General features: G+C 48.4%; 1 protein-coding gene across 2 annotated transcripts; it reads left to right on the top strand.

The window, feature by feature from the left end:
• The first annotated feature begins 15,056 nt into the window (after positions 1-15,056).
• On the top strand, positions 15,057-55,412 carry LOC139240196 (E3 ubiquitin-protein ligase DTX3L). 2 transcript variants are annotated; one of them, XM_070868647.1, is made up of 5 exons: positions 15,057-15,125; positions 23,901-25,013; positions 39,583-39,800; positions 53,833-53,922; positions 54,226-55,412. In XM_070868647.1, the coding sequence occupies exons 1-4, from the start codon at positions 15,105-15,107 to the stop codon at positions 53,900-53,902; spliced, it is 1,422 nt and encodes a 473-aa protein (XP_070724748.1). In that variant the 5' UTR covers positions 15,057-15,104; the 3' UTR covers positions 53,903-53,922; positions 54,226-55,412. The 2 variants fall into 2 exon arrangements, with proteins under 2 accessions (XP_070724748.1, XP_070724738.1); XM_070868637.1 differs by having other exon boundaries at positions 53,833-55,412.
• The last annotated feature ends 16,415 nt before the right edge of the window (positions 55,413-71,827 follow it).

The raw sequence follows: 71,827 nt of genomic DNA, 5'->3' as shown, positions 1-71,827 counted from the left end.
AATGGGGGCTCAGGGAGTGAGAGACTGGCGAATGGGGGCTCAGGGAGTGAGAGACTGGGGAATGGGGCCTCGGGGAGTGAGCGACTGGGGAAAGGGGCTGGGGGAGTGAGAGACTGGGGAATGGGGGCTCGGGGAGTGAGAGACTGGAGAATGGGGGCTGGGGGAGTGAGAGACTGGGGAATGGGGGCTCAGGGAGAGAGGGAGACTGGGGAATGGGGGCTCTGGGAGAGAGAGACTGGGGAATGAGGGCTCGGAGAGTGAGAGGCTGGGGAATGGGGACTTGGGAAGTGAGAGACTGGGGAATGGGGACTCGGGGAGTGAGAGACTGGGGAATGGGGGCTCAGGGAGAGAGGGAGACTGGGGAATGGGGGCTCTGGGAGAGAGAGAGACTGGGGAATGGGGGCTCGGAGAGTGAGAGACTGGGGAATGGGGGCTCGGGGAGTGAGAGACTGGAGAATGGGGGCTGGGGGAGTGAGAGACTGGGGAATGGGGGCTCAGGGAGAGAGGGAGACTCGGGAATGGGGCCTCGGGGAGTGATCGACTGGGGAAAGGGGGCTGGGGGAGTGAGAGACTCGGGAATGGGGCTCGTAGAGTGAGAGACTGGGGAATGGGGGCTCGGAGAGTGAGAGACTGGGGAATGGGGGCTCGGGGAGTGATCGACTGGAGAAAGGGGGCTGGGGGAGTGAGAGACTCGGGAATGGGGCTCGTAGAGTGAGAGACTGGGGAATGGGGGCTCGGAGAGTGAGAGACTGGGGAATGGGAGCTCGGGGAGTGAGCGACTGGGGAATGGGTGTTTGGGGAGTGAGAGACTGGGGAATGGGGGCTCGGGGAGTGAGAGACTGTGGAATGGGGGTTTGGGGAGTGAGCGACTGGGGAATGGGGGCTCGGGGAGAGAGGGAGACTGGGGAATGGGGGCTCTGGGAGAGAGAGACTGGGGAATGTGGCCTCGGGGAGTGAGCGACTGGGGAAAGGGGGCTGGGCGAGTGAGAGACTGGGGAATGGGGGCTCGGGGAGTGAGAGGCTGGGGAATGGGGGCTCTGGGAGAGAGAGAGACTAGGGAATGGGGGCTCGGGGAGTGAGAGACTGGGGAATGGGGGATCAGGGAGTGAGAGACTGGGGAATGGGGCCTCGGGGAGTGAGCGACTGGGGAAAGGGGGCTGGGGGAGCGAGAGACTGGGGAATGGGGGCTCGGGGAGTGAGAGTCTGGGGAATGGGGACTTGGGGAGTGAGAAACTGGGGAATGTGGACTCGGGGCGTGAGAGACTGGGGAATGGGGGCTCAGGGAGAGAGGGAGACTGGGGAATGGGGGCTCAGGGAGTGAGAGACTGGGGAATGGGGGCTCAGGGAGTGAGAGACTGGGGAATGGGGCCTCGGGGAGTGAGCGACTGGGGAAAGGGGCTGGGGGAGTGAGAGACTGGGGAATGGGGGCTCGGAGAGTGAGAGACTGGAGAAAGGGGGCTGGGGGAGTGAGAGACTGTGGAATGGGGGCTCGGGGAGTGAGAGGCTGGGGAATGGGGACTTGGGGAGTGAGAGACTGGGGAATGGGGACTCGGGGAGTGAGAGACTGGGGAATGGGGGCTCAGGGAGAGAGGGAGACTGGGGAATGGGGGCTCTGGGAGAGAGAGAGACTGGGGAATGGGGGCTCTGGGAGTGAGAGACTGGGGAATGGGGGCTCGGGGAGAGACGGAGACTGGGGAATGGGGGCTCGGAGAGTGAGAGACTGGGGAATGGGGGCTCGGGGAGTGAGCGACTGGGGAATGGGTACTGGGGAAGTGAGAAACTGGGGATGGGGGCTTGGGGACTGAGCGACTGGGGAATGGGGGCTGGGGAAGTGAGAGACTGGGGAATGGGCGTTTGGGGAGTGAGAGACTGGGGAATGGGGGCTGGGGAAGTGAGAGACTGGGGAATGGGGGCTGGGGAAGTGAGAGACTAGGGAATGGGGGCTCGGGGAGTGAGAGACTGGGGAATGGGGGCTCGGGGAGTGAGAGACTTGTAAATGGGGGCTTGGGGAGTGAGAGACTGGGGAATGGGGGCTCGGGGAGTGAGAGACTGGGGAATGGGGGCTCGGGGAGGGAGGGAGACTGGGGAATGGGGGCTCTGGGAGAGAGAGAGAGACTAGGGAATGGGGGTTCTGGTAGAGAGAGAGACTGGGGAATTGGGGCTTGGGGCCTGAGTGACTGGGGAATGGGGACTCGGGGAGTGAGAGACTGGGGAATGGGGGCTCAGGGAGAGAGGGAGACTGGGGAATGGGGGCTCTGGGAGAGAGAGAGACTGGGGAATGGCGGCTAGGGGAGTGAGAGACTGGGGAATGGGGGCTCAGGGAGTGAGAGACTGGGGAATGGGGGATCGGGAAGTGAGAGACTGGGGAATGGGGGCTGGGGGAGTGTGAGACTGGGGAATGGGGGCTCGGGGAGTGAGCGACTGGGGAATGGGGGCTGGGGGAGTGAGAGATTGGGGAATGGGGACTCGGGGAGTGAGAGACTGGGGAATGGGGGCTCAGGGAGAGAGGGAGACTGGGGAATGGGGGCTCTGGGAGAGAGAGAGACTGGGGAATGGGGGCTCGGAGAGTGAGAGACTGGGGAATGGGGACTTGGGGAGTGAGTGACTGGGGAATGGGGGCTCTGGGAGAGAGGGAGACTGGGGAATGGGGGCTCTGGGAGAGAGAGAGACTGGGGAATGGGTGCTCGGAGAGTGAGAGGCTGGAGAATGGGGACTTGGGGAGTGAGAGACTGGGGAATGGGGACTCGGGGAGTGAGAGACTGGGGAATGGGGGCTCAGGGAGAGAGGGAGACTGGGGAATGGGGGCTCTGGGAGAGAGAGAGTCTGGGGAATGGGGGCTCGGAGAGTGAGAGACTGGGGAATGGGGACTTGGGGAGTGAGTGACTGGGGAATGGGGGCTCTGGGAGTGAGAGACTGGGGAATGGGGGCTCGGGGAGAGACGGAGACTGGGGAATGGGGGCTCGGAGAGTGAGAGACTGGGGAATGGGGGCTCGGGGAGTGAGCGACTGGGGAATGAGGGCTCTGCGAGAGAGAGAACTGGGAATGTGGGCTCGGGGAGTGAGCGACTGGGGAATGGGGGCTGGGGGAGTGAGAGACTGGGGAATGGGGGCTCGGGAAGTGTGCAACTGGGGAATGGGGGCTGGGGGAGTGAGAGACTGGAGAATGTGGGCTCGGGGAGTGAGAGACTGGGGAATGGGGGCTCGGGGAGTGAGAGACTGGGGAATGGGGGCTCGGGGAGTGAGAGACTGGGGAATGGGGGCTCGGGGAGTGAGAGACTGGGGAATGGGGGATCGGGGAGAGAGGGAGACTGGGGAATGGGGGATCTGGGAGAGAGAGAGACTCGGGAATGGGGCCTCGGGGAGTGATCGACTGGGGAAAGGGGGCTGGGGGAGTGAGAGACTCGGGAATGGGGCTCGTAGAGTGAGAGACTGGGGAATGGGGGCTCGGAGAGTGAGAGACTGGGGAATGGGGGCTCGGGGAGTGATCGACTGGAGAAAGGGGGCTGGGGGAGTGAGAGACTCGGGAATGGGGCTCGTAGAGTGAGAGACTGGGGAATGGGGGCTCGGAGAGTGAGAGACTGGGGAATGGGGGCTCGGGGAGTGAGAGACTGTGGAATGGGGGTTTGGGGAGTGAGCGACTGGGGAATGGGGGCTCGGGGAGAGAGGGAGACTGGGGAATGGGGGCTCTGGGAGAGAGAGACTGGGGAATGGGGCCTCGGGGAGTGAGCGACTGGGGAAAGGGGGATGGGCGAGTGAGAGACTGGGGAATGGGGGCTCGGGGAGTGAGAGGCTGGGGAATGGGGGCTCTGGGAGAGAGAGAGACTAGGGAATGGGGGCTCGGGGAGTGAGAGACTGGGGAATGGGGGATCAGGGAGTGAGAGACTGGGGAATGGGGCCTCGGGGAGTGAGCGACTGGGGAAAGGGGGCTGGGGGAGCGAGAGACTGGGGAATGGGGGCTCGGGGAGTGAGAGGCTGGGGAATGGGGACTTGGGGAGTGAGAAACTGGGGAATGTGGACTCGGGGCGTGAGAGACTGGGGAATGGGGGCTCAGGGAGAGAGGGAGACTGGGGAATGGGGGCTCAGGGAGTGAGAGACTGGGGAATGGGGGCTCAGGGAGTGAGAGACTGGGGAATGGGGCCTCGGGGAGTGAGCGACTGGGGAAAGGGGCTGGGGGAGTGAGAGACTGGGGAATGGGGGCTCGGAGAGTGAGAGACTGGAGAATGGGGGCTCAGGGAGAGAGGGAGACTGGGGAATGGGGGCTCTGGGAGAGAGAGAGACTGGGGAATGGGGGCTCGGAGAGTGAGAGACTGGGGAATGGGGGCTCTGGGAGAGAGGGAGACTAGTGAATGGGGGCTCTGGGAGAGAGAGAGACTGGGGAATGGGGGCTCGGAGAGTGAGAGGCTGGGGAATGGGGACTTGGGGAGTGAGAGACTGGGGAATGGGGACTCGGGGAGTGAGAGACTGGGGAATAGGGGCTCAGGGAGAGAGGGAGACTGGGGAATGGGGGCTCTGGGAGAGAGAGGGACTGGGGAATGGGGGCTCGGAGAGTGAGAGACTGGGGAATGGGGACTTGGGGAGTGAGTGACTGGGGAATGGGGGCTCTGGGAGTGAGAGACTGGTGAATGGGGGCTCGGGGAGAGACGGAGACTGGGGAATGGGGGCTCGGTGAGTGAGAGACTGGGGAATGGGGGCTCGGGGAGTGAGAGACTGGGGAATGGGGGCTCGGAGAGTGAGAGACTGGGGAATGGGGGCTCGGGAAGTGTGCAACTGGGGAATGGGGGCTGGGGGAGTGAGAGACTGGAGAATGTGGGCTCGGGGAGTGAGAGACTGGGGAATGGGGGCTCGGGGAGTGAGAGACTGGGGAATGGGGGCTCGGAGAGAGAGAGACTCGGGAATGGGGCCTCGGGGAGTGATCGACTGGGGAAAGGGGGCTGGGGGAGTGAGAGACTCGGGAATGGGGCTCGTAGAGTGAGAGACTGGGGAATGGGGGCTCGGAGAGTGAGAGACTGGGGAATGGGAGCTCGGGGAGTGAGCGACTGGGGAATGGGGGTTTGTGGAGTGAGAGACTGGGGAATGGGGGCTCGGGGAGTGAGAGACTGTGGAATGGGGGTTTGGGGAGTGATTGACTGGGGAATGGGGGCTCGGGGAGAGAGGGAGGCTGGGGAATGGGGGCTCTGGGAGAGAGAGACTGGGGAATGGGGCCTCGGGGAGTGAGCGACTGGGGAAAGGGGGCTGGGCGAGTGAGAGACTGGGGAATGGGGGCTCGGGGAGTGAGAGGCTGGGGAATGGGGGCTCTGGGAGAGAGAGTGACTAGGGAATGGGGGCTCGGGGAGTGAGAGACTGGGGAATGGGGGATCAGGGAGTGAGAGACTGGGGAATGGGGGCTGGGGGAGTGAGAGACTGGAGAATGTGGGCTCGGGGAGTGAGAGACTGGGGAATGTGGGGCTCGGGGAGTGAGAGACTGGAGAAAGGGGGCTGGGGGAGTGAGAGACTGGGGAATGGGGGCTCGGGAAGTGTGCGACTGGGGAATGGGGGCTGGGGGAGTGAGAGACTGGAGAATGTGGGCTCGGGGAGTGAGAGACTGGGGAATGGGGGCTCGGGGAGTGAGAGACTGGGGAATGGTGGCTCGGGGAGTGAGAGACTGGGGAATGGGGGCTCGGGGAGTGAGAGACTGGGGAATGGGGGATCGGGGAGAGAGGGAGACTGGGGAATGGGGTCTCTTGGAGAGAGAGAGACTCGGGAATGAGGGCTCGGGGAGTGAGAGACTGGGGAATGGGGGATCAGGGAGTGAGAGACTGGGGAATGGGGCCTCGGGGAGTGATCGACTGGGGAAAGGGGGCTGGGGGAGTGAGAGACTCGGGAATGGGGCTCGTAGAGTGAGAGACTGGGGAATGGTGGCTCGGAGAGTGAGAGACTGAGGAATGGGGGCTCGGGGAGTGAGCGACTGGGGAATGGGGGTTTGGGGAGTGAGAGACTGGGGAATGGGGGCTCGGGGAGTGAGAGACTGTGGAATGGGGGTTTGGGGAGTGAGCGACTGGGGAATGGGGGCTCGGGGAGAGAGGGAGACTGGGGAATGGGGGCTCTGGGAGAGAGAGAGACTAGGGAATGGGGGCTCAGGGAGTGAGAGACTGGGGAATGGGGGCTCAGGGAGTGAGAGACTGGGGAATGGGGCCTCGGGGAGTGAGCGACTGGGGAAAGGGGGCTGGGGGAGTGAGAGACTGGGGAATGGGGGCTCGGGGAGTGAGAGGCTGGGGAATGGGGGCTCTGGGAGAGAGAGAGACTAGGGAATGGGGGCTCGGGGAGTGAGAGACTGGGGAATGGGGGCTTGGGGAGTGAGAGACTGGGGAATGGGGCCTCGGGGAGAGAGGGAGACTGGGGAATGGGGGCTCTGGGAGAGAGAGAGACTAGGGAATGGGGGTTCTGGTAGAGAGAGAGACTGGGGAATGGGGGCTTGGGGACTGAGCGACTGGGGAATGGGGGCTGGGGGAGTGAGAGACTGGCGAATGGGGGCTGGGGAAGTGAGAGACTGGAGAATGGGGGCTCGGGGAGTGAGAGACTTGGGAATGGTTGCTCGGGGAGTGAGAGACTGGGGAATGGGGGCTGGGGGTGTGAGAGACTGGGGAATGGGGACTCGGGGAGTGAGAGACTGGGGAATGGGGGCTCAGGGAGAGAGGGCGACTGGGGAATGGGGGCTCTGGGAGAGAGAGAGACTGGGGAATGGCGGCTAGGGGAGTGAGAGACTGGGGAATGGGGCCTCGGGGAGTGAGCGACTGGGGAAAGGGGGCTGGAGGAGTGAGAGACTGGGGTATGGGGGCTCGGGGAATGAGAGACTGGGGAATGGGGGCTCGGGGAGTGAGAGACTGGGGAATGGGGGCTCGGGGAGTGAGAGGCTGGGGAATGGGGACTTGGGGAGTGAGAGACTGGGGAATGGGGACTCGGGGAGTGAGAGACTGGGGTATGGGGGCTCAGGGAGAGAGGGAGACTGGGGAATGGTGGCTGGGAGAGAGAGAGACTGGGGAATGGCGGCTTGGGGAGTGAGAAACTGGGGAATGGGGGCTCAGGGAGTGAGAGACTGGGGAATGAGGGCTCGGGGAGTGAGTGACTGGGGAATGGGGGCTCGGGGAGTGAGAGACTGGGGAATGGGGGCTCGGTGAGAGAGGGAGACTGGGGAATAGGGGCTCTGGGAGAGAGAGAGACTGGGGAATGGGGGCTCGGGGAGTGAGAGACTGGGGAATGGGGGCTCGGGGAGTGAGAGACTGGGGAATGGGGGCTCGGGGAGTGAGAGACTGGGGAATGGGGACTCGGGGAGTGAGAGACTGGGGAATGGGGGATCGGGGAGAGAGAGAGACTAGGGAATGGGGGCTCAGGGAGTGAGAGACTGGCGAATGGGGGCTCAGGGAGTGAGAGACTGGGGAATGGGGCCTCGGGGAGTGAGCGACTGGGGAAAGGGGCTGGGGGAGTGAGAGACTGGGGAATGGGGGCTCGGGGAGTGAGAGACTGGAGAATGGGGGCTGGGGGAGTGAGAGACTGGGGAATGAGGGCTCGGAGAGTGAGAGGCTGGGGAATGGGGACTTGGGAAGTGAGAGACTGGGGAATGGGGACTCGGGGAGTGAGAGACTGGGGAATGGGGGCTCAGAGAGTGAGAGACTGGGGAATGGGGATTCGGGGAGGGAGTGACTGGGGAATGGGGGCTCGGGGAGAGCGGGAGACTGGGGAATGGGGGCTCTGGTAGAGAGAGAGACTGGGGAATGGGGGCTTGGAGACTGAGCGACTGGGGAATGGGGGCTGGGGGAGTGAGAGACTGGGGAATGGGGGCTCGGGGAGAGAGGGAGACTGGGGAATGGGGGCTCTGGGAGAGAGAGAGACTAGGGAATGGGGGCTCAGGGAGTGAGAGACTGGCGAATGGGGGCTCAGGGAGTGAGAGACTGGGGAATGGGGCCTCGGGGAGTGAGCGACTGGGGAAAGGGGCTGGGGGAGTGAGAGACTGGGGAATGGGGGCTCGGGGAGTGAGAGACTGGAGAATGGGGGCTGGGGGAGTGAGAGACTGGGGAATGGGGGCTCAGGGAGAGAGGGAGACTGGGGAATGGGGGCTCTGGGAGAGAGAGACTGGGGAATGAGGGCTCGGAGAGTGAGAGGCTGGGGAATGGGGACTTGGGAAGTGAGAGACTGGGGAATGGGGACTCGGGGAGTGAGAGACTGGGGAATGGGGGCTCAGGGAGAGAGGGAGACTGGGGAATGGGGGCTCTGGGAGAGAGAGAGACTGGGGAATGGGGGCTCGGAGAGTGAGAGACTGGGGAATGGGGGCTCGGGGAGTGAGAGACTGGAGAATGGGGGCTGGGGGAGTGAGAGACTGGGGAATGGGGGCTCAGGGAGAGAGGGAGACTCGGGAATGGGGCCTCGGGGAGTGATCGACTGGGGAAAGGGGGCTGGGGGAGTGAGAGACTCGGGAATGGGGCTCGTAGAGTGAGAGACTGGGGAATGGGGGCTCGGAGAGTGAGAGACTGGGGAATGGGGGCTCGGGGAGTGATCGACTGGAGAAAGGGGGCTGGGGGAGTGAGAGACTCGGGAATGGGGCTCGTAGAGTGAGAGACTGGGGAATGGGGGCTCGGAGAGTGAGAGACTGGGGAATGGGAGCTCGGGGAGTGAGCGACTGGGGAATGGGTGTTTGGGGAGTGAGAGACTGGGGAATGGGGGCTCGGGGAGTGAGAGACTGTGGAATGGGGGTTTGGGGAGTGAGCGACTGGGGAATGGGGGCTCGGGGAGAGAGGGAGACTGGGGAATGGGGGCTCTGGGAGAGAGAGACTGGGGAATGTGGCCTCGGGGAGTGAGCGACTGGGGAAAGGGGGCTGGGCGAGTGAGAGACTGGGGAATGGGGGCTCGGGGAGTGAGAGGCTGGGGAATGGGGGCTCTGGGAGAGAGAGAGACTAGGGAATGGGGGCTCGGGGAGTGAGAGACTGGGGAATGGGGGATCAGGGAGTGAGAGACTGGGGAATGGGGCCTCGGGGAGTGAGCGACTGGGGAAAGGGGGCTGGGGGAGCGAGAGACTGGGGAATGGGGGCTCGGGGAGTGAGAGTCTGGGGAATGGGGACTTGGGGAGTGAGAAACTGGGGAATGTGGACTCGGGGCGTGAGAGACTGGGGAATGGGGGCTCAGGGAGAGAGGGAGACTGGGGAATGGGGGCTCAGGGAGTGAGAGACTGGGGAATGGGGGCTCAGGGAGTGAGAGACTGGGGAATGGGGCCTCGGGGAGTGAGCGACTGGGGAAAGGGGCTGGGGGAGTGAGAGACTGGGGAATGGGGGCTCGGAGAGTGAGAGACTGGAGAAAGGGGGCTGGGGGAGTGAGAGACTGTGGAATGGGGGCTCGGGGAGTGAGAGGCTGGGGAATGGGGACTTGGGGAGTGAGAGACTGGGGAATGGGGACTCGGGGAGTGAGAGACTGGGGAATGGGGGCTCAGGGAGAGAGGGAGACTGGGGAATGGGGGCTCTGGGAGAGAGAGAGACTGGGGAATGGGGGCTCTGGGAGTGAGAGACTGGGGAATGGGGGCTCGGGGAGAGACGGAGACTGGGGAATGGGGGCTCGGAGAGTGAGAGACTGGGGAATGGGGGCTCGGGGAGTGAGCGACTGGGGAATGGGTACTGGGGAAGTGAGAAACTGGGGATGGGGGCTTGGGGACTGAGCGACTGGGGAATGGGGGCTGGGGAAGTGAGAGACTGGGGAATGGGGGCTCGGGGAGTGAGAGACTGGGGAATGGGCGTTTGGGGAGTGAGAGACTGGGGAATGGGGGCTGGGGAAGTGAGAGACTGGGGAATGGGGGCTGGGGAAGTGAGAGACTAGGGAATGGGGGCTCGGGGAGTGAGAGACTGGGGAATGGGGGCTCGGGGAGTGAGAGACTTGTAAATGGGGGCTTGGGGAGTGAGAGACTGGGGAATGGGGGCTCGGGGAGTGAGAGACTGGGGAATGGGGGCTCGGGGAGGGAGGGAGACTGGGGAATGGGGGCTCTGGGAGAGAGAGAGAGACTAGGGAATGGGGGTTCTGGTAGAGAGAGAGACTGGGGAATTGGGGCTTGGGGCCTGAGTGACTGGGGAATGGGGACTCGGGGAGTGAGAGACTGGGGAATGGGGGCTCAGGGAGAGAGGGAGACTGGGGAATGGGGGCTCTGGGAGAGAGAGAGACTGGGGAATGGCGGCTAGGGGAGTGAGAGACTGGGGAATGGGGGCTCAGGGAGTGAGAGACTGGGGAATGGGGGATCGGGAAGTGAGAGACTGGGGAATGGGGGCTGGGGGAGTGTGAGACTGGGGAATGGGGGCTCGGGGAGTGAGCGACTGGGGAATGGGGGCTGGGGGAGTGAGAGATTGGGGAATGGGGACTCGGGGAGTGAGAGACTGGGGAATGGGGGCTCAGGGAGAGAGGGAGACTGGGGAATGGGGGCTCTGGGAGAGAGAGAGACTGGGGAATGGGGGCTCGGAGAGTGAGAGACTGGGGAATGGGGACTTGGGGAGTGAGTGACTGGGGAATGGGGGCTCTGGGAGAGAGGGAGACTGGGGAATGGGGGCTCTGGGAGAGAGAGAGACTGGGGAATGGGTGCTCGGAGAGTGAGAGGCTGGAGAATGGGGACTTGGGGAGTGAGAGACTGGGGAATGGGGACTCGGGGAGTGAGAGACTGGGGAATGGGGGCTCAGGGAGAGAGGGAGACTGGGGAATGGGGGCTCTGGGAGAGAGAGAGACTGGGGAATGGGGGCTCAGAGAGTGAGAGACTGGGGAATGGGGACTTGGGGAGTGAGTGACTGGGGAATGGGGGCTCTGGGAGTGAGAGACTGGGGAATGGGGGCTCGGGGAGAGACGGAGACTGGGGAATGGGGGCTCGGAGAGTGAGAGACTGGGGAATGGGGGCTCGGGGAGTGAGCGACTGGGGAATGAGGGCTCTGCGAGAGAGAGAACTGGGAATGTGGGCTCGGGGAGTGAGCGACTGGGGAATGGGGGCTGGGGGAGTGAGAGACTGGGGAATGGGGGCTCGGGAAGTGTGCAACTGGGGAATGGGGGCTGGGGGAGTGAGAGACTGGAGAATGTGGGCTCGGGGAGTGAGAGACTGGGGAATGGGGGCTCGGGGAGTGAGAGACTGGGGAATGGGGGCTCGGGGAGTGAGAGACTGGGGAATGGGGGCTCGGGGAGTGAGAGACTGGGGAATGGGGGATCGGGGAGAGAGGGAGACTGGGGAATGGGGGATCTGGGAGAGAGAGAGACTCGGGAATGGGGCCTCGGGGAGTGATCGACTGGGGAAAGGGGGCTGGGGGAGTGAGAGACTCGGGAATGGGGCTCGTAGAGTGAGAGACTGGGGAATGGGGGCTCGGAGAGTGAGAGACTGGGGAATGGGGGCTCGGGGAGTGATCGACTGGAGAAAGGGGGCTGGGGGAGTGAGAGACTCGGGAATGGGGCTCGTAGAGTGAGAGACTGGGGAATGGGGGCTCGGAGAGTGAGAGACTGGGGAATGGGGGCTCGGGGAGTGAGAGACTGTGGAATGGGGGTTTGGGGAGTGAGCGACTGGGGAATGGGGGCTCGGGGAGAGAGGGAGACTGGGGAATGGGGGCTCTGGGAGAGAGAGACTGGGGAATGGGGCCTCGGGGAGTGAGCGACTGGGGAAAGGGGGATGGGCGAGTGAGAGACTGGGGAATGGGGGCTCGGGGAGTGAGAGGCTGGGGAATGGGGGCTCTGGGAGAGAGAGAGACTAGGGAATGGGGGCTCGGGGAGTGAGAGACTGGGGAATGGGGGATCAGGGAGTGAGAGACTGGGGAATGGGGCCTCGGGGAGTGAGCGACTGGGGAAAGGGGGCTGGGGGAGCGAGAGACTGGGGAATGGGGGCTCGGGGAGTGAGAGGCTGGGGAATGGGGACTTGGGGAGTGAGAAACTGGGGAATGTGGACTCGGGGCGTGAGAGACTGGGGAATGGGGGCTCAGGGAGAGAGGGAGACTGGGGAATGGGGGCTCAGGGAGTGAGAGACTGGGGAATGGGGGCTCAGGGAGTGAGAGACTGGGGAATGGGGCCTCGGGGAGTGAGCGACTGGGGAAAGGGGCTGGGGGAGTGAGAGACTGGGGAATGGGGGCTCGGAGAGTGAGAGACTGGAGAATGGGGGCTGGGGGAGTGAGAGACTGTGGAATGCGGGCTCGGGGAGTGAGAGGCTGGGGAATGGGGACTTGGGGAGTGAGAGACTGGGGAATGGGGACTCGGGGAGTGAGAGACTGGGGAATGGGGGCTCAGGGAGAGAGGGAGACTGGGGAATGGGGGCTGTGGGAGAGAGAGAGACTGGGGAATGGGGGCTCTGGGAGTGAGAGACTGGGGAATGGGGGCTCGGGGAGAGACGGAGACTGGGGAATGGTGGCTCGGAGAGTGAGAGACTGGGGAATGGGGGCTCGGGGAGTGAGCGACTGGGGAATGGGTACTGGGGAAGTGAGAAACTGGGGATGGGGGCTTGGGGACTGAGCGACTGGGGAATGGGAGCTGGGGAAGTGAAAGACTGGGGAATGGGGGCTCGGGGAGTGAGAGACTGGGGAATGGGCGTTTGGGGAGTGAGAGACTGGGGAATGGGGGCTGGGGAAGTGAGAGACTGGGGAATGGGGGCTGGGGAAGTGAGAGACTAGGGAATGGGGGCTCGGGGAGTGAGAGACTGGGGAATGGGGGCTCGGGGAGTGAGAGACTTGGGAATGGGGGCTTGGGGAGTGAGAGACTGGGGAATGGGGGCTCGGGGAGTGAGAGACTGGGGAATGGGGGCTCGGGGAGGGAGGGAGACTGGGGAATGGGGGCTCTGGGAGAGAGAGAGACTAGGGAATGGGGGTTCTGGTAGAGAGGGAGACTGGGGAATTGGGGCTTGGGGCCTGAGTGACTGGGGAATGGGGACTCGGGGAGTGAGAGACTGGGGAATGGGGGCTCAGGGAGAGAGGGAGACTGGGGAATGGGGGCTCTGGGAGAGAGAGAGACTGGGGAATGGGGGCTGGGGGAGTGTGAGACTGGGGAATGGGGGCTCGGGGAGTGAGCGACTGGGGAATGGGGGCTGGGGGAGTGAGAGACTGGGGAATGAGGGCTCAGGGTTACTGGGATACGTGATTTTTCACAAACAACAGTAGCATAAGAACATGTCATAAGAAATAGGAGCAGGAGTAGGCCACCTGTCCCCTCGAGCCTGCTCCACCATTTAATAAGATCTTGGCTGACTGATCATGGACTCAGCGGCACTTTGCTGCCTGCTCCCCATCACCCTTTACTCCCTTATTGTTCCAAAATCTGTCTATCTCTACCTTAAATATATTCAATGACCCAGCCTCCACAGCTCTCTGGGGCAGAGAATTCCATTGATTTGCAACCCTCTGAGAGAAAAAATTCCTCCTCATCTCAGTTTTAAATGGGCGGCCCCTTATTCTAAGATTATGCTCCCTAGTTTTAGTTTCCCCTATGAGAGGAAATATCCTCTCTGTATCCACCTTGTCGAGCCCCCTCATTATCTTATATGTTTCGATAAGATCACCACTCATTCTTCTGAACTGCAATGAGTATAGGCCCAACCTACATAACCTATCTTCATAAGTCAACACACTCATCTCCAGAATCAACCCAGTGAACCTTCTCTGAACAGCCTCCAATACAAGTATATCCTTTCTTAAATACGGAGACCAAAACTGTGCACAGTACTCCAAGTATGATCTCACCAATACCCTGTACAGTTGTAGCAGGACTTCTTTGCTTTTATACTCTATCCCCCTTGCAATAAAGATGAACATTCCATTTGCCTTCCTGATTACTTGCTGTACCTGCATACTAACTTTTCGTGTTGCATGCACAAGGACCCCCAGGTCCCTCTGAACTGCAGCACTTTGCAATTTTTCTCCATTTAAATTATGACTCGCTTTTCTCGCTTTTCTGCCAAAATGCTCACATTTTCCCACATTATACTCCATCTGCCAAATGTTTGCTCACTGTCTATATCCCTTTGCAGATTTTTTGTGTCCTCCTCACAATTTGCTTTCTCACCTATCTTTGTATCAGAAAACTTGGTTACATTACACTTGGTCCCTTCATCCAAGTCATTAATATAGATTGTAAATAGTTCAGGACCCAGCACTGATCCCTGCAGCACCCCACTAGTTACTGTTTGCCAACCGGAAAATGACCCATTTATCCCTTCTCTCCGTTTTCTGTTCGTTAGCCAATCCTCTATCCATGCTAATATATTACCCCCAACCCTGTGAACTTTTATCTTGTGCAGTAACATTTTATGTGGCAGTTTATCGAATGCCTTCAAGCTGGTGAGTGCGAGCGGCACTGAGGGGCGGCCAATAAAGGGCTAAGTGAAACCTGGGGACTTCTCTATAATAGTGAAAGACTGATTCCATTGATAGACAAATGAACCAAAAATTCTCACTGAAGAAAACAATAGGGAAAATAAGGAGGATGTTTCTTGAACTGAGGGCTATTAGGTCGTGGGATGCTTTACCAAGTGTGGCTATTGAGGTGGAGACTAAAACTTAATTTTAAAGGAAATGAGGTAAACGTTTTACTATGCAATCAGATGTCACGTGATCCAGCATTGCAGAGCCAGATGTCACGTGATCAGTGGCAACACTAAACGAGGAACTTCACCACCATTGCCTGTAATCAAGTTGTATCACGATTTTTCAGCCCCTTCCCATCACTTTTCAAAGGCCGAGCTCACAAACACTTTATACACAGAAAGGAGACATCCCAATATTTATTTGGGGTTACTGACATGAAAAATCTGCCTGAAGCACTGAACTTCCCCTTGGGCCTTGTTTTTCTCTTAAAGGACTGAATAAAGTAACGTAAAGAAGCCATTTTTCAAATAGCAGAGGAGGATAGTTTCACTTTTATGCTTGAACTCCGATAAACGAAAGCGAAACTCTGCGCTTTTTCGCGATACCTCAGGTTTCTTCCAGCCCGGAACCTAACCTGAGTGATTGACGGGCAGCTGCACCAATCAGGAGCCGAGGAGAGGGCAGGCTGGCGAGCAGCGCTCCAATCAGGGCCGAGCCAGCAGCGCGTGCGCGCCGCTTCTGCTGCTGCTGAACTGAAAGTAGTGGGTTCGCGAGTGAGATCCAGATCATGTCGGGGCTTCAAATGGAGGTGCGTTGTATTTTGTCACCATTTTTATTAATACGAGCAGTTTAAGATCTTTCAACTGGTTTGCAACGTTTGTTACAATGCCGTAACAATACAGCAACTCTTTGCATATGTAGGAAGTGCGATTGTATTCACCTGTGGCCAAACCATTCTTGTCAAAGAAGCACCTTTTTGATTTGAGCTCCTGTGACTCACTTAATGCTGATCTGCTCCATTGATTTTGCAGTTCCTTCATTCCCAGCGTCTGAGTGATCTCTTCCAGTAATGTCCCTGTGTGCTTTACCACGTAAGATAGTAGACGGAAGGAAGACCCTTCGGACATCTAGATTCTAATACCTACCCATTGTTGCAGCCAATTATTTCTTAAAGGGTTGCAGGATTTTGGCCTACACTACTCTTGTCTGCCCATTGAACCTTCTCTGGAGATAATTTTGAATATATATCACTTGCTATCGCCCGTTTTACATCTCTACCGATTTTAATTTCCTTGAAATTAATGCAGAAAGAGCCTTGGGAGAAAAGCATGTCATTTTCAATGTCCAGACAATATAGCAAAGCAGTTGTAAAGCCTAATGGAATGCTATGCTTTTTAAGGGTTCTATGCTTCCTGTGGAAGCTGTGCTTGCAGGGAGCATGGATTGAAGAATTGGGCAACAGTGATGAGAACACGTGGAATGCAGAATTACCTTTATAGATGGAACAGTAGATAAAGTTTTGGTAGCGGAGTCTCCCCTCAGCGTGCTAATTGCCAGGATCATAGATAATAAAATCGTATGCAGAAGTCAGCACACCCAATTTATAGTGCTAATGATTTTCTGAACACTTAATAAATGTCAGGATAAATGGGTCATTTTCCGGCTGGCAAACAGCGACTAGTGGGTGCCGCAGGGATCAGTGCTGGGTCCTTAACTATTTACAATCAATATTAATGATTTGGATGAAGGGACCGAGTGTAATTTAGACAAGTTTGCTGATGCAAATTGTGAGGAGGACACAAAAAATCTGCAAAGGGATATAGACAGGCTAAGTGAGTGGGCAAAAATTGGCAGGTGGAGTATAATGTGGGAAAATGTGAGGTTATCTATTTTGGCAGAAATAATAGAAAAGCAAATTATAATTTAAATGGAGAAAAATGCAAAGTGCTGCAGTACCGAGAGACCTGGGGGTCCTTGAGCATGGAACACAAAACGTTCGTATGCAGGTACAGGAAGTAAGCAGGAAGGCAAATGCAATGTTGGCCTTTATTGCAAGGGGGAGTTGTGTACAGACCACCAAACAGTAGTAGTGAGGTTGGAGATGGCATCAAGCAGCAAATTAGGGATGCAATAAGGGTACAGTAGTTATCATGGATGACTTTAATCTACATATAGATTGGGCTAACCAAACTGGTAGCAATACGGCGGAGGAAGATTTCCTGGAGTGTCTAAGGGATGGTTTTCTAGACCAATATGTCGAGGAACCAACGAGAGAGCTGGCCATCCTAGACTGGGTCTTGTGTAATGAGAGAGGATTAATTAGCAATCTTGTGCGATGAGTGACCATAATATGGTAGAATTTTTCATTAAGATGGAGAGTGGCACAGTTAATTCAGAGACTAGGGTTCTGAATTTAAAGAAAGGTAACTTCAATGGTATGAGATGTGAATTGGCTAGGATAGGCTGGTGAATTATACTTAAAGGGTTGACGGTGGAGAGACAATGGCAAACATTTAAACTTCAACAATTATAGATCCCTGTCTGGCGTAAAAATAAAATGGGGAAGGTGGCTCAACCGTGGCTAACAAGGGAAATTAGGGATAGTGTTAAATCCAAGGAAGAGGCATATAAATTGTCCAGAAAAAGCAGCATACCTGAGGACTGGGACAAATTTAAAATTCAGCAGAGGAAGACGAAGGGTTTAATTAGGAGGGGGAAAATAGAGTATAAGAGTAAGCTTGCAGGGAACATAAAAACTGACTGCAAAAGCTTCTATTGATAGGCGAAGAGAAAAAGATTTGTGAAGACAAATGTAGGTCCGTTGCAGTCAGAATCAGGTGAATTTATAATGGGGAACAAAGAAATGGCAGATCAATTGAACAAATACTTTGGTTCTGTCTTCACTAAGGAAGACACAAATAACCTTTTTGAGGGTCTAGCGAGGAGGAGGAACTGAAGGAAATCCTTATTAGTCATGAAATTGTTTTAGGGAAATTGATGGGATTGAAAGCCGATAAATCCCCAGGGCCTGATAGTCTGCATCCCAGAGTACTTAAGAAAGTGGTCCTAGAAATAGTGGATGCATTGGTAGTCATTTTCCAACATTCTATCGACTCTGGATCAGTTCCTATGGATTGGAGAGTAGCTAATGTAACGCCACTCTTGGAAAAAAAAGGAGGGAGAGAGAAAACGGAATTATAGACCGGTTAGCCTGACATCGGTAGTGGGGAAAATGTTGGAATCAATTATTAAAAGATGTAATAGCAGCGCATTTGGAAAGCAGTGACAGGATCGGTCCAAGTCAGCATGGATTTATGAAAGGGAAATCATGCTTGACAAATTTGCTAGAATTTTTTGAGGATGTAACTAGTAGAGTGGACAAGGGAGAACCAGTGGCTGTGGTGTATTTAGACTTTCAAAAGTCTTTTGACAAGGTCCCACACAAGAGATTAGTGTGTTAAATTAAAGCATGTGGTATTGGGGGTAATGTATTGATGTGGATAGAGAACTGGTTGGCAGACAGGAAGCAAAGATTAGGAATAAACGGGTCCTTTTCAAAATGGCAGGCAGTGACGAGTGGGTTACCGCAAGGTTCAGTGCTGGGACTCCAGCTATTTACAATATACATTAATGATTTCGATGAAAGAATTGAATGTAAAATCTCCAAGTTTGCAGATGACATTAAGCTGGATGGCAGTGTGAGCTGTGAGGGGATGTTATGAGACTGCAGGGTGACTTGGACAGGTTAGGTGAGTGGGCAAATGCATGGCAGATTCAGTATAATGTAGATAAATGTGAGGTTATCCACTTTGGTGGCAAAAACAGGAAGGCTGAATATTATCTGAATGGTTACAAATTAGGAAAAGGGGAGATGCAATGAGACCTGGGTGTCATAGTACATCAGTCATTGAAAGTTGGCATGCAGGTACAGCAGGCGGTGAAGAAGGCAAATGGCATGTTGGCCTTCATAGCTAGAGGAGAAGAGTATATGAGCAGAGAGGTCTTACTGCAGTTGTACAGGGCCTTGTTGAGGCCACATGAATATTGTATACAATATTTTGGTCTCCTAATCTGAGGAAGGACATTCTTGCTATTGAGGGAGTGCAGCGAAGGTTCACCAGACTGATTTCCGGGATGGCAGGACTGACGTATGAAGAAAGACTGGATCGATTAGGCTTATATTCACTGGAATTTAGAAGAATGAGGGGATCTCATAGAAACATATAAAATTCTGATGGGATTGGACAGTTTACATGCAGGAAGAATGTTCCCGATGTTGGGGAAGTCCAGAACTAGGGGACATAGTCTAAGGATAAGGGGTAAGCCATTTAGGACCAAGATGAGGAGAAACATCTTCACTCAGAGAATTGTGAACCTGTGGAATTCTCCACCACAAAGTTGTTGAGGCCAGTTCGTTGGATATAGTCAAAAGGGAGTTAGATGTGGCCGTTACGGTTAAAGGGATCAAGGGGTATGAAGAGAAAGCAGGAATTGGGGTACTGAAGTTGCATGATCATATTGAATGGTGGTGCAGGCTCGGGGCCAAATGGCCTACTCCTGCACCTATTTTCTATGTTTCTATGATAGTGCAAAAGCAGAGAAGTCCTGCTACAACTGTACAGGGTATTGGTGAGGTCACACCTGGAGTACCTCATACAGTTTTGGTCTCCTTATTTAAGGAAGGATATTCTTACATTGGAGGTAGTTCAGAGAAGGTTCACGAGGTTGATTCTGAAGATGAGGGGATTGACTTATGAGGATAGGTTGAGTAGGTTGGGCCTATACACATTGGAGTTCAGAAGAATGAGAGGTGATCTTATTGAAACTTATAAGATAATGAGGGGGCTCGACAAGGTAGCTCCAGAGAGGATATTTCCATTATAGGGGAAACTAAAATTAGGGGACATAGTCTTAGATTAAGGGGCCGCCCATTTAAAACTGAGATAAGGAAGAATTTCTTCACTCAGAGGGTTGTAAATCGATAGAATTCTCTGCCCCAGAGAGCTGTGGAGGCTGGATCATTGAATATATTTAAGGCGGAGATTTTTGAATGATAAGGGAGTAAAGGGTTATGGGGAGCAGGCAGGGAAGTGGAGCTGAGTCCATGATCAGATCAGCCATGATGTTATTGAATGGCGGAGCAGGCTCGAGGGGCCAAATGACCTATTGCTGCTCCTATTTATTATGTTTCTTATGCTGTGTCCGAACATAAGAACTCGGAGCAGGAGTAGGCCATACGGCCCTTTGAGCCTGCTCCAGCATTCAATAAGATCATGGCTGACCCCCGACCTCAACTCTACTTTCCCGCCAATCCCCATATCCCATGATTCCCCTAGAGACCAAAAATCTATCCCATCAGCCTTGAATATACTCAATGATTCAGTATCCACAGCCCATTGGGGTAGCGAATTCCAAAGATTCACAAACCTCTGAGTGAAGAAATTCTTCCTCCTGTCTTAAAAGGCCAACCCCTTATCCTGAGACTATGGGCCCAAATTTGTCCAGGAGTTGCCCCGTTTTTTTTGGAGCAAATTGATTTTTCTGGAGTATCTTAAAAATCCCTATTTTTCACATTCAATTTGTGCCAGTGTAAGTGAGTTCGTTAGGATTTTTTTAGTTTAATTTAGTTTTGTTCAAAAGGGGGCGTTACCAGCCACCTGTGGCCGCACAGAAAACCCTTGTGGAGAAATCAGCACAGATAGGTACTTAATGACTTGACTACAGAATGTGAATAGGATCAAACAGCGAGACAGGACATATGACAACTTTGCAAAGTTCATTTATTATACAACATAAGCTTAAACTACAAAAATAAAAGAAGTAAAGAGACAAAACATACTTACATAATTAAAAAAAAATACAAATAAAAAATAGACGTACCTCCTGTTCGTAGTTCTTATGTAGGAAAGTATTTTCATCAACAGGGTTAAGGAAAGTCTTGAGTAAGCTCATTAAAATTACTGGCTACACAGTTATCACCGTCCCACCCCACCCCACAATCAAAACTCCCCAACCCTCATCAAAACTCTTTCTCCCCCCGCCCTTCAAAACTCCCTCCCCCCCCCATCACAAAACTCCCCCGCCAATCAACCCCCCCCCCAATCAACCTCCCCCATCGAAACTCTCCCCACCCCCCACCCCATTGAAACTCCCGCCTCCCCTCAACAAAACTCCCCCTACTCCCCCCCCCGTCAAAACTCCCCCCCCCCGTCAAAACTCCCCCCCCCCCCGTCAAAACTCCCCCCCCCCCGTCAAAACTCCCCCCCCCCCGTCAAAACTCCCCCCCCCAATCAAAACTCCCCCCCCCCCCAATCAAAACTCCCCCCCCCCCATCAAAACTCCCCCCCCCCCATCAAAACTCCCCCCCCCATCAAAACTCCCCCCCCCATCAAAACTCCCCCCCCCCATCAAAACTCCCCCCCCATCAAAACTCCCCCCCCCATCAAAACTCCCCCCCCCCCCATCAAAACCCCCCCCCCATCAAAACTCCCCCCCCCCATCAAAACTCCCCCCCCCCCCATCAAAACTCCCCTCCCCCCCCATCAAAACTCCCCCCCCCATCAAAACTCCCCCCCCCCTCACCATCAAAACTTCCTCCCCCCCTCACCATCAAAACTTCCTCCCCCCCCCTCACCACCATCAAATCTTCCTTCCCCCACCCCCCCATCAAAACTTCCTCCCCCCCCCCCCCCCCATCAAAACTCCTCACTAAACAAAGCACAACCATCAATCATAAATTAAAAAAAATAAAACTGAAGTCCTACCTTCCTAACTTGGCCCGGGAAGTCAGCGGGGAGGGGCCGACCAGTGCGGCATGCCACTCAGTCGGGGATAGGTGCGGGACTCTCTCTATGACGTGCAGCAGCCCGGCGTGCATCGTGAGGTCACACAGCCTGGGATAGGGGTGGGACATTAGGTCCCACGCTGCAGAGGAGCTACTGCGCATGCACAAAATCTCCAGTGCGCATGCGTGAGCTGCCGGCACTCTTTTAAGCGCAGGGACCTAGCTCCGCCCCCAATTGAATTACCACGCCGCGTCAAGCCATGGGAGAGACCACAGAGCGGCCAGAATCCGGGGACAACTTTTTGGCGCTTTTTTTATCCTAGGAAGTCGGCACATCTCTCGAAGAAAAAATGGGTGGGCCAAATTTGGGCCCTATGCCCCTAGTTCTCGACTCTCCAGCCAGGGGAAACAACCTCTCAGCCTCTACCCTGTCAGTCCCCCTCAGAATCTTATATGTTTCAATGAGATCACCTCTCATTCTTCTAAACCCGAGAGAGTATAGACGCAACCTAATCAATACTGATGCCAGTTTCTTTTTTTGTCTCTTCTGCTTGCCTTAGAGAGGAAGAATCACTTAGAGTTTCAAGAAATAGTTCTATTTTACTGATATTTTGTTAATAAACTCTGTTTAATAAACTCACATTCTGAGCAAGATACATCTTTGTCTATCATCAGCAATGCCTGATTGTTGTCCGTTTAAATAGCTGGAAAAAATATTTCTCCATTTGGCAGAATTTTCTTCATAGTAACTCACTATGGTTTATGGTAGTCAGTTCTTGTAATATTTTTGTAAAGTGTAAATGTTTTTTGTTTTCTGCCTTCAATTTTCTTATAAAGATGGTGACTGGGTTTGCTTCCATTGGAAACTGGCAGTTACCCAGTAATTCAAATAATCATTCCTCTTGTGTGACCCCGCACAATAAAAGTCTGTTCGCGGTTTGATTGTAGAAGTTGTAACAATGGGGCCCAATCATTCCCTTAACTGATATCCACTGTCCACTTCCAGCAGGGTTTGCTGTAGCGTGATTCGAAGTGTAAACCTTTAATTTATTTCTTCCTCTTCCAGTCTTTCACTTCCCTCCTTGTTGCATCACCTCCGCAGCCTATGTCACTGAAGCCACTATCGCCATGCTGAGCAATTCATGGCAGACCAAAGATAGGAACTTCTTAATCTGTATGGCTTCGCATCTTACAAGTCAGGGGCATTTACCAACTGAGCAACAAACACATTGGCCCATAATTTGTGGACAGCGGTGAAGCAAAGGTGCTCGCAATCTCTGTGGCGAGAAGTTCGCCTTTCTCGACGTGCAATTGATTGTAGCGCTCTGTAATGGGAATTCCCAGCGAAGAGCTGCAGTGATGTCAACAAGTTGTCTAAGCAGCCAGTCATCTTGAAGCCTTCTCATAGACAGCAAATCAGGAAATGAGAATCAGCTTTTATCCGGACTTTTAAAACATGTTATGGAAAGCAAAATAAAAATTGGGACTTTCACAAGACGATAAGTTGGAAGCTGAAATAACATGAACAAACTTAATATTAAAAAAAAAATGTAAGTTTAAAAAAAATTAATGAAGAAATTTGACACTCCAATATATAAATTAGTTTTCCAGGGCTAGAACGGTTGTTTAGCAGTCAATACACTGTTAAAACCTCAGTTACACATATTCCAACAAGGTTTAACATTTAATTGGGTATTGTCGAAATCTCGACCTCCGAAAAGAATGACTCCGACACTTACAGCTCCGGTAGAAGATTCTTTAATTTACTTGCTCGCAAGGGGTAGGTCACACTCCGTCAAGGGCTAAGTGAACACCTCCGAAATGGTTCAGTTTAACAAGATATTTATACAGTAAAACCAAAGTTCTGGCCTCTCCCTGTGTATTGCTCTGTCTCACAGTCAGTGAATACAGATAAAGAGTTAATTACTATATCCTGGTCCTGACATGGTATCCAGATATTTCCTTTTTGTCAGGGTAATCAGGAAGCCAAACGGCCATTACTCCATGAGTCATAGGTAATGGGCTATCACCTGTCTTGTATTGTGTCAGGATTGTTTCAATTTCCTGGTCAGTTTATCTGTTTGCATCAAATGGATGAGGTCTCGGAAAGAGATAATGGCTAGAAGATAAGGGTGGGGTGACATGGAACTCCTGTAGTGTAGACAATAGGAGAGCACCATGGGGGGGTTACTTGTCTCAGCATGACTTGTCTCCTAGCTGTCTGATGGCCATCAGCCATCTCACAGCAGGTTTAGCTGTTTATGCAAGCTGACTGCTAAAACGCAGAAAGTTCTGGAAGGGCCAGGACTCCATTTTAATCAAAAGGCACACAAATACCATATGGTATCAGCTTAGATAAAAATACTTTCCACAGTATTGACCAGCGATATTAGTGTGGAAAAAGCGCAAATTTTCGTCAGTTCCACTGATTACATTGATTGCCGCCTGTTGCAGGGGGAGGGGGTGTCAACAGCTCAGCCTGTGGTGGGGCAGTGAATGACTGGCCACAACTTCAGGATTTCCACATTTAGATGCGCATATGGTAAATCCTGAAGTTGCGGTCAGTTTCGGAGGCGTAGTGACAGCAAACGGTGACCGTTTACCATCATTATCCACTGCAAGATCCAGGCCATGTTCATTGGATGATGCAGAATCAATCCGTCACCACATTCTGGAAGCGGAGAGATGGGAGAAAACTTATTGCTAATTTTTTATTTCACACTCCTTAAGATAACTGTCAAATAGAACTGGTATAATAGTAGGAATTGTATATTTATCATTGCATTTTACTTCTTTCAGGTATTTCCTGAAGTCAGAGCAATCATTGATTTAGACAACTTCAAGGACAAGAAAAATGAAGCATTAAACATCATTAGATTGGGCAAAGCATTAAGCAAGTGCCAGAATGGTGTAAATAGTTATGAAGTTACTGATTCATTTGAAAAGATTGATGAGATTCACGCAAAATTATTGAAACTTAAAAATAGGGCCTCTGGAGCAGAAGCTACCAGGTCCTCTGGAGCAGAGTCTGCAAGGTCTTCTGACGCACGGTCCTCTGGAACAATAACTTGTGCATCTCTGAGCTCTCCTAAATGTGATTCAAGCTTATCAGTAAATGAAAAAATTCTGAATTACGTTGAAGTGATTTATGGGAGTGATCTACAAAGGATAGAGAAAGATTATAATGTTCAAAGATTGAAGTGTCCAGCTGGAAAAGATACAATTTCAGTCATGTTTATACAAAAGAAGACTAAATTACCGTGCCCTGATGCAAAAGAGAAATTTATCAGTCTGTATCAACCAATTGCTACAAATTTAATGTTCATAAGTGTACCGTTTACTAATATAGGCAGAGGAACAACAAAGAAAGACATTGAAACATTTGTCCAAAATAAATTGCCAAAAGTCTTGGTTACTTTTAACGATACAGAGCTTGCTTTAATGGGAAATCCCATTGATGTCAAGGAAGTAGAGACTGCCCTGTATTTTAATACATGCCTCGATTATAATTTCAAATCCAACCAACTTGATACCTGTGCAGTGTCTGATAGTACAGATTCAAACAGGACGCCACCTTTATCACCAGATTACAAACCTAATTCAAATTCAGCTGCTGCAAGTAGTAAACTGGAGTCAAAAGATGAGGACACAACCTGTCCAATTTGCTTGGACGAAATTGAAGACCGAGACACCTTAAAAAAATGTAAACATTCATTCTGTAAGGAATGCATAAAAGTGGCTTTTAAAACCAAGTCTGCCTGTCCTATATGTGGAGAAGTGTATGGTGAGATAAGAGGTAATCAGCCTGATGGTAGCAGGATGACTTTCAGGAACTTGCCGATGTCTCTTCCTGGTTATGAAAAATCTGACATCATTGAGATAAACTACACAGTACCAGATGGCATTCAGGGGGTGAGTAATTATTCTGCTATATATATGTGTGTGTATATCCACATCATTTTGAGCTAAAGATAGAACCATAGGATAGTATAGCACAGAAGGAAACCATCCAGTCCATTGAGTTTACGCCAGCTCTTTCGAAGAGCAACCCAGTTCGTCCCACTCACCCGCTTTTTCCCCATATCCCTGCAATTTTTTGTCCTTCAAGTATTCATCCAATTCCCTTTTGAAAGCTACTATTGAATCTGTTTCCACCACTCTATCAGACAGTGCATTCCAACTCCTAACCACATGTTGCATAAAAATGTTTTTCCTCATGTCACCCCTAGTTCTTTTGGCAATCATAAATTTGTGCCCTCTGGTTATCGACATTTCAGCCATTGGAAACAATTTCTCTTTATTTACTCTCGCTAAATCATTCATGATTTCAAACACCTCGAATTAAATCTTTTCTTAGCCTTCTCTGCTTTAAGGAGAACAATCCCAGCTTCTCCAGTCTATCCACGTACCTGTAGTCCAGTAGTGGGCAAAATAAGGCCTGCAGGCTGTATCTGGCCCATCAATTTATTCTATTCGGCCTGCTGGATTGGACAGAAATAGAACATGAGCCAGAGCTCGAGCTGCACATTAGTCTATCCACTTTCACTTCTTGTGGGTCAGAGACTGCAGCCAGGGAACACGCAGTAATATTTAATTCACTCAATTCACAAAAGCGATTCACCCTGGCCCGATCTTAAAAGGATCCATTCCGCGATTCTGGGCCCCAATGGCAGATGTCTTTACCTAGAATGCACTACATATTCGAATATGCCCTATCCATTTTAGAGTCGAGTCATGGCTGCTCATCCTGATGACTTACCGAAGAAAGAGTCCAGCTTTCCTCTTCTGGTACCCAGAGTAGGATGGTAAAGGGGTTTTCATCGCCATCTTGGACACGGGAATGGATCCCAGAGCACAGGGGCTCCATGTAATGTGACATGATTGTAGTTCAGGCCTTGCGAAGCCATGGGCTCCTGTATTTAGCATACTAAAAAGAGAACACCTCTCGTGTCGGAGGCCCCAACAGGCTCAAGATGCTGTGTCAAACAGCCACAAAGACTTTCAATTCAATATATAATCAATTAATCAATCATTTCATTCTTTTAGTAACGGAAGATTTTTTACAATTTTACACTACATTTTGTGTATTTAAGATAATATCTGAAAACTATCTGAATTTATGTTTATACATTTTTGGGAGGGTAGAAGTGGGAGTGATGATCAACACTGAGTTAGCCTGTTTCAAATTTACCAATTTAACACTTTGCTCTCAACAGTGACTGTTAGTGAAGTTATTAATTCTTACATAATTATTCACTCGTTTTAATATTATCCCACTTAATTAGCATAGTCGAGGCATAACTAAATGGACCTGGGTATATTGGATATTGCATTCACTATTTTTAATTTACCATGAACAATTTAAATTTATTGTCATGACTGGAAGATAGATGTAGAGATTTATGTCGTTGGCCAGTCCCAGTAATAAATAGCACTCGGGGAAGAAATGTATATTATAATAGTGCATTACCTGTGCCCATTCTCAAGTGAAAGTTTGCAAACTCTACAGGTGTCTTGGCTTTTCTCAGGAGTGATAGTAAGTTGACAATGAGTAAGCCCAATTTGATGGCTGATCTGGGACACAATTAGTGGTATAAATAATTTTTCGACTCACCTAATTACTTCTTAGCAAGGTTTCAAAAGCATCAAAGTAGCACATTCATGTGCAATTTTTAAAGGTAGTATAAATGATTATATCTTGTTCATAATTGCCAGTGTATATGAATGATTTTGAGACCATTTTGAATAAACAAACCGTGCACTTTTCAATGTGACTTGTAGACCTTTATCATGTTTGTTAGAATGTTAATAAGTGATATTTTTATTAAGTGTGGAAACCTCGCTATCATCTTCCTGCACCGCAACCGATTCTCATTACCATGGAAATAACCTCCATCCTTCAATTCTCTACCCTTCAAATAGCTTCTGGACTTCACTCATCTGCTACACCTGCCTCCTAACTTGGACAACAGTTCGCTGATGTTCATCTGCTGCTGAAACTTTAATCCATGCCTTGTTACCTCCTAGATGTGTCTATTCCAGTGCACTCCTAGCTGGCCTCCCACATTCTACCTTACGTAAACTAGAGGTGGTCCAAAACTCGGCTGCCTGTGTCCTAACTCGCACCAACTCCCTTTCACCCATCACTCCTGTGCTCGCTGACCTACATTGGCTCCCAGTTAAGCAATACCTCAGTTTCAAAATTCTCATCCTTGTTTTCCAATCTCTCCATGGCCTCGTCCCTCTCCATCTTTGTAATCTCTTTCAGCCCCACAACCGCCAGAGATTTCTATGCTCCTCAAATTCTGTGCGCTCAAACATCCCTGATTATAATCGCTCAACCCTCGGTGGCTGTGCCTTCAGCTGCCTAGGCCCTAAGCTCTCGAATTCCCTCCCTAAACCTCTCCGCCTCTCCACTTCTCTTTCCTCCTTTTAAGACCCTCCTTAAAACCTACCTTTTTGACCAAGCTTTTGGTCAACTGCCCTAATTACTTACATGGCTCGATGTCAAATCTTTGTCTTGTAACACTCCTATGACCGCCTTGGGACGTTTTACTATGTTAAAGGCGCTATATAAATGTATGTTATTGTTGAGTAAATTAATCATTGGGAATTGTGGCTCTCGCAGGTGGATCACTGGTGTTGGCAATCCTGGAAAATGATTTGGTTCTTTCTCCATGTGGGATATAATTAAATGATCCACCTCCAGCTCCTGACGGTCCGCGTTGCGGAATTGGAGCTGAGGGTGGATTCACTCTGGAGCATCCACGATGCTGAGAATGACGTGAGTATCACGTGTAGCGAGTTGGTCGTACCGCAGGGAAAGGGTCCACAGCCAGATAGGGAATGGAAGACCAATAGGAAGAGCAGTGCAAGGAAGGTAGTGCAGGAGTCCCCTGTGGTCATCCCCCTGCAAAACAGATACACTGCTTTGGGTGCTGTTGAGGGGATGACTCATCAGGGGAGGGCAGCAGCAGCCAAGTTCATGGCACCGTGGCTGGCTCTGTTGCACAGGAGGGCAGGAAAAAGAGTGGGAGAGCGATAGTGATAGGGGATTCAATTGTAAGGGGAATAGATAGGCGTTTCTGCGGCCGCAACCGAGACTCCAGGATGGTATGTTGCCTCCCTGGTGCAAGCGTCAAGGATGTCTCGGAGCGGGTGCAGGACATTCTAAAAAGGGAGGGAGATCAGCCAGTTGTCGTGGTGCACATTGGTACCAACGACATAGGTAAAAAAAGGGGTGAGGTCCTACGAAACGAATTTAAGGAGCTAGGAGCTAAATTTAAAAAGTAGGACCTCAAAAGTAGTAATCTCGGGATTGCTACCAGTGCCACGTGATAGTCAGAGTAGGAATCGCAGGATAGCGCAGATGAATACGTGGCTTGAACAGTGGTGCAGCAGGGAGGGATTCAAATTCATGGGGCATTGGAACCGGTTCTGGGGGAGGTGGGACCAGTACAAACCGGACGGTCTGCACCTGGGCAGGACCGGAACCAATGTCCTAGGGGGAGTGTTTGCTAGTGCTGTTGGGGAGGATTTAAACTAATATGGCAGGGGGATGGGAACCAATGCAGGGAGACAGAGGGAAACAAAAAGGAGGCAAAAGCAAAAGACAGAAAGGAGATGAGGAAAAGTGGAGGGCAGAGAAACCCAAGGCAAAGAACAAAAAGGGCCATTGTACAGTAAAATTCTAAAAGGACAAAGGGTGTTAAAAAAACAAGCCTGAAGGCTTTGTGTCTTAATGCAAGGAGTATCCGCAATAAGATGGATGAATTAACTGTGCAAATAGATGTTAACAAATATGATGTGATTGGGATTACGGAGACGTGGCTCCTAGATGATCAGGGCTGGGAACTCAACATCCAGGGGTATTCAACATTCAGGAAAGATAGAATAAAAGGAAAAGGAGGTGGGGTAGCATTGCTGGTTAAGGAGGAAATTAAGGCAATAGTTCGGAAGGACATTAGCTTGGATGATGTGGAATCTATATGGGTAGAGCTGCAGAATACCAAAGGGCAAAAAACGTTAGTGGGAGTTGTGTACAGACCTCCAAACAGTAGTAGTGATGTTGGGGAGGGCATCAAACAGGAAATTAGGGGTGCGTGCAATAAAGGTGCAGCAGTTATAATGGGTGACTTTAATATGCACATAGATTGGGCTAACCAAACTGGAAGCAATACGGTGGAGGAGGATTTCCTGGAGTGCATAAGGGATGGTTTTTTGGACCAATATGTCGAGGAACCAACTAGGGGGGAGGCCATCTTAGACTGGGTGTTGTGTAATGAGAGAGGATTAATTAGCAATCTCGTTGTGCGAGGCCTCTTGGGGAAGAGTGACCATAATATGGTGGAATTCTGCATTAGGATGGAGAATGAAACAGTTAATTCAGAGACCATGGTCCAGAACTTAAAGAAGGGTAACTTTGAAGGTATGAGGCGTGAATTGGCTAGGATAGATTGGCGAATGATACTGAAGGGGTTGACTATGGATGGGCAATGGCAGACATTTAGAGACCGCATGGAGGAACTACAACAATTGTACATTCCTGTCTGGCGTAAAAGTAAAAAAGGGAAGGTGGCTCAACCGTGGCTATCAAGGGAAATCAGGGATAGTATTACAGCCAAGGAAATGGCATACAAATTGGCCAGAAATAGCAGCGAACCCGGGGACTGGGGGAAATTTAGAACTCAGCAGAGGAGGACAAAGGGTTTGATTAGGGCAGGGAAAATGGAGTATGAAAAGAAGCTTGCAGGGAACATTAAGACAGATTGCAAAAGTTTCTATAGATATGAAAAGAGAAAAAGGTTAGTAAAGACAAACGTAGGTCCCCTGCAGTCAGAATCAGGGGAAGTCATAACGGGGAACAAAGAAATGGCGGACCAATTGAACAAGTATTTTGGTTCGGTATTCACTGAGGAGGACACAAACAACCTTCCGGATATAAAAGGGGTCGGAGGGTCTAGTAAGGAAGAGGAACCCGTCGGGAAATTGTGTTGGTGAAATTGATGGGATTGAAGGCCGATAAATCCCCAGGGCCTGATGGACTGCATCCTAGAGTACTTAAGGAGGTGGCCTTGGAAATAGTGGATGCATTGACAGTCATTTTCCAACATTCCATTGACTCTGGATCAGTTCCTATGGAGTGGAGGGTAGCCAATGTAACCCCACTTTTTAAAAAAGGAGGGAGAGAGATAACAGGGAATTATAGACCGGTCAGCCTGACATCGGTAGTGGGTAAAATGATGGAATCAATTATTAAGGATGTCATAGCAGTGCATTTGGAAAGAGGTGATATGATAGGTCCAAGTCAGCATGGATTTGTGAAAGGGAAATCATGCTTGACAAATCTTCTGGAATTTTTTAAGGATGTTTCCAGCAGAGTGGACAAGGGAGAACCAGTTGATGTGATATATTTGGACTTTCAGAAGGCTTTCGACAAGGTCCCACACAAGAGATTAATGTGCAAAGTTAAAGCACATGGGATTGGGGGTAGTGTGCTGACACGGATTGAGAACTGGTTGTCAGACAGGAAGCAAAGAGTAGGAGTAAATGGGGACTTTTCAGAATGGCAGGCAGTGACTAGTGGGGTACCGCAAGGTTCTGTGCTGGGGCCCCAGCTGTTTACACTGTACATTAATGATTTAGACGAGGGGATTAAATGTAGTATCTCCGGATGACACGAAGTTGGGTGGCAGTGTGAGCTGCGAGGAGGATGCTACAAGGCTGCAGAGCGACTTGGATAGGTTAGGTGAGTGGGCAAATGCATGGCAGATGAAGTATAATGTGGATAAATGTGAGGTTATCCACTTTGGTGGTAAAAACAGAGAGACAGACTATTATCTGAATGGTGACAGATTAGGAAAAGGGGAGGTGCAAAGAGACCTGGGTGTCATGGTACATCAGTCATTGAAGGTTGGCATGCAGGTACAGCAGGCGGTTAAGAAAGCAAATGGCATGTTGGCCTTCATAGCGAGGGGATTTGAGTACAGGGGCAGGGAGGTGTTGCTACAGTTGTACAGGGCCTTGGTGAGGCCACACCTGGAGTATTGTGTACAGTTTTGGTCTCCTAACCTGAGGAAGGACATTCTTGCTATTGAGGGCGTGCAGCGAAGGTTCAGCAGACTGATTCCCGGGATGGCGGGACTGACCTATCAAGAAAGATTGGATCAACTGGGCTCGTATTCACTGGAGTTCAGAAGAATGAGAGGGGACCTCATAGAAACATTTAAAATTCTGACGGGGTTAGACAGGTTAGATGCAGGAAGAATGTTCCCAATGTTGGGGAAGTCCAGAACCAGGGGACACAGTCTAAGGATAAGAGGTAAGCCATTTAGGACCGAGATGAGGAGGAATTTCTTCACCCAGAGAGTGGTGAACCTGTGGAATTCTCTACCACAGAAAGTTGTTGAGGCCAATTCACTAAATATATTCAAAAAGGAGTTGGATGAAGTCCTTACTACTCGGGGGATCAAGGGGTATGGTGAGAAAGCAGGAATGGGGTACTGAAGTTGCATGTTCAGCCATGAACTCATTGAATGGCGGTGCAGGCTAGAAGGGCCGAATGGCCTACTCCACCTATTTTCTATGTTTCTATGATTTTCTTTAGAAGTAGAACATTTACGTGCATAACACATGTTTTGTGTGTTTTCTGTGGGTTTTACTTTTTTTTTAACTGTGTTGTAGGTATGCTTTGTGGAAGTGTTGTATGCTACCTGTTCAAGAACCAGAACTATTCCACCTGATTCAGAAAATGTAGCTCATCACAGTTATGTACTGTACCCACATTCACTTATCCTTCTGGCCTGAGGTGGCAAACTGGTGTCCTCAAACTAGTTTCAGCTGCAACTAAGATTTTAATTGCCTCCGGAGCCAGGCAGCAGAGAGTCATGAACGTGTGATTCCATCACCAAACACATTTCCTCTCAGCATTCCGAAGGGAGTGTTCCCTCCGCAACACCTGGATCCACTCCTCATGCACCCCAACACCCTCTTCCCTTCCCAAGGCACCTTCCTGTGCTAGCGCAGGAGATGGAACACCTGCCCTTTTACCTCCTTCATCCAGGGCCTCAAACACTCCTTCCAGGTGAAACAGCGATTTACTTGTACTTTCAATTTAGTATACTGTATTCGCTGCTCATGGTGAGATGAGAGTGACTGCCCTAGACATCAAGGCAGCATTAGAATGAGTGTGGCATCAAAAAGTCCAAGTAAAATTGAAGTCAATGAGAATCAGAGGGAAAACTCTCCACTGGCTGGAGTCATACCTAACACAAAGGAAGATGGTTGTGGCGGTTTGCGGTCAATCATCTCAGCCCCAGGACATCGCTGCAGGAATTCCTCAGGGCAGTGTCCAAGGCCTAACCATCATAAGCCCAGAAGTAGGGATGTTTGCTGATGATTGCACAGTGTTCAGTTCCATTCGCAACCCTCCTCTGATAATGAATCAATCCATGCTCGCATGTAGCAAGGCTTGGACTTATAAGTGGCATTTTCACCACACAAGTGCCAGATAATGACTATCTCCAACAAGCGAGAGTCTAACCACCGCCCCTTGACATTCAACGGCATTATCATCACCAAATCCGCATCAACATCCTGGGGATCGTCATTGACCAGAAACTTAACTGGACCAGCACATAAATACTGTGGCTACAAGAGCGGGTCAGAGGCTGGATATTTTGTGGCGAGTATCTCACCTCCTGACTCCCCAAAGACTTTCCACTATCTACAAGGCACAAGTCAGGAGTGTGATGGAATAGTCTCCACTTGCCTGGATGAGCGCAGCTCCAACAACACTTAAGATGCTCGACACCATCCAGGAAAAAACAGCCCGCTCGATTGACACCCCATCCACCACCTTAAACATTCACTCACTGTACCACCGGCGCACCGTGGCTGCAGTGTGTACCATCTACAAAATGCACTGGAGCAACTTGCCAAGGCTTCTTCGATAGCACCTCCCAAACCCACAGCCTCTACCACCTAGAAGGACAAGGGCAGCAGGTGCATGGAATAGCATCACTCCAAGTTCCCCTCCAAGTCACGCACCGCCCTGAATTGGAAATATGTCGTCGTTCCTTCATTGTTGCTGGGTAAAAATCCTGGAACACCCTCGTTAACAGCTCGATGAGAGTATCTTCGCCATGCTGACAACAGCGGTTCAAGAACATAAGAACATAAGAACATAAGAACATAAGAACATAAGAACATAAGAACATAAGAACATAAGAACATAAGAACATAAGAACATGGAACAGGAGTAGGCCACCTAGCCCCTCGAGCCTGCTCCGCCATTCAACAAGATCATGGCTGATCTGGCCGTGGACTCAGCTCCACTTACCCGCCCGCTCCCCGTAACCCTTAATTCCCTTATTGGTTATAAATCTATCTATCTGTGACTTGAATCTTGAATACATTCAATGAGCTAGCCTCAACTGCTTCCTTGGGCAGAGAATTCCACAGATTCACAACCCTCTGGGAGGAGAAATTCCTTTTCAACTGGGTTTTAAATTGGCTCCCCCGTATTTTGAGGCTGTGCCCCCTAGTTCTAGTCTCCCCGACCAGTGGAAACAACCTCTCTGCCTCTATCTTGACTATCCCTTTCATTATTTTAAATGTTTTTATAAGATCACCCCTCATTCTCCTGAACTCCAACGAGTAAAGAAGGCGGCTCACCACCACCACCACCTCAAGGGTAATTAGGGATGGACAATAAATGCTGGCCTTGCCAGTGATGCCCACATCCCAGGAATTAATTTTAAAAAACACCAGTTAGGCCTCAGCTGGAGTATTAAGTTCAAATCTGGGCACCGCACTTTAGATGAAGTCAAAGCCTTGGAGAGGGTGCAGAAGAGATTTACTAGAGTGGTATTGAGAATGAGTAACTTCAGTTATGTGGAGAGATTGGAGAAGCTGTGGTTGTTCTTGGTGCAGAGAAGGCCGAGAGAAGATTTAATAGAGGTGTTCAAAATCAGGAATAGTTTTGATAGAGTAAAGAAGGAGAAGCTATTTCCAGTGGCAGAAGTGTTGGTAAGCAGAGGATACACATTTAAGCTGATTGGCAAAAGAACCTGAGGCGACATGAGGAAACATTTTTTTACACAGCGAGTTGTTGTGATCTGGAATGCACTGCCTGAAAGGGTGGTGAAAGCAAATTCAATAGTAACATTCAAGGGGGATAAATACTTGAAGGGAAAAAATTACAGGGTCATGGGGAAAGAGCAAGTGAATGGGATTAATTGGATACCTCTGTCAATGGTCCAGCTCGGGCACGATGGGCAGAATGGCCTACTTCTGTGCTGTATGATTCTATGATTCTTTCCCCTCCCCTCCTGACGATGTTGATTCTTATCCAATTTCCAATCAAGAGTGAAACTGTCCGCTTACACTGGATTATACCTAAGACTACCTGCTGTTTCTCCACCTCTGCTGCTAAAGTTTATTTTTGCTTTTAACTGCGGCTGTCTCTCTGCTGAACTGGTTCTACTGGTATTTCAGCTCTGCTGGCTTCCAGATAGCAGCTGCTGGTTCACTCGTTCTACCGGTTTTCAACTAGGCCCTAAGCAGACGAGCCAAAGGTGGGCAGCGGAAACGTTACCAGGACACCCTCAAAGCCTCCCTGATAAAGTGCGACATCACCACTGAAACTTGGGAGTCCATGGCCGAAGACCGCCCTAAGTGGAGAAAGTGCATCCAGGAGGGCGTTGAGCTCTTCGAATCTCAACGCCGAAAGTGTGAAGAGGTCAGGCACAGGCAGCGGAAGGAGCATGCGGCAAACCAGTCCCATCCGCCCCTTCCCTCGACGAATGTCTGTCCCACCTGTGACAGGGTCTGTGATACGTCCTTACTATACAGTATAAATGCACATGAGGCCCATGCTTGAGAGGTCAGTCTGTGACCTGTCCTTTATTTCATAGCACTCAAGTGCAGGAAGTGGGAGGAGCTTCCCCTTTTATATCTGAAGGTCTAGGTTAGGAGTGTCTCCCACAAGTTCACCACCTAGTGGTCATTGTTCTCACAGTGTACAACTTAGGTCAGATTATACATGGGTTACAATGCTGGTTGAATACATGACATCACCTCCCCCACCCAAAGTCTTATTGGGATCACAGGTTGAGTCTCTCTGGTGGTTTACACTCTCTTGTAGAGCGCCTGAGTTGGGGCTCCAGTTGTTGGGCGCGGGCCTGAGTGTCTGCTGTTTGCGGTGCCTCAGGCCTGTCCGGACTGCCCACAGTGAATGGGCTCTCCTCCCTTTGGTTCCTGTGTTCGGTCACCTGTGGTGGAGTGAACTCTACATTGTGTTCTTCCTCTGCTTCTTCTATGGGGTTGCTGAACCTCCTTTTTGTTTGATCCACATGTTTGTGGCAGATTTGTCCATTGGTAAGTTTAACTACCAGAATCCTATTTCCCTCTTTGGCAACCACAGTGCCTGCGAGCCATTTGGGCCCTGCAGCGTAGTTGAGGACAAAAACAGGGTCATTTACATCAATACATCGCGCCCTTGCATTCCTGTCATGGTAGTCATATTGTGACTGGCGCCTGCTCTCGACAATTTCTTTCATGGTGGGGTGTATAAGGGATAACCGGGTTTTAAGCGTCCTTTTCATTAGCAGCTCTGCGGGTGGAACCCCTGTGAGCGAGTGTGGTCGGGATCTGTAGGCCAACAGGAGGCGTGATAAGCGGCATTGTAGGGAACCCCCTTGGATTCTGAGCATCCCCTGTTTGATTATCTGCACTGCTCGTTCTGCCTGGCCGTTTGAGGCCAGCTTGAATGGTGCAGTTCATTGCCTGCCATGAAGTCCTGGAATTCAGTGCTTGTGAAGCATGGGCCATTGTCGCTGACCAAGATGTCCGGTAGACCGTGGGCGGCGAACATTGCCTGTAGACTTTCTACCAAGGCAGAGGATGTGCTTGAATTTAAAATGTCACATTCGATCCATTTGGAGTATGCGTCTACTGCAACCAAAAACATTTTTCCCATGAAAGGACCTGCGTAGTCCACATGAATGCGTGACCAAGGCTTGGCGGGCCATGGCCAGGGGCTAGGGGGGGCTTCCCTGGGCGCATTGCCCAGCTGGGCACACGTGTTGCACCTGCGAACACAAAGTTCCAGATCTGCGTCTATCCCTGGCCACCAAACGTGTGACCTGGCAATTGCCTTCATCGTGACAATGCCCGGGTGCCCATTGTGGAGTTCTCTGATGAACACCTCTCTGCCCATCTGGGGCATGACGACGCGGTTTCCCCACAGTGGGCAATCGGCCTGAAGCGAGAGTTCATCCCTGCGCCTGTGAAATGGTTTAAATTTCTCAGGGCATGCCCTGTACGTGGCTGCCCAGTCCCCATTCAGGACACATTTCTTGACTAGAGACAATAGCGGGTCTCTATTTGTTCAGACTTTAATCTGACGGGCTGTCATGGGTGAGCCTTCGCTTCCGAAAGCTTCAACAGCCATGACCATCTCAGCAGCATGCTCGGTTGACCTCTCAGTGGTGGCTAGTGGGAGCCTGCTGAGTGCATTGGCGCAGTTTTCGGTGCCCGGTCTGTGCCGAATTGTGTAGTCATAGGCGGCTAACGTGAGTGCCCACCTCTGTATGCGGGCCAATGCGTTCGCATTTATGGCCTTGTTGTCGGCCAAAAGGGACGTTAGGGGTTTGTGATCTGTCTCCAGCTCAAATTTCCTGCCAAACAGGTACTGGTGCATTTTCTTTACCGCATATACACATGCGAGCACCTCCTTTTCTACCATCCCGTAGCCCCTTTCTGCCTGGGACAGACTTCTGGAGGAACAAGCTACCGGCTGTAGCTGAACCTTGGCACTGACATGCTGAAATACACACCCGACACCATAGGACAACGCACCGCACGTTAACACAAGTTTCTTACATGGGTTATATAGCGTTAACAGATTGTTGGAACATAACAAATTGCGTGCTCTATTAAAAGCCCTTTCCTGGCTGTTCCCCCAGACCCATTTGCGACCTTTGCATAGGAGCACGTGTAGCGGCTCTAGCAGCGTGCTCAATTTGGAAAGAAAGTTACCAAAATAGTTGAGGAGCCCCAGGAACGAATGCAGCTCCGTTGTGTTACGGGTCTGGGTGCTCTCTGGATCGCTTCCGTCTTGGACGCAGTACGGCTGATCCCGTCTGCTGCTACCCTCATCCCCAGGAATTCTACCTCTGGAGCTAGGAAGACGCACTTCGCCTTTTTCAGTCGCAGCCCTACCCGGTCCAATCTGCGTAGCACCTCCTCCAGGTTGTGGAGGTGTTCTTCAGTATCGTAACCCGTAATGAGGATGTCGTCCTGAAAAACCACCGTCACTGGAATCGACTTGAGGAGGCTTTCCATATTTCGTTGGAAGATCGTGGCGGCCGAGCGAATCTCGAACGGACATCTGTTGTACTCAAACAACCACTTGTGTGTCGTGATGGTGGTCAGCTTCTTCGACTCACTCGTCAGCTCCTGGGTCATGTAAGCTGAGGTCAGGTCCAATTTTGAGAATAGCGTCGCAAAGAGGTCCTCCGCTCTCGGTAGCGGGTACTGGTCTTGGAGTGACACCCGATTGATGGTGGCCTTGCAATCGCCACATATCCTGACCGACCCATCCGCCTTGAGCACCGGCACAATCGGGCTCGCCCAGTCACTGAATTCGACTGGCGAGATGATGCCTTCCCTCAGCAGGCGGTCCAATTCGCCTTCTATTTTTTCCCGCATCACGTACGGCACTGCTCTGGCCTTGTGGTGTACTGGCCTGGCGTCCGGGTTTATGTGAATCACTACCTTGGCCCCCATGAAAGTGCCAATGCCGGGTTGAAATAATGAGTCAAATTTGTCCAGGACCTGTGAGCATGATACTCGCTCCACAGAGGAAATTGCATTGACATCGCCCCATTTCCAGTTCATGACAGCAAGCCAACTCCTCCCCAGTAGTGCAGGACCGTCCCCCGGGACAACCCAGAGTGGCAACCTGTTCTCCGAATCTTTGTGGGTCACGACTACCGTTGCGTTGCCTAGCACTGGAATGATCTGCTTTGTGTAAGTCCGTAGCTGTGAGTCAATCGGCGATAATTTTGGCCTCCTGGCCTTGGATGCCCACAACTTTTCGAACTGTTTGATACCCATCAGGGACTGGCTGGCCCCCGTGTCTAGCTCCATTGACACTGGGATGCCATTGAGAAGCATTTTCATCATTATCGGTGGCGTCCTGATGTATGAACTGTATACGTGCTCCACATGATCTCGTTGAACTTCAGCTTCCAGCGATTTCCCCCAGCATTAATTTCTGCAGGTATTTTGCTCACCTCTGCAAACTCCGGCTCAGTGTGTGCCTCCATGCCTCCAGCATGAGTTGCTGTTTAAAACAAAAGGTCCCTTGCCAGTCGATCGTCCCTGACTGTCCCTGTTATTGCCCTTGAGTGCGCCATTAACAGGTGTTGATGGCCCCATTACTGGCCGCATTGTCCCTTGCAATGGCGTGAATTGCCGTTCAGCTTGCAATTGTCTCTGTCGAACTCCCCCTCTGGGTTCGACTACATGATGGGGCATGCCCGACTGCCCTTTTCTGCCTGGAGAACTGTGTGCTGCTTTAACAATGTTGAATGTCTGTCCCAACCATTCCTTAACACAGTACCTCTCGTCTGTTCTGCTAGTGGCCATGCTCGCGTGGTTTAAATCCCAGTTTCTTGTCGCCATTGATATGTCCTTACTATAAAGTATAAATGCACACGAGGCTCATGCTTGAGAGAAGGTCAGTCTGTGACCTGTCCTTTATTTCATAGCACTCAAGTGCAGGAAGTGGGAGGAGCTTCCACTTTTATATCTGAAGGTCTAGGTTAGGAGTGTCTCCCACAAGTTCACCATCTAGTGGTCATTGTTCTCACAGTGTACAACTTAGGTCAGATTATACATGGATTACAATGCTGGTTGAATACATGACAGTCTGTGGCTCTCGTATTGGACTGTTCAGCCACCAAAGAACTCACTTCAGGAGTGGAAGCAAGTCTTCCTCGATTCCGAGGGACTGCCTATGAAAATGAAGCTTTGGAGTCCCCTACATGAACCTCTCTGTCTCTCTTTCCTCCTTCAAGACGCTTCTTAAAACCTCCCTCTTTGACCAAGCTTTTGGTCACCTACCCTAATTTCTCCTTCTGTGGCTCGGTGTCAAATCTTTTATCTCATAATTCTCCTGTGAAGCGTCTTGGAATGTTTCACTATGTTAAAGGTGCTATATAAATACAAGTTGTTGGTTTTCTACCACCTTAACCCAGGACACTGTGACCAAGTGTAGCATTTTTAGCATGCACGCTGACTGAAATCAGCTAAGTCAGCACAAACCAGGGATCTCCCTGATCGTTTTGGCTCGATTGCTCACTGGTTAAACTTGTTGAACTATCGGGAGAATGGAGTCAGTGCTGCGTTTTTATTAGTAGTTTTAATAAAGCATATGGATAATTTATTTACATTATTTTGTTGTAAATCATAGATGGAGCATCCTCAACCTGGCCAAAGATATTATGGTACAACGCGTACTGCTTATCTACCAGGCAGTTCTGAGGGGAGAAAAGTGCTCAAACTTCTACAGCGTGCCTTCGATCAAAGACTGATCTTCACTGTTGGAACATCTAGCACTACAGGGAGAAGCAATGTGGTAACATGGAATGATATTCATCACAAAACGAGTACGATGGGGGGACCATCAACGTGAGTATGGTATTAAAGTAGAGCACATTTAACGTTAGTGCTTGAAAAGTGAATAGGCTGCAGAAGTTCACAAATCCTTTCCTCATGACTTCCTCGGACTGATTTTAACAGGCAGTAGCAGACTGGCTGCCTGCCATACACCTTGCCTGATTTTCCTTTCCATTAATGCAGGGTGTATAATGGGCTAATCTGCAACCGCCCATTTTCTACCACTGCCAGGCAATGTTCCCTTTAAGGTGTGCAACCGTCCAATAGTCTGGAGGACCCGCACAGGCCACTCAACAGCTTTTATATTGAAGAAACCGTGCATGCGTGGACATTTGAATGGGCTGCGCAGCCAGTTAAAGGGACCATGCACCTAAAATAAAAATTAGAGGGAGCACTGCTGCCAGGTCTTTTAAGTGAATTTGATAGTCTTCTTTAAGTAAAAGTTTACAATTTAATTGATCTGACTAATCAAAGGTATGGTGTAGTAGTTTAAGTATCTTTCACTCCTCAGGATTGTTTGGTAGATGAACAGTACGTATTATACACGTTGTGCAACTTCGAGGTAAAGTTCAGTAACTGCAGCAAAGCAAGGTTGATTAGCTTGCCAAATAGACAGCTTCTCACACCTCTGTTAACACCATTAGAGAGGTATGAACTATACCTGCAAGACTGGATTCAGTTGCACTTCAACCTTCTGACCCAATTAACTGGAATCTTCAGTTTTTTTCACTGTCAGCTACTCGTGCTGTTTTGAATCAGCATAACAAGTTTCAAAATTATAGCTGATTGAACAGCAGATCACTCAGCTGTGATGTTCTTGACGTTTCTCCTGCTCTGCATCATCTGTTCCCCTGCTGCTGCCTCTGGACACCAGCCCTGTCACTCGCACCACCTCTGCACTTGCTTGATTTCTAGCATTAAATCCGTCCCCCAGCCTTAAATCTGTCTTGTTAAAGTTTTATCAGTATGTATCATCTCGGCCTGGTAGCATCCTTCAATCTCCATTTGTTAACTCCATGATGAGGTCAAGCCTCATCCATGACTTTGGATAGCTAGTATAATTCAATATCCACACTAGGGATGCATTTCCATAGAGATCTACTGAATATCAGGGGCTTGTGGGGCATAAACTGTTGTCTTTCTTCCAGAGAGTTCAGGAAACCATATAGAATTGTGGCATAAAGCAGTAGGATTGCTTGAAGTCGATGGGACTACTCCTGTTTTCATGAGTAAAAACAGAAACTGCTGGAAATACCCAACATATTAATGAGCATCTGTAAAGGGAAAAGGAAGGCTTATGTGGCTAGATTTTCCACTTTTTTTTGCATGCTTAACGCCTGTTTAAAGTCCATTTTACCACTGAAATGGCGTATAACGCCCATATATCGCCCATTTAGCCACAAAATGAAAACTGCCGGGCATTTTTCAGAAACTTATCGCAGAGCGTTACTTTCCCCATGTACATAACGCTGGGAAAAAATAATACTGCCCGCCCACTTTTTTTGGGAGGAATCATCAGAATGGGTGAAATCAACGCCCATTACTTTCTGCACGGAATTAACGCCGAGATGCAATAATACCGCCCAGCCACTTTTTTTGTCGTAAAGATCATATTTGCCAAAACTAGCGGCCATGAGATCGCCCAGCATCACTTTCACCACCTCGCACACATATCGCCCACAATATCGCTTGCCCAAAAAACCACCCGGAAAAAGTGGAACTAATCACAGCGTTATGGACACCATGTTCTACATCACATGTCGCATCCTTTAAAAGGCTACTGTGCTTCAAACTCTGGGGAGTTCGGATGCTCTCGCTCTCACCTTCTCTTGATGACCAATTTACATGCTGCAGACTCTAGATGGCCGAAGGTACGCTCCACAGCATTATGTGCCTAATGTAAGACGTGCCAGACTGATGAGAACCAGACGGTACACTCCCCGCAAGTACAGGGAGAAGCGGTCTTACCTCAACTTGCCCGACACCACCAGCCTTCGGAGACTGCGCTTCCACAAAGAGGTTATCAGTGAAGTATGCCAGCTCATAAGGGGAGATCTGCAGCCTGCCTGCACCATCAGTACTGCACTGTCCGTCGAGGTGAAAGTCACCACAGCACTGTCGTTCTATGCGTCGGGTTCTTTTCAGACCTCAGCTGGCGACATTTGCGGACTTTCTCAGCATGCCACACATTGTTGCATTAGACAGGTCGCTGAAGCACTGTACGCATGCAGGAGGGACTTGATCAGCTCCCTATGATCAGGGAGGCACAGAGTGAGAGGGCTCTAGGTTTCTCCAGAATTGCAAACTTCCCCCAGGTGCAGGGAGCAATAGACTGTACACACATCGCGATACAGGCACCTTTTCAGGATGCAGAGGTTTTCAGGACCGCAAGGGATTCCACTCCCTAATGTCCAACTCATTGTCGAGCACCAGCAAATTATAATGGCAGTGAATGCTAAATTTCCGGGCAGCATCCATGATGCTCACATCCTGCTTGAGAGCACTGTATCTGACTTGTTTAACGATCAGCCACAAGGTCAATACTGGATGCTTCTTGACAAAGGATATGGCCTCGTCACCTGGCTGATGATCCTCCTGCGTGACACCCACACCGAAACCGAGAGGCGATACAAGAGCCACTCGCAATAGCTTGGAGAAAACCATTGCAGTGCTGAAGCAGCACTTTAGATGCCTGGACCACTCAGGAGGCAAGCTCCAATACCACCCTGAGCAGGTAGCTCAATTCGTGGTGGTGTGTTCCATGCTGCAAAATTGGCTATCGGGTGGGGACAAGAATTGCCTGATGAGTCTGACAGTCCACCTCACCAGAGAGAGGAAGAGGAGGACAAGGAGGCGAACGCTGACATCGGCTCACAAAATCAGGCTGACGCTGAAGCCATGCCCCCTGCCCCCCTGTTGACTGCATGAAAGGGCCCGTGATGGCATGATAGCTGCAAGAGCCTTATGCCAGGAGCTCATCAGTGAACACTTTGCCTGAAAGTACGTTGGTGTTATTTACAAGCCTGACACACTGCTGGGTGTGCAGGTCATATATCAATGGTGGGCATCACCTTGGTGACAGTTAAAGTTTAAGTTGATTGAAGTTAAGTGTAATTATACCCTTTGATAAGGAATCACCAGCGTGTAATGGTGCAGCTATCTGAGCCAATGTGCAACCTGGTTTTGTTAAATAAAAAACACTTAAACCAATCAGTTGTCTGAAATCACAAGTATTTCTGTAAAAAACAACCCTTCAACCCCCGCCCCCCATCCCCAGCTCTACCCCTTCCCCGTCCCCTCCTGACTCCAAGCCGCCTGGCTGAGGAACTCCTCAAGCGATGCTTCATTGGGGAGGGGGAGGGGATGACGGCCAAAATGCTGCTTGGACGGATACGGGAGAGGATGGTCTCAAGGTGGGAACGTGTCCCAAGCCAGAAGCAAGATGTTGCTTCCGGCTCTCGTGTGGTTGGCAATGGGAGTGCGGCACATAAGAACATAAGAAACATAAGAATTAGGAACAGGAGTAGGCCATCTAGCCCCTCGAGCCTGCTCTGCCATTCAAAAAGATCATGGCTGATCTGGCCGTGGACTCAGCTCCACTTACCCGCCCGCTCCCCATAACCCTTAATTCCCTTATTGGTTAAAAATCTATCTATCTGTGATTTGAATACATTCAATGAGCCAGCCTCAACTGCTTCCTTGAGCAGAAAATTCCACAGATTCACAACCCTCTGGGAAAATAAATTCCTTCTTAACTGGGTTTTAAATTGGCTCCCCCGTATTTTGAGGCTGTGCCCCCTAGTTCTAGTCTCCCCGACCAGTGGAAACAACCTCTCTGCCTCTATCTTGTCTATTCCTTTCATTATTTTAAATGTTTCTATAAGATCACCCCTCATCCTTCTGAACTCCAACGAGTAAAGACCCAGTCTACTCAATCTATTATCATAAGGTAACCCCCTCATCTCCGGAATCAGCCAAGTGAATCATCTCTGTACCCGCTCCAAGGCTAGTATATCCTTCCTTAAGTAAGGTGACCAAAACTGCACGCAGTACTCCAGGTGCGCCTCACCAATACCCTGTACAGTTGCAGCAGGACCTCCCTGCTTTTGTACTCCATCCCTCTCACAATGAAGGTCAACATTCCATTTGCCTTCCTGATTACCTGTTGCACCTGCAAACTAACTTTTTGGGATTCATGCACAAGGACCCCCAGATCCCTCTGCACCGCATGTAGTAATTTCTCCCCATTCAAATAATCCCTTTTACTGTTTTTTTTCCAAGGCGGATGACCTCACACTTTCCGACATTGTATTCCATCTGCCAAACCTTAGCCCATTCACTTAACCTATCTAAATCTCTTTGCAGCCTCTCTGTGTCCTCGACACAACTGCTTTCCCACTAATCTTTGTGTCATCTGCAAATTTTGTTACACTACACTCTGTCCCCTCTTTCAGGTCATCTATGTATATTGTAAACAGTTGTGGTCCCAGCACCGATCCCTGTGGCACACCACTAACCACCGATTTCCAACCCGAAAAGGACCCATTTATCCCAACTCTCTGCCTTCTGTTAGCCAGCCAATTCTCGATCCATGCTAATACATTTCCTCTGACTCCGCGTACCTTTATCTTCTGCAGTAACCTTTTGTGTGGCACCTTATCGAATGTCTTTTGGAAATCTAAATACACCACATCCATCAGTACACCTCTATCCACCATGCTCGTTATATCCTCAAAGAATTCCAGTAAATTAGTTAAACATGATTTCCCCTTCATGAATCCATGCTGCGTCTGCTTGATTGCACTATTCCTATCTAGATGTCCCGCTATTTCTTCCTTAATGATAGCTTCAAGCATTTTCCCCACTACAGATGTTAAACTAACCGGCCTATAGTTACCTGCCTTTTGTCTGCCCCCTTTTTTAAACAGAGGCGTTACATTAGCTGCTTTCCAATCCGCTGGTACCTCCCCAGAGTCCAGAGAATTTTGGTAGATTATGACGAATGCATCTGCTGTAACTTCTGTCATCTCTTTTAATACCCTGGGATGCATTTCATCAGGACCAGGGGACTTGTCTACCTTGAGTCCCATTAGCCTGTCCAGCACTACCCCCCTAGTGATAGTGATTGTCTCAAGGTCATCCCTTCCCACATTCCCGTGACCAGTAATTTTTAGCATGGTTTTTCTGTCTTCCACTGTGAAGACTGAAGCAAAATAATTGTTTCAGGTCTCAGTCATTTCCACATTTCCCATTATTAAATCCCCCTTCTCATCTTCTGAGGGACCAACATTTACTTTAGTCACTCTGTTCCGTTTTATATATCGGTAAAAGCTTTTACGATCTGTTTTTATGTTTTGCGCAAGTTTACTTTTGTAATCTATCTTTCCTTTATTGCTTTCTTAGTCATTCTTTGCTGTCGTTTAAAATTTTCCCAATCTTCTAGTTTCCCACTAACCTTGGCCACCTTATACGCATTGGTTTTTAATTTGATACTCTCCTTTATTTCCTTGGTTATCCATGGCTGGTTATCCCTTCTCTTACCGTCTTCTTTTTCACTGGAATATATTTTTGTTGAGCACTATGAAAGAGCTCCTTAAAAGTCCTCCACTGTTCCTCAATTATGCCACTGTTTAGTCTGTGTTTCCAGTCTACTTTAGCCAACTCTGCCCTCATCCCACTGTAGTCCCCTTTGTTTAAGCATAGTACGCTCGTTTGAGACACTACTTCCTCACCCTCAATCTGTATTACAAATTCAACCATACTGTGATCACTCATTCCGAGAGGATCTTTTACTAGGAGATCGTTTATTATTCCTGACTCATTACACAGGACCAGATCTAAGATAGCTTGCTCCCTTGTAAGTTCTGTAACATACTGTTCTAAGAAACAATCCCGTATGCATCCTATGAATTCCTCCTCCAGGCTACCCCGTGCGATTTGATTTGACCAATTGATATGTAGGTTAAAATCCCCCATGATTACTGCCGTTCCTTTTTCACATGCCTCCATTATTCCCTTGATTATTGTCCGCCCCACCATGAAGTTATTATTTGGGGACCTATAAACTACGCCCACCAGTGACTTTTGCCCCTTACTATCTCTAATCTCCACCCACAATGATTCAACATTTTGTTCATGAGAGCCAATATCATCTCTCACAACTGCCCTGATATCATCCTTTATTAACAGAGCTACCCCACCTCCTTTCCCTTCTTGTCTATCCTTCCGAATTGTCAGATACCCCTGTATGTTTAATTCCCAGTCTTGGCCACCCTGCAACACTTTTCTGTAATGGCCACCAAATCATACCCATTTGCCCTTAGGATGCAGTGCTGTGCTCCAGGACCACTGGGAGCTCTCTGCCACCAATGTTCCTGGCTCCAGGGCCTCCACCATCCCTTCCATGTTATATATTATTTGTTGGACAAAACCTCGGTGCCAACTACGTTCTTATTGCTTAGTACGCTTTTTTCTGCTGGTGAGTCTCCCTTGTGCCTCCCACAACAGCCAAACAAGCACACACCAGAGCCAAACATGCTGTCAGTCCCTCTCAGCTCCCTCTCTCTCTATCTCTTCTTCTGCACATGTCATGAAGACCCTTGACCTCCTGAATCGCGGGAATTGAACGTTGCCATGCCGTTGTTAAGGACGGCGACACTTTACGGCAGATGGTCAGCGAGATTTAACGCTACCGTCCACTTCATATCGCTCGCGGTAATGCCCAACTTCAAAAATGGAGACTCGGTGCTTTTGAGAATAGGCGCGAAGCCAGCGATCTGAAAGCCCATTTTTACCACCCACGCTGGAAATAACGCCCATTTTTGGGCGATATGCACACGTGTAAAATCTAGCCCATGATGTTTTGGACAAGTATCCTTCAAAACAGTACACATCCAAAACACCACCTGTATTTTCAACTACAGGTGCTGACTGATCTCTCTCCTGCATTTTCTGCTTTTATTTCAGATTTCCAGCATCTGCAGTTTTTCTTTTTTATTCTTTTTTCGAATTCTGTTTTAGCTAACTGTGAAGCTATTCGGTCTTCAGCGCACTTCCCCCCCCCCCATACTCTCTGCATATGAAATATTCCTCCTTCGTTGCTTTTCTGTCGTGGTCTACAGATACAACTTGGTGAAGAAGAGCTAACTCACCTTTTCTCATCCTATCTAACTACAATTGTATTGCTTCAAGGTATGAAAGTGGCCTCTGTTATATTTATTAAAAAGCCCACTATTCTTAGCTATTGGGTAGAAACCATCTGGAATGAGAAAGAACAGAGAATGGAAATATAATTGAATTGGTCTGAGGAGTGAATGAACAAAGAGATCTATGAAATAGGTATATAGTTCTTAAAAGCAGGATTGCAGGTAGAAAAAGGACAAATATATTTCTGGCTTTTATCTAGGGATACTGAATACAAAAGCAAGGTGATGATCAATCTATAAAAGACGAGGACAAGGCCACAGTAGGAGTATTGTGTGCCACTCACCTTCTCTTGCACCTTACCCCTCATTATTTCCCGCTTCCCTTGTCCAGTGGCAGAGAAATACATACAAATCGGAGGGATGCATTCTCTGTTGCATTTCCCATGGAAACAGAGAAAATAGGTGCAGGAGTAGGCCATTCGGCCCTTCGAGCCTGCACCACCATTCAATATGATCATGGCTGATCATTCCCTCAGTACCCCTTTCCCACTTTCTCTCCATAGCCCTTGATCCCTTTAACCGTAAGGGCCACATCTAACTCCCTCTTGAATATATCCAATGAACTGGCATCAACAACTCTCTGCGGCAGGGAATTCCACAGGTTAACAACTCTCTGAGTGAATAAGTTTCTCCTCATCTCAGTCCTAAATGGCCTGCCGCTTATCCTAAGACTGTGTCCCCTGGTTCTGGACTTCCCCAACATCGGGAACATTCTTCCCGTATCTAACCTCTCCCGTCCCGTCAGAATCTTATACGTTTCTATGAGATCCCCTCTCATCCTTCTAAACTCCAGTGTATGAAGGCCCAGTTGATCCAGTCTCTCCTCATATGTCAGTCCAACCATCCCTGGAATCAGTCTGGTGAACCTTCGCTTGCAGTCCCTCAATAGCAAGAATGTTCTTCCTCAGATTAGGAAACCAAAACTGAACACAATATTCCAATTGAGGCCTCACCAAAGCCCTGTCCAACTGCAGTAAGACCTCCCTGCTTCTATACTCAAATACCCTAGCTATGAAGGCCAACATGCCATTTGCCGCCTTCACTGCCTGCTGTACCTGCATGCCTACTTTCAATGACTGATGAACCATGACACCCAGGTCTCGTTGTACCTCCCCTTTTCCTAATTTGCCGCCATTCAGATAATAATCTGCCTTCGTGTTTTTGCCACCAAAGTGGATAATCTCACATTTATCCACATTATACTGCATCTGCCATGCATTTGCCCACTCTCCCAACCTGTCCAAATCACCCTGCAGCCTCTTATCATCCTGTTCGCAGCTCACACCGCCACCCAGTTTAGTGTCATCTGCAAACTTGGAGATATTACCCTCAATTCCTTCATCCAAATCATTAATGTATATTGTAAATAACTGGGGTCCCAGCACTGAACCCTGCGGTACTCCACTAGTTACTGCCTCCCATTCCAAAAAGGACCCGTTTATCCCGACTCTCTGCTTCCTGCCTGCCAACCAATTCTCTATCCACGCCAGTACATTGCCCCCAATGCCATGTGCCTTGATCTTGTACACCAATCTCTTATGTGGTACCTTGTCAAAGGCCTTTTGAAAGTCCAAATACACCACATCCACTGGTTCTCCCTTGTCCACTCTACTGGTTACATCCTCAAAAAATTCCACAAGATTGGTCAAGCATGATTTCCCTTTCATAAATCCATGCTGACTTGGACCGATCCTGTCACCGCTTTCCAAATGCGTTGCTATTTCATCCTTAATAATAGATTCCAACATTTTCCCTACTACTGATGTCAGGCTAACCGGTCTATAATTACTCGTTTTCTCTCTCCCTCCTTTTTTAAAAAGTGGTGTTACATTAGCTACCCTCCAGTCCATAGGAACTGATCCAGAGTCGATAGACTGTTGGAAAATGATTACCAATTCATCCACTATTTCTCGGGCCACCTCCTTAAGTACTCTGGGATGCAGACAATCAGGCCCTGTGGATTTATCGGCCTTCAATCCCATCAATTTCCCCAACACAATTTCCCGCCAAATAAGGATATCCTTCAGTTCCTCCTTCTCACTAGACCCTCGGTCCCCTAATACATCCGGAAGGTCATTTGTGTCTTCCTTTGTGAAGACAGAACCAAAGCATTTGTTCAATTGGTCTGCAAGTTCTTTGTTCCCCATTATAAATTCACTTGAGTCCGACTGCAAGGGACCTACGTTTGTTTTCACTAATCTTTTTCTCTTCACATATCTATAGAAGCTTTTGCAGTCAGTTTTTATGTTCCCTCTCATACTCTATTTTCCCCCTCCTAATTAAACCCTTTGTCCTCCTCTGCTGAATTCTAAATTTCTCCCAGTCCTCAGGTTTGCTACTTTTTCTGGCCAATTTATATGCTTCTTCCTTGGATCTAACACTATCCTTAATTCCCCTTGTTAGCCACGGTTGAGCCACCTTTCCTGTTTTATTTTTACTCCAGACAGGGATGTACAACTGTTGAAGTTCATCCATGTGATCTATAAATGTTTGCCATTGCCTATCCACCATAAACCCTTTAAGTATCATTTGCCAGTCTGTTCTAGCCAATTCACACCTCATGCCATCAAAGTTAGCTTTCCTTAAGTTTAGGACCCTAGTTTCTGAATTAACTGTGTCACTCAATCTTAATAAAGAATTCTACCATATTTTGGTCACTCTTCCCCAAGGGGCCTCGCACAACAAGATTGCTAATTAGTCCCTTCTCATTACACATCACCCAGTCTAGGATGGCCAGCTCTCTAGTCGGTTCCTCCACACATTGGTCAAGAAAACCATCCCTAATATCCTCCTCTACCGCACTGCTACCAGTTTGGTTAACCTAATCTATATGTAAATTAAAGTCGCCCATGATAACTGCTGTACCTTTATTGCACACATTCCTTATTTCTTGTTTTATGCTATCCCCAACCTCACTACTACTGTTTGGTGGCCTGTACACAACTCCCACCAGCGTTTTCTGCCCTTTGGTATTCCGTAGCTCCACCCATACCGATTCGACATCATCCAAGCCAATGTCCTTCCTTACTATTGCATTAATTTCTTCTTTGACCAGCAACGCCACCCCACCTCCTTTTCCTCTCTGTCTATCCTTCCTAAATGCTAAATACCCCTGGATGTTGAGTTCCCAGCCTTGGTCACCCTGGAGCCATGTCTCTGTGATGCCAATTACATCGTATCCATTAACTGCGATCTGCACAGTTAATTCGTCCACCTTATTCCGAATACTCCTCGCATTGAGGCACAGAGTCTTCAGGCTTGTCTTTTTAACACACCTTGCCCCTTTAGAATTTTGCTGTAATGTGGCCCTTTTTGTTTTTTGCCTTGGGATTCTCTGCCCTCCACTTTTACTATTCTCCTTTCTATCTTTTGCCTCTGTTTCCCTTTTATTTCCCTCTGCCTCTCTCCATAGGTTCCCATCCCCCTGCCATATTAGTTTAACTCCTCCCCAACAGCACGAGCAAACACTCCCCCTAGAACATTGGTTTCGGTCCTGCCCAGGTGTAAACCGTCCAGTTTGTACTGGTCCCACCTCCCTCAGAACCGGTTCCAATGCCCCAGGAATTTGAATCCCTCCCTTCTGCACCACTCCTCAAGCCACGTATTCATCTGAGCTGTCCTGTGATTCCTACTCTGACTAGCGCGTGGCACTGGTAGCAATCCTGAGATAACTATTTTTGAGGTCCTACTTTTTAATTTAGCTCCTAGCCCCCTAAATTCGTCTTGTAAGACCTCATCCTGTTTTTTTACGTATATCGTTGGTACCCTATGTGTACCACGACAACTGGCTGTTCACCCTCCCTTTTCAGAATGTCCTGCACCCGCTCTGAGACATCCTTGACCCTTGCACCAGGGAGGCAACTTACCATCCAGGAGTCTCTGTTGCGGCCGCAGAAACGCCTATCTATTCCCCTAACAATCGAATCCCCTTTTACTGTCGCACTCCAACTCTTTGTTTTCCTACCCTCCTGTGCAGCAGAGCCACCCACTGTGCCATGAACTTGGCTGCTGCTGCTGTCCCCTGATGAGTCATCCCCCTCAACAGTACCAAAAGCGGTGTATCTGTTTTGCAGGGGGATGACTGCAGGGGACCCCTGCACTACCTTCCTTACATTGCTCTTCCTGCTGGTCACCTATTTACTATCTGGCTGAGTACCCTTTACCTGCGGTGTGATCAACTCGCTAAACGTGCTATTCACGTCATTCTCAGCATCGTGGACGCTCGAGAGTGAATCCACCCCCTGCTCCAGTGCCGCAATGCGGTCCGTCAGGAGCTGCAGGCTGATGCACTTCCCGCATATGTAGTCATCAGGGACACCGGAAGCGTCCCTAACTTCCCACATAGTACATATTTAGCCTGTTTAAAATGCTGGGTGGCAGGGATGTTTGTGAAGCTCAGGCATTCAGCCCCAAAAGGATGGAGCCCCAAAAAGTTGTATTTGCAACCAGAGCCTCTAAAAGGACCCACTGAGCATGCCCACAAAATAGTGGAGGCTGCTTACATCCCCATCCTGCGGTGGAGCTCAGTTGGATGCCGGGGAGCCATCGTCCAAAATGGGAATGAGTCCAGGCTAGAAGGGAGAATTAGATAGATATTTTAGGGAAGGGGAGATTGAGAGTTATTGCTATTTGGGACTAGGCAAATTATTATTTTTAACCCTGTTTCTTCTATGTTACGCAGTGAAATCTGGGAAGGATTATATCATTCTAGCTGTTTTATGTTCTATAGCAGTATAATAAATCTCTAGAACTTTATTAGGAAGTGTCCACTTTGCATATGAAATAAGATTTTGTATGAAGAAGATAACTTGGCTGCATTAATGTCATCACTCCCAGAATACATTATGTGGGGTCACACACTGTAATTGTTAAAAAAATAAATGCATTACTAAGGCGTGAGTGCTCCAAAACATGGTAACAGATGGCTTAGCATACTGATAGAAATGTTGCTAGCAAAATACTAAAATACATACAATGTTTCAAATTATATGGCATATACCCTTTTAAATATGTATAATCAGTGGCAATTATTTTGAAGGTACATTACCAACCCATCAAAGCCACTGTCTAGTAGCTACAGTATTTTGATTGCCCAGTCTCTCCCTGATATATTTTGTTTTGGTTAACTGTCTTGAGATCTGAGTCACAAAACAGACCCGACGAGAACCAAGCTTTTATTTGATCTGCTTATTTAATTAGGATGTGCAGACTCAGCATATAGGGCCCAAGTTTCCACATGATTTGCGCCTGATTTTTAGGAGCAACTGGTGGAGAACGGACTATCTTAGAAATCACAATTCTCCACATTTTTTTTTCTGCAGTTCTAGTCAGGTAGAACAGTTCTACTTTGCAACAGAATTTTTTCTTCAAAAGGGGGCCACTGACGCCTGATTTGAAAGTTTCCACAGTGAAAACGTACTCCAAACTAAAGTAGAATGGAGAAAGTGAAGATTTTTGTAGAACTGAAAAAACCTGTTCTACACATTAAAAAATCAGGCGCAGGTTACAAATTAGGCGTCCAGAACGAGGTGGGGTGGGGGGAGGGAACTCATTAAATTCTACAATAAATCCTTATTTATACTTCTACAAATATTATACAAATAAATCCAACCTGAATAAACATTTATAAGCAAAGAAAAGATTAAATAAACCATCTTCCTACCTGTGTGAAAGTGCTTCAGGCACGGAGAATGCTGCAGTCAGCCTGAGGCGCCCGTTCTTCCCGCGGGGGGGGGGGGGAGGCGCCCGTTCTTTCCCGCGGGGGGGGGGGGGGGGCGCCTGTTCTGCCCGTGGCGGGGGAGGGGAGGGGAGGCGCCCGTTCTTTCCCGCGGGGGGGGGGAGAGGGCGCCTGTTCTGCCCGCGGGGGGGGGGGGGAGGGCGGGGTGGGAGGCGCCCGTTCTGCCCGCGGGGGGGAGGAGAGGAGGCGCCCGTTCTTTCCAGTGGGGGGGGGAGGCGCCCGTTCTTCCCGTGGGGGGGGGGGAAGGGGAGAGGAGGCCCGTGGGGGGAGGGGAGGCGCCCATTCTTCCCGCGCGGGGGGGGTAGGAGGCGCCCGTTCTTCCCGCGGAGGGGAGAGGAGGCGCCCGTTCTTCCCGCTGGGGTGGGGGGGGGAAGAGGGAGAGAGAGGAGACAGTGAGAAGGCTGCAAGTGTTAATGTGCTTTTATTAAAAAAATGTTCAAAAATTAAACAGCTACAAAGAACTACAAAAATGGCCGAGTGCCAATGTTTTCTTCACACTGAGCATGCACGAATGCTCCAACGCGCACGCGCAGCGTTGCCGCAGGAAAAAACTAATTTAAATAGTACCCGCCCCCTCCCACGTACAAAATCGGCACGAGTGTAGGCTCCGCCCCCCTGGGCGCTGCGCCAGGCAGACAAGGAGCTGCAGAACACTCCAGAATTGAGATTTTTTTTTAGGCGCGAAAAACGTGCGCCCAGCTCGGAGGGGCGCCTGTTTTTTATCGTGTGGAAACTTGGGCCCATAATTCCAGCTATTTTAAACGTGGTCAACATGCAAAATGTGTAGACCACCAGATTGCTTAGCTAGTGCACATGGTTTAGCGTGCAGAGAAGGTTAAAGAGTGATTTAATAGAGGTGTTCAAATCATGAACGATTTTGATCGAGTAAATAAAGGAGGAAACTGTTTCCAGTGGCAGAAAGGTCAGTAACTCAGAGGACACAGATTTAAGGTAATTAGAAAGAGAACCAGAAGCAGCATGTTAAATGCAACAGTGATGTTTAATAAAGTATGTGGCTGACATTTGACCCATGACACTTCTCCTGCTAGCATGTGAAATAAATATCTTGTTTTGATTAAAAATATTGGTTTCTCTTTTTTAGGTTTGGGTATCCTGATCCAACCTATCTGGCACGTGTGCAGGATGAGTTAAAGGCCAAAGGAATTTATTGATATATACTGTAAATGCAACAGTTAAGTAAAATAATGCTGTTGTAGGAATTACTGCTTGTAGGTTTAAAAGGCTTTTTATTAAGGTTCATATATATATTCACTGCTTAACAACTGTAATTTTTCAGCTTTGGCATGAGGCATGAATAATTTTTCATGTCTAATGTATAAATGTAAGCAATAATCATATTTCAAAATATTGTAATTTAGTTTTGCCCAACAGATGTTAAGAAAATTTGTTGTGCATTTTTGTGTCGAATATTTTGCTGCAATATGTTCTCATGCATTAAAGTAAATCTAATTGTATGTATTTTATATTGTTGTAGCTAGTGTTGCGTCATTTCATAAGAACATAAGAACATCTCTAAAGACATTTCTCTGTTTCGGGCCCATGAATCCAACTGCAGTGCATCTTCCCCAAGTGTTTGTAACCAAGGGCATTCAAGTTTCTGCTGAGAAGGGGAAGGAGAGCACATTCAATCAGCACTGCAGGCAAAGGAGGTGGTAAGGAGAGAAAAATTAAACAAAACAAAACTACATTAAACTAAACTGGCTATGGCGATTCTCATGCTTTTTTTCTTGCCTTTCCTGTCTCGGTGCTGCACTCGCCTCCTAGATCTTCCATTTACCCCAGAAAACTTATAAAATGGAACTCTGCCATAAAGTGGAACTCTGCCATATTGCGCAACAGTAATGCTTCTGCATAGCTCTGTAGCGGTAATAGAGCACTGAAAGAGACAGCAAAGAAATATTTTAAAAAAGAATCAAATCAAGAACATGTTAGCAGAGAATAAAGGAAAGGCACTTCTCAGTAAAAGAAATAAAGAATATTTAATGGCAAGAAATATTATTCCATCAAGCATTTTCCTATGTTACCTTGGTATTATATATTTGTAACCTGGATCCAAATACCCATATGTTTTCAATTGACCATAGTTGGTATGATTTTCCTAAGGGTTTTTTTTCCTGAACATTCAAAACCACATAGAGAAATTGCATTTTCCAGGTGAAACCAAAACATTATCTGGAAACTGGTGTTCCAAAGTTTAAAAATTGAGGACCTGTTACTACTTATGACCAACACTGATTTTGTGAATTACACCAGTAAGACTTTAGAGCAAGCAGAAAATGTATAAAACATCTAGAACAACTTCACTTACGTGTCATGTAGTCTTTTTCATTTTGAGGTTCCATTTCTCAATTTCACATTGATTATGCAGTGTATATTTCTTGTATCATTGCTCTTAGCGATGCCATATTTAACTAGCTGATAAAGACAGTACACAGACTCCAACCTCTCCTGCTTTTCTAGATTCTGAATGTTAAATTACTGGATTGAATTACATCCTTGAACATGCTATTCTATTATATATAGTCTGCTTTCAGGTAAACTAATAACACCCATAACCTTTTGTAAGGTTGGTAGAAAGATGCTCGGTGTTGGGCTGGAAAGTATTGCCTTTGAAATTATGCTGTGTGATATAATCAAATAAACACTTGAAGCAATTTAAAATTTCTCTGCCTGCTATTTTAACTCAGCTGTTGACCCGTGGCTATATTCAACCAAAGTAGTTATCTTAATGTCTGATTCTGGTATCCAAATGTATCCATTTCCAATTTAAATGTTGCATCAGTTTGCTTAATGTTGAGCTTCTGTCCGTAGCTGAAAACAACAGCCTGAGTGGCTGAAATTGCCCCGTACCCCAATTGGGGGCGGTAACCTTCTGGGACTGGGATTTCCTGCGCCTGGCCCGGGAATCCCTTCTCTGACGTGGAATTTGGCCGTGTGCCCCTGATACGAGGCAGAGTGCTGTCTCCAGCACTCCACTTCGTTAGAGAGGGCACTCCTGGGGCTCTGAGGTGGCCAGCGCTATGCGGAGCATCTGCGTAGCACTAACACGCTACAACTCCCCTCCCCTTCAGTTAAAGGGGAGGGCCGCTGCGCACTCTGCAGGCCCTTTGGTACCCGCCACCAAGGACGGAATAGACCGGTCCAGAGGCCTGGCACCCAAAACGGAGTGCCAGGCTGCATGTGGCGGCCCGGTTGACGCGAGGGCCGCCATTGTCAGGCCGTCAAATAAAAATGGCGACCCGGGGCGATAAAGGCCTCCCCTTTAAGGGATGCCCTGGCGGCAGATATCAGCCAGCTTCGTGATCTGCAAAGCTGGCGCAGACATCCACCCGTGCCAGCCACACGGCAATTTCACCCACGGGCGCAAAGGGGTTGGCGCGGGGCGATGAGGAGTCGGCACGCATGGCGATGAAGCCATTGATGGTTTCGTTCAGCCTGGGGCGCTTATCGCGGGGTGCGGCGCTGCCAGACCAGCGCACCCCAAACCTCCGGGTCAATTTCCCGGGGGCACCCTCCCCCAGGCAAAAATAACATTGCAACCCGGAGGCATTAACAGGACCATAAAAAGGGGCAATTTCAGCCCAAATCTTTTAAAATAAATTATGAAAATAATGCCTGTACCAATGCCATATTTTACTACTCTACATTTTCATGCATTAAAATAAATTTGCTTTACCCCCTAATGGTGTGTATTTTATATTATTGCATTGGAGGCTGTTCAGAGAAGGTTCACTCGGTTGATTCCGGCGATGAGGGGGTTGACTTATAAACATAGGTTGAGTAGGTTGGGCCTCATCGGAGTTCAGAAGAATGAGAAGTTATCTTATCGAAACATATAAGATAATGGCCCAGAAATTCCTCTGGGGGTCTTTCCGTGGGCAATTGCCTCCTCGCTGGAGATTTTTTACCAAAGTACCTGGTGGTCTCGGAGGCGCCCTGGATTCCAGTGGGAAGGCCTTCTCTTCCCGCGATGCGAAGCGTGCTCCTGTCCCACGCAGAAAATGCAGTCATGTGACTGCTCAGCCAATCAGGTAAGTATTTCACAGGTTTCCATTAATAGCACTGAGACATGCGTATTTACGAGTTCTCTATGCTATTAATGGGAACAAAACCATATACACAAAATAATAAAAAATAAACAGACCACACAAATTTAAAATTAATTCAAATTAAAGTTATGTCTTATAAAAATAAAATATTTTCCCTATTTTTGAAATTTTTTTAAATTATGGTTAAAAATAAACTTACTGTAGTGGGGAGGGTTTTTAACATTAAACTATGTGTTTATAATTTAATTTTATCCAGTTTTTGTATGTTTTAAAACACTTGCATCTGTAACAGTAGGCTAGCAGGCGCAAGATTTTTGAGGACATTTGCTGGGCAAGATATGCATAAATCCCGCAATCTTGCCCAAGAAATGTCCTCGCACCCAAGATGTCTACGATCTGTTAAGCTTCAGATCGGAAAAAACGGTTTTCAGCGCATGCGCATTGTGCGCTTAAAAAACGGCTTTTTCGATGCCTTCCCGGATCCGTAGAAATTTTGTATGGGCCCGGGACATCGGAATTTCTACCCCAATGAGTGGGCTCGACAAAGTGGATGCAGAGAGGGTATTTCCACTCATTGGAGAAACTAAAACTAGGGGGTATAGTCTCAGAATAAGGGGCTGCCCATTTAATACTGAGATGAGAAATTTCTTCTCTGAGGGTTGTAAATCTATGGAATTCTCTGCCCCAGAGAGCTGTGGAGGCTGGGTCATTGAATATATTTAAGGTGGAGATACAGATTTTTGAGCGATAAGGGAATAAAAGGTTATGGGGGGCGGGCAGGAAAGTGGAGCTGAGTCCATGATCAGATCAGCCATGATCTTATTAAATGGCGGAACAGACTCGAGGTGCCAGGTGGCCTACTCCTGCTCCTATTTCTTACGTAATGGGTCTGCCTTGCATTTCAAAAAGATGACTTATTTCAGTTAAACCATTTATGAAAGTTTCTTGCCAAATCCTTGATTAAAGTACTATTTTTCCCATTTGTGCAATTCTCCTTCAGTGATAACACAATCCTGCTCAACAAATGTAATTTTTGCTGAATAAGCAGACAGACCAGTCAGTCAGGGGAAATTATGGATTGAGATGGCTAGATTGTTATGAATGAATTATTTACAAAGCATTTGACTTGTATGATTGTTTTGCCACTCAACCAGAAACTTCTATGTTATTAACTCGCAGCTACTGTACCCTCCATTTCAAGAAATGGATGACAATTGATACCCCTCGATACCCTATATCGGACTCATTCTTAAAAAAAACTTCCTACAGAATTGCAGAAAACCAAAATAACCTTACTCTTTAAAGCTGGTTTACTTTTCTCAACTTACAAAGTTTGGGCTCCGTTTTCACGTTCTTGTGTCTAGATGTATTAAAATTTGAATTATATCTATTAATCATATTTATACTTGTACTGAAACTTTGAATTTGTTGTGAAATCCTAAACTTCCGCCTTTTGAACGATTGGGAGTTACTTCATTTGAAATTTAGAGCAAGCTCCTACCTCGACTTCGTCATCTGTTTGGGGGTACATAACAACTCGGTAACGTCATATGAAACAGCTGATGCAAGCCAATCAACCGTTGGAGTATCCATTAACCAAGTAAGATGGTTGTGGTGGTTCGAGGTCAATCATCACAGTCCAAGGTCATCACTGCAGGAGTTCTTCAGTATCCTAGGCCCAACCATCTTCAGCTGCTTCATCAATGACCTTCCCTCCATCATGTCAGAAGTGGGGATATTTGCTGATGACTGCACAGTGTTCAGTGCCATTCGCAGCTCCTCAGATAATGAAGCAGTCCATGCCTGCATGCAGCAAGACCTGGATGACATTCAGGTTTGGGCTGATAAGTGGCAAGTAACATTCGTGCCACACAAGCGTCAGGCAATGACTATCTCCAACAAGCAAGAGTCTAACCACCCCCCCTTGACATTCAACGGCAGTACCATTACCATTGCCAAATCCCCCACCATCAACATCCTGGGGGGGGGGGGGGGGGGAGGAGGTCATCAATGACCAGAAACTGAACTGGACCAGCCATACGAATATTGTGGCAACAAGAGCAGGTCAGAGGCTGGGTATTCTGCGGCGAGTGTCTCGCCTCCTGACTCCCCAAAGCCTTTCCACCATCTACAAGGCAGAGGTCAGGATTATGTAGGAATACTCTCCATTTGCCTGGATGAATGCAGCTCCAACAACACTCAAGAAGCTCAACACCATTCAGGACAAAGCAGCCCGCTTGATTGGCACTCCATCCACCATCTTAAATATTCACTTCCTCCATCAAAGAGAAAAAGGTTAGTAAAGACAAACGTAGGTCCCCTGCAGTCAGAATCAGGGGAAGTCATAACTGGGAACAAAGAAATGGCGGACCAATTGAACAAGTACTTTGGTTCGGTATTCACTGAGGAGGACACAAACAACCTTCCGGATATAAAAGGGGTCGGAGGGTCGAGTAAGAAGGAGGAACTGAGGGAAATCCTTATTAGTCGGGAAATTGTGTTGGGGAAATTGATGGGATTGAAGGCCGATAAATCCCCAGGGCCTGATGGACTGCATCCCAGAATACTTAAGGAGGTGGCCTTGGAAATAGTGGATGCATTGACAGTCATTTTCCAACATTCCATTGACTCTGGATCAGTTCCTATGGAGTGGAGGGTAGCCAATGTAACCCCACTTTTTAAAAAAGGAGAAAGAAAACAGGGAATTATAGACCGGTCAGCCTGACATCGGTAGTGGGTAAAATGATGGAATCAATTATTAAGGATGTCATAGCAGTGCATTTGGAAAGAGGTAATATGATAGGTCCAAGTCAGCATGGATTTGTGAAAGGGAAATCATGCTTGACAAATCTTCTGGAATTTTTTGAGGATGTTTCCAGTAGAGTGGACAAGGGAGAACCAGTTGATGTGGTATATTTGGACTTTCAGAAGGCTTTCGACAAGGTCCCACACAAGAGATTAATGTGCAAAGTTAATGCACATGGGATTGGGGGTAGTGTGCTGACATGGATTGAGAACTGGTTGTCAGACAGGAAGCAAAGAGTAGGAGTAAATGGGGACTTTTCAGAATGGCAGGCAGTGACTAGTGGGGTACCGCAAGGTTCTGTGCTGGGGCCCCAGCTGTTTACACTGTACATTAATGACTTAGACGAGGGGATTAAATGTATCTCCAAATTTGCGGATGACACCAAGTTGGGTGGCAGTGTGAGCTGCGAGGAGGATGCTATGAGGCTGCAGAGCGACTTGGATAGGTTAGGTGAGTGGGCAAATGCATGGCAGATGAAGTATAATGTGGATAAATGTGAGGTTATCCACTTTGGTGTTAAAAACAGAGAGACAGACTATTATCTGAATGGTGACAGATTAGGAAAAGGGGAGGTGCATCGAGATCTGGGTGTCATGGTACATCAGTCATTGAAGGTTGGCATGCAGGTACAGCAGGCGGTTAAGAAAGCAAATGGCATGTTGGCCTTCATAGCGAGGTGATTTGAGTACAGGGGCAGGGAGGTGTTGCTACAATTGTACAGGGCCTTGGTGAGGCCACACCTGGAGTATTGTGTACAGTTTTGGTCTCCTAACCTGAGGAAGGACATTCTTGCTATTGAGGGAGTGCAGCGAAGGTTCACCAGACTGATTCCCGGGATGGTGGGACTGACCTATCAAGAAAGACTGGATCAACTGGGCTTGTATTCACTGGAGTTCAGAAGAATGAGAGGGGACCTCATAGAAACGTTTAAAATTCTGACGGGGTTAGACAAGTTAGATGCAGGAAGAATGTTTCCAATGTTGGGGAAGTCCAGAACCAGGGGACACAGTCTAAGGATAAGGGGGAAGCCATTTAGGACTGAGATGAGGAGGAATTTCTTCACCCAGAGAGTGGTGAACCTGTGGAATTCTCTACCACACAGTTGTTGAGGCCAATTCACTAAATATATTCAAAAAGGAGTTAGATGAAGTCCTTACTACTAGGGGAATCAAGGGGTATGGTGAGAAAGCAGGAATGGGGTACTGAAGTTGCATGTTCAGCCATGAACTCATTGAATGGCGGTGCAGGCTCGAAGGGCCGAATGGCCTACTCCTGCACCTATTTTCTATGTTTCTATCACCAACTACCTTGGTTCAGTGTGTACCATCTACAAAATGCACTGCAGCAACTCGCCAAGGCTTCTTTGGCAGAACCTTCCATAACCGCGATCTCTACCACCTCGAAGGACAAGGGCTGCAGGTGCACGGGAACACCACCACCTCCATATTCCCTTCCAAGTCACATACCGCCGGGGGGGGGGGTAGAGAGTGAGGGGGGATAGGGGGGTAGAGAGTGAGGGGGGTAGAGAATGAGGGGGGATGGGGGGGGGGAGGAGAGAGTGAGGGGGGTGGAGGATGGGTGGGAGAGAGGGAAGCCCGTGGGAAGCCTCCGACCGGAATTTTCAGGCTAATGTGTTTTTAATGTATTGCGAGCTGGCTGCATGTTTCACTTTCCAGCCTCAGCTCACATTGTGTCCCTGGTTACCGTGGCAACCCGATCTTTTTGGTGCAGATCAAGGCTCCATCCCCAAGAATAAAGGACTGGTTAGGTCACGCGAAAATGAAGAAATCCAATGGGGAAACTTAGAACATGTTTTTTTGCCGTACTTGGGCCCCCAAAAAATGAGCGTAACTATTCAAGTACGGCAAAAAATAGCTTTGGGGAAAATTGAGCCTATAATCTCTACCTTATGATTTATCTTCACTCCCAACATTCTTTGGAGTATTATTAGAGAATATACCATATGATAAATTTACATGCAGAATATGGATTCTGTTGGAGGACATCACTTGATTCAATCAGACACAAAAATATCCAAATTGCTGATGTTCTGGTGAGCATCATTGTATTAAGTCAGACACTGAGTAGGAAAAAAAAGTTATCCAGAATGTCTGCAGAGACTAATCGATCGAGAGAAGGAAAACAGTCCATCAGAATAAGGTGAACAAACAGGATCGTGAAATAGTGGTCAGTCTTAAAGTTGAATGGATTAACAGGAACCACTGTATTACTGGTCTTAGTTGTTAGATCAAAAAATAACTGGCATTAATCAGGATTTTTTTTGGCGGGCAGGCCACCTGTTAGCACCAAGAGTAGCCTGCAAGGTAAGTTCAGGAGAGAGTGTTGGGAGGGTCATGGTGGTGGGCAGGGGGGCGGGAAGCCTGTGGCTGCAGAAGCATAGATGACTTGTGGTGCCCAGAGGAACAATTCTGCTCATTCTGGCCCTACCAAGAAAGGTTTTCAACTTACTTTACATAGAAACATAGAAAATAGGTGCAGGAATAGGCTATTCGGCCCTTCGAGCCTGCACCACCATTCAATATGATCATGGCTGATCGTGCACTTCAGTACCCCATTCCTGCTTTCTCTCCATACCCCTTGATCCCTTTAGCCGTAAGGGCCACATCTAACTCCCTTTTGAATATATCTAACGAATTGGCCTCAACAACTTTCTGTGGTCAAGAATTTCACATGCTCACAACTCTCTGAGTGAAGAAGTTTCTCCTCATCTCAGTCCTAAATGGCTTACCCCTTATCCTTAGACTGTGACACCTGGTTCTCGACTTCCCAACATCGGGAACATTCTTCCTGCATCTAACCTTTCCAATCCCATCAGAATTTTATATGTTTCGATGAGATCCCCTCTCATTCTTCTAAATTCCATTGAATATAAGCCTAGTCGATCCAGTCTTTCTTCATATGTCAGTCCTGTCATCCCGGGCATCAGTCTGGTGAACCTTCGCTGCACTCCCTCAATAGCAAGAATGTCCTTCCTCAGATTAGGAGACCAAAACTGTACAAAATATTCAAGGTGTGGCCTCACCAAGGCCCTGTACAACTGTAGTAAGACCTCCCTGCTCCTATACTCAAATCCTCTCGCTATGAAGGCCAACATGCCATTTGCCTTCTTCACCGCCCGCTGTACCTGTATGCTAACTTTCAATGACTGATGTACCATGACACCCAGGCCTCGTTGCACCTTCCCTTTTACTAATCTGTCACCATTCAGATAATAATCTGCCTTCCTATTTTTACCACTATACCGCATCTGCCATGTATTTGCCCACGCACCTAACATGTCCACGTCACCCTGCAGCCTCTTAACATCCTCCTCACAGCTCACACTGCCACCCAGCATAGTGTCATCTGCAAACTTGGAGATATTACATTCAATTCCTTCATCTAAATCATTAATGTATATTGTAAATAGCTGGGGTCCCAGCACTGAACCTTGTGGGACCACTCTAGTCACTGCCTGCCATTCTGAAAAGAACCCTTTTAGAAAAGAACTCTTTGCTTCCTGTCCGCCAACCAGTCCTCTATCCACGTCAATACCTTACCCCCAATACCATGTGCTTTAATTTTGCACACTAATCTCTTGTGTGGGACCTTGTCAAAAACCCTTTGAAAGTCTAAATACACCATCCACTGGCCCCCCCTTGTCCACTCTACTAGTTAGATCCTCAAAAAATTCTACAAGATTTGTCAAGCATGATTTCCCTTTCATAAACCCATGCTGCCTTGGACCGATCCTGTCATTGCTTTCCAAATCCACTGCTATTACATCTTTAATAATTGATTCCAACATTTTCCCCACCACCGATGTCAGGCTGACTAGTCTATAATTCCCTGTTTTCTCTCTCCTTTTTTAAAAAGTGGGGTCCATAGGAACTGATCTAGAGTCTATAGAACGTTGGAAAATGATCGGGCTTCACTGGCATCTTAACAGCTTTACCTAATGGGGCAGAGTCTGACAGGAGTCTCACCTGCAGCCAAATCCAGTGGCTTTGAAATAGGAGATCAGCGGAACATAACGGGCAATGAGCCACTCCATTTTAACTGCTCCCCACTATTTTCTGTTGATTGGGGAGAGTTAAAATTTCCCCTAGAGAGTGTGTGCATAGCTATAAGCTTTGGAGATAGGCTGGTGAAAAGGGAAACATGAAAAACTGGCAAATTGGAGCTGGCTCCAGTGTCCCAGGAGCCTTGTCGAAGAAATAAGCAGGTCAACACCAAGGATGTAAATCACCCAACCAGTATGGAGCCATCGTGGAGACGAGTACATGTTGGTGTTCAGAGAGATTTGGGGGTCCTTATGCATAAATCACTGAAAGTTAACATGCAGGTACAGCAAGCAATTAGGCAGGCAAATAGTATGTTAGCCTTTATTGCAAGGAGGTTGGAGTATAAGAATAAGGAAGTCTTTCTGCAATTACATAGGGTTTTGGTGAGGCCACACCTGGAGTACTGTGTACAGTTTTGATCTCCTTACCTAAGGAAGAATATGCTTGCCCTAGAAGGGGTGCAACAAAAGGTTCACTAGATTGATTCTGGGATTAATGGGCTATCCTATGAGGAGAGATTGAGTAGATTGGGCCTATATTCACTGTTGTTTAGAAAAATGAGAGGTGATCTCATTGAGACATATAAAATTCTTAGCAGGCTTGACAGGGTAGATGCTGAGAGATTGTTGCCCCTGACTGGAGGGTCTAGAACTAGTGGCATAGTCTCAGGATAAGGGATCGGCCTTTTGGGACTGAAATGAGGAAAAACTTCTTCACTCAGTGGGTTGTGAATGTTTGGAATTCTCTACCCCAGATGGTTGTGGATGCTAAGTCGTTCAGTATATTGAAGACTGGGATCAATAGATTTTTGGGCACTAAGGGAGTGGAGAGATATGGGGATAGGATGGAAAAGTGGAATTGATGTAGAAGTTCAGCCACAATCTTATTGAATGCTGGAGCAGGCTCAATGGGACATATGGCTTACTCCTGCTTCTACTTCTTATGTTCTTATGTTCCTTCTGATCTTTGAGATGATTCTGGTTCTTTAACATTTCTTGCCACCTGGTGTCGTACTGTTGCTGCTGCGGCAATGTTGGAGTTTTCTTGCTTGCATGTACAGGCTCCCTCTTGACAGTGGAATTCCCTCCAGGGGTCTTTCTATGAATATGCAGTGAGCCTCGACCCAGGAAAATGGATTGAGGCTTGAGCGGATACTGAGGTGAGGATGGAAGGCTGGCCCGCTGGAACGCCAGTCCAAAGAATAGAAATCCCCACCCACCATTACTGCTGTAACTTTATTCAGCTACCTGCAGTGAAGTGCCAGACCTTCACTCAACAACTGTCCACAATTGCATGAGTGCAATCAAGACTTCATCAGATATTCTGCACATCCATGAGTTCCTGATGTCCATTCCTGGTGGGTAAAACTGCACACTAGGAGCATGCATTTCGAAAATCGCTCGAGTACAGACTTCCATCACATTGCATTGCTCCTTGATTCCTTGATGTAACATAGAAACATAGAAAATAGGTGCAGGAGTAGGCCATTCGGTCCTTCGAGCCTGCACCACCATTCAATAAGATCATGGCTGATCATTCCTTCAGTACCCTGTTCCTGCTTTCTCTCCATACCCCTTGATCCCTTTAGCCGCAAGGGCCATATCTAACTCCCTCTTGAACATATCCAATGAACTGGCATCAACAACTCTCTGCGGTAGGGAATTCCACAGGTTAACAACTCTCTGAATGAAGAAGTTTCTCTTCATCTCAGTCCTAAATGGCTTACCCTATCCTTAGACTATGTCCCTTTATTCTGGACTCCCCCAACATCAGAAATATTCTTCCCGCATCTAACCTGTCCAGTCCTGTCAGAATTTTATATGTTTCTATGAGATCCCCTCTCATCCTTCTAAACAGCAGTGAATACAGGTCCAGTCGATCCAGTCTCTCCTCATAGGTCGGTCCTGCCATCCCGGGAATCAGTCTGGTGAACCTTCGCTGCACTCCCTCAATAGCAAGAACGTCCTTCCTCAGATTAGGAGACCAAAACTGAACACAATATTCCAGGTGGGGCCTCACCAAGGCCCTGTACAACTGCAGTAGGACTTCCCTGCTCCTATACTCAAATCCCCTTGTTAAGAAGGCCAACATACCATTTGCCTTCTTCACCATCTGCTGTACCTGCATGCCAACCTTCAATGACTGATGAACCATGACACCCAGGTCTCGCTGCACCTCCCCCTTTTCCTAATCTGCCGCCATTCAGATAATATTCTGCCTTCGTGTTTTTGCCCCCAAAGTGGATAACCTCACATTTATCCACATTATACTGCCATGTTTGTTTGAATATTCTTATGAGTAGCCCTCTGCAGACAGTTAATGAATAGCATTGCTGCAGGCAAATTGAATTATTCACTGGTTTACTATATTTTATGACTCTCATATACATTTAATAATGGCTGTTATTTAAATAAAGGCACAGAAAACTTACCTTACACATCGTTAGGAAGCATCTATTCACATTTTAAAGACTTTGCATACAACTAACAGATACCGACAAGTCAGATTATTGCGCAGAATTCTAACATTCCAAATCTCATTTACTTTCATTCCTGTTATATATCGAGGGTATGATTTTCCCCAATAGTTAGCGCTAAAGAGCTTCCAGGGTAGCCAAGATGGGGTCAAGATGGGAAAGCATTTAGCTGCTGGTGACCATAATTCAGTTAGATTTAAGGTTGTTATGGAAAAGGTCAAGGTTAGACCAGGAATAAAAAGTTCTAAATTGGGGAAAAGCCATCTTTACGAAGCTGAGAGGTGATTTAGCCATATTGGACTGGAAACAGCTACTTGAAGGTAAATGTGTCAGAGCAGTGAGAGGCATTCAAGGAGGAGATCCACAGGGTTCAGGCCAAATATGTACCCTGAAAGAAAAAGGGTGGGACTAACAAATCTAGAGGTCCCTGGCTGTCTAGGAACATATAGAGTAGGATAAAGAAAAAAAGGAAAGCTTATGACAGATACTGAGGGCTAAATACTGCAGAATCTCTCGGTGTATAGAAGGTCTAGGGGTGAAATTAAAAGGGATATCAGGAAAGTAAAGAAAGAGCATGAAAAATTCTTGGAAAGTAAAATCAAGGAAAACCCAAAGATGTTTTATAAATATATTAAGAGCAAGAGGATAACTAAAGAAAGGGTAGAGCCGATTAGAGACCATGAGGGTAATGTGTGTGTGGAGGTGGAAGATGTGGGAATGGTTCTTAATGAATACTTTGCATCTGTTTTCACAAAAGAGAGGGGCGATGCAGCCACTGCTATCGAGGAGGAGGAGGAGTGTGAAATAGTAGATGAAATAAACATACTGAGAGATGAGGTATTATGGGCTTTAGCAGCTTAGAAAATGGATAAGTCCCTAGGCCTGGATGAAGTGTATCCCAGGCTGTTAAGCGAAGCAAAAGAGGAAATAGCAGAGGCTTTGAACATCATTTTCCAATCCTCTCTGGCTTCAGGTGTGGTGCCAGAGGATTGGAGGGCTGTGGTACCTTTGTTAAGAAGGGAGAAAGGGATAGAGTGAGTAACTACAGGCCAGTTAGCCTAACTTCAGCTGTGGGAAAATTATTGGAAAAATTCCTGAAGGACAGGATAAATCTACATTTAGAAAGACACGGGCTAATCTGGGACAGTCAGCACAGATTTGTTAAGGGAAGGTCGTGTCTGACTAACTTGATTGAATTTTTCGAGGAGGTAACCAGGAGGGTTGATGAGGGCAGTGTGTATGATGTAGTGTATATGGATTTTAGGAAAGCTTTCGATAAGGTCCCACATGACAGACTGGTCATGAAAGTAAAAGCCTATGAGCAAAGTGGCAAGTTGGATCCAAAATTGGTTCAGAGGCAGGAAGCAAAGGGTAACGGTTGATGGGTGTTTTTGTGACTGGAAGGATGTTTCCAGTGGGGTTCTGCAGGGCTCAGTGCTAGGTCCTTTGCTTTTTGTGGTATACATCAATGATCTAAACTTGAATATTGGGGGTATGATTAAGAAGTTTGCAGATGATACAAAAATAGGCTGTGATTGATAATGAAGAAGAAAGCTGCAGACTGAAAGAATATATTAATTGACTGGTCAGGTGGGCAGAACAGTGGCAAATGGAATTTAATCCAGAGAATTGTGAGGTAATGCATTTGGGGAGGGCTAACAACATAACATAACATAAGAAAATAAGAATTAGGAACAGGAGTAGGCCATCTAGCTCCTCGAGCCTGCTCCGCCATTCAACAAGATCATAGCTGATCTGGCCGTGGACTCAGCTCCACTTACCTGCCCGCTCCCCGTAACCCTTAATTCCCTTATTAGTTAAAAATCTATCTAGCTGTGATTTGAATACATTCAATGAGCTAGCCTCAACTGCTTCCTTGGGCAGAGAATTCCACAGATTCACAACCCTCTGGGAGAAGAAATTCCTTCTCAACTCAGTTTTAAATTGGCTCCCCTGTATTTTGAGGCTGTGCCCCCTAGTTCTAGTCTCCCCCACCAGTGGAAACAACCTCTCTGCCTCTATCTTGTCTATCCCTTTCATTATTTTAAATATTTCTATAAGATCACCCCTCATCCTTCTGAACTCCAACGAGTAAAGACCCAGTCTACTCAATCTATCATCATAAGATAACCCTCTCATCTCCGGAATCAGCCTAGTGAATCGTCTCTGTACCCCCTCCAAAGTTAGTATATCCTTCCTGAAGTATGGTGACCAAAACTGCACGCAGTACTCCAGGTGTGACCTCACCAATACCCTATACAGTTGCAGCAGGACCTCCATGCTTTTGTACTCCATCCCTCTTGCAATGAAGGCCAACATTCCATTCGTCTTCCTGATTACCTGCTGCACCTGCAAACTAACTTTTTGGGATTCATGTACAAGGATGTTCCATGTTTTTATTGAGTGCACGAGGTTGCAGCCCCTGTTCCATTATTTGAAGGGGCTGCTCCTGAAATTCTGGCTGCACTTCAGTCCCACTCTCCTGATCTTTGGGCACCCTGTGCGGAGGGGAGCGGGTAGGTCTGAGGGCCTCCTCGTAGGACTGCTCCTGGGCACGGCCAAGGGTGCCATCAGCCGGTCCAGGCAGCGGGCGGTCGAGGGGGTCGTTCAACCTGACTGCCTGCCTCTCTTCCACTCTTACATCCGGTCCAGGGTGTCCTTGGAGATGGAGCACGCGGTGTCCACCGGTACGCTCGCGGCCTTCCGCGAGAGGTGGGCACCGGAGGGACTGGAGTGCATCATCACGCCCGGCAACCAAATTTTAATTTGATTTTACGTTTTAAAGTTTAATTTGTTTTAATTGTCGGTGCTTTTAGTGTCCCCTTCCCTTTTAATGGGGGCACTGGGGAAAAAAGGTGATTTTAGTGCCCAAAAAAAAAACCCCAAAAAAAAGAAAAACACAAAAAAAAAAACCAAAAAAGAGAAAAAAAGGGCCTTGTAAATGTCTGGTATGTCATCCAGGTCGGGTGGTACGGTTTAATGTTTTATGTTTTATAGGTAGACTCTAAAAGAGTTTCATGTACAAGGACCTCCAGGTCCCTCTGCACCGCAGCATGTTGTAATTTCTCCCCATTCAAATAATATTCCCTTTTACTGTTTTTTTTTCCAAGGTGGATGACCTCACACTTTCCGGAAAGGGAATGCACGTTAAATGGTAGGACATTGAAAAGAGGAACAAAGGGATCTGGGAGTGCATGTCCACAGATCCCTGCAGGTAGCAGGCCAGGTGGAAAAGGTGGTTAAGAAGGCATATGGAATGCTTGCCTTTATTAGCCGAGGCATAGAATATAAGAGCAGGTGGGTTATGCTTGAACTGTATAAAACACTGGTTAGGCCACAGCTGGAGTACTGCGTACAGTCCTGGTCATCGCATTACAGGAAGGACATGATTGCACTGGAGAGGGTACAGAGGAGATTTATGAGGATATTGCCAGGAGTGGAGAATCTTAGCTATGAGGACAGATTGGATAGGCTGGATTTGTTTTCCTTGAAACAGAGGGGGCTGAGGGGAGACCTCATTGAGGTGTATAACATTATGAGGGGCCAAGATATTGTGGATAGAAATAGCCTATTTCCCTTAGCAGAGAGGTCAACAACCAGGGGGCATAAATTTAAAGTAATTGGTAGAAGGTTTACAGGGGATTTGAGGGGAACATTCTTCACGCAGAGGGTTGTGAGGGTCTGGAACTCTCTGCCTGAAACCTGAAAGGGTTGTAGAGGCAGAAACCCTTACCACATTTAAAAAGTACTTGGATGTGCACTTGAAGTGGCAGAACCTGCAGGGTTACGGACCTAGAACTGGAAAGTGGGATTAGGCTGGATAGTCTCTTGTTGGCCGGCGCGGACACGATGGGCCGAAATGGCCTCCTTCCGTGCTGTAAACTTCTATGATAAGTTGAAAGGACAGTTTAGCTTGCATTTAGCGTAATAGGCCATCTTGGTAAAGGAGTTGAAGCTTGTGCCAGGAATGGCCACTCGGAAGATCATTAAGGGGCTGATAGCCACTTAAATTGCCTACTAGCACTCATCAAGGAGGCTGCATAGCATTTTGGTTAACAGCAGTTCAACTAACACCCTTTCCTAACAATGATCACCTGATTAGAAGCAAACAAGTCGCTTGAGGCTTTTGAGCGCTACTTAAAAGGTATATCACCTTTTCCTGTTCACTTGCGACTGAAGGTTTGAACAGGAATTTTGAAACACATCGGAGGACTTTCTGGGATACTTTGTCATGACTCCACCAACACTCTTATCAACATTTATTCAGGAAATTATTTGAGGACTTCATCTAAAAAGAATAGTACTGTGCTACTCTACCTCATCAGGAGAAAGGGAGTGCTTAGTCATGGGCATCTGGCTTGGGGTCTCCCTTGGTCTGCAGGAGAAATAAGAGGAGGACATGAGGTCAGGCAGAGTAGCACCAGCTGCTGCAGGAGAGAGGCACAGGAGAGCAAAGTGGACTCCTTCCCCCCTGCGGTTATAGGACATACCTCCTCCCTCCTCCTTCGGACCTCCTTCACCAGGATGTGTAGTGCCGTGTCCGAGAACCTTTGCATCCCTCCCTCAGTTGCTGAGCGACCTTGAAAAATGCTGCTGTGTGTCAGTCAGCGCACTCCACAGCTTCAGCGGAAGTTGATGTGTGGAGCCCATGAGTAGTGCACCACTAAAATGTTGTTTAATCAGCACTGGAGTACTAAATCTCCAGGTGTATGGTTTAGCACCTCCAGGCAAATTCAGATTCTGGTAATCAGCAAATTAGGACAAAAATTGTGTGCGAAAACCAGACTTTCATACAGGCAGGAGTGCTCTTCCAGGCCCCATATGTAAAGTCTAGGCTTCTGCTGGCCTGGCCTGCGCTCCCCTCTCACCCGTGGGGACCCTCCCTGACCCCCACCCCCTGTGACTTACCAGAGTGCTGGCAGACAGCTTTCTAGCCACCCGATCTTCCCCTGCCAGTATCCAGCCAGCTATCTCTTTACACCTGTTTCGGGCGGCCATCTGTCTAGTAGGATGTTAATGAGGCCCAGCCATTTAAATCGGCCAGACCACCCATGAAGACTTGCTTTCAGGCTCCTGCTGGCTTTCTATCCAAGAGGTTAAAATCCAGGTTTTAATCTTCCCATAAGACATTTCTTGTGTTCTTGGATTAACCTAAAATATTGTAAATTTATAAATTTTTAGATTCTGGCATCAAAACTTTATTGCAGTCCTTCATGAGTTTAGACCAATGTTTCCAACATACATTGGTAAAATTTGATTTTCTGCATAGCTAGTAACAGATATCAAAATATAATCTTGACTGACAGCTCATTTATTGGATGCATGGAATTTACACTCCCAGCTGCAGATCAGAACTGTACAGACACAGTAAAAAACACCAGAAAGATTTGATTATCTTTTTAATTAAGCATTTACATCAATGATTGATCAAAACAGTTCATGAACTGATCAAAACAGCAAACAAAACTCCAAATAAAGAGAAATTAAACAGACAGCAACAGGAGTTGAAAGTCTAATTAAAAGCAATGTGAACCAAGTACAGAAAATATTTGGCCTCTGTATTTTTGGCAATATTTACATCATGTACATTGATGTTGTTGTTGACAGTATCTTATATTTCTAAGGCACTGAAAGCTAAGGTACTGAATTACAATTACATCTGTTATGACAGCTGCTCTGCA

The sequence above is a fragment of the Pristiophorus japonicus genome, chromosome 2, assembly GCF_044704955.1.
Source record: "Pristiophorus japonicus isolate sPriJap1 chromosome 2, sPriJap1.hap1, whole genome shotgun sequence".
In the NCBI taxonomy this organism is placed as follows: domain Eukaryota; kingdom Metazoa; phylum Chordata; class Chondrichthyes; family Pristiophoridae; genus Pristiophorus; species Pristiophorus japonicus.
Note: the sequence above shows the minus strand (reverse complement) of the source record. Positions and strands in the feature narration are given on the sequence as shown.

What these genes read in the sequence shown, in the direction of transcription:
- LOC139240196 (XM_070868647.1), top strand. Translation starts at nt 15,105, where the DNA reads ATGTCGGGGCTTCAAATGGAG. An exon ending in TGTCGGGGCTTCAAATGGAG is followed by an intron (nt 15,126 to 23,900) that starts GTGCGTTGTATT and finishes TACTTCTTTCAG; the next exon opens with GTATTTCCTGAAGTCAGAGC. An exon ending in ACGATGGGGGGACCATCAAC is followed by an intron (nt 39,801 to 53,832) that starts GTGAGTATGGTA and finishes TCTCTTTTTTAG; the next exon opens with GTTTGGGTATCCTGATCCAA.